The following is a 72,089-nucleotide window of genomic DNA, read 5'->3' as shown; positions in this document are numbered from 1 at the left end:
GTTCTTGAGCCTCCAAGTGGATGAATTAGCTCCCATATCACCTCTTTCCTGCTGTTGGCACAGGGTTAGTCCAAGGTGTCGCAACTGTTTGTTTAGTGTCTGTCTCTCCCATACAAGCTCCTCCAGGGCACAGATCCAGAATTATACACTCCAACATCCCAGTAACTCCCACAGTGTCTGGTAGGTAATAGTTTAATAAGTGCTGGTTGAATGAAAGAGCAGGTACATTCTTTGGTGTTCAAAGTTATTAATTCCATTTGTTGTTGGTGTTTTCTTGTGGTAGATTTCGAGCCTTGCTTCTCATCGTTCTCCTTTTTCCTAAGATATATAGTGAAGGCAGACTTCTCACCTTGCAAAAGGTTAGTCCCATTTCTAAAGCCATTTTGTGGGCTCTTTTGAGAGTCTGGAAATGTCTCCTATATCTCTGGGGAGAATCCCAGGTGAGGGCTTGGCAAATGTAGCTGCAAACCAAAAGAGCTTGCCCTTGGAGTTAAGTGGAAAGGGCGTTGTGTCCCTTCTCTTTTAATTTCAGTCCCTGACATTGTCATTTGTCTGGCAGGGAGCTCTGCAGGCTGGGAAAGCCTGATTGTCTCCTCTCCGAGCTCCTTGTAGCTAGATCCAGTTTGCGATTTTCCCTCATTGATTTTTCCTGCTTAAATGTACTTGAAACAACCTTTTTGAATATGGAAAAAGGTTTTAGCGCGGTCCCAACAGCTAGCAGGTGACAGCCGTTATACTGACTTGTGCTGCGCTGATTTTAGGGAAGTTTTTTTTTTTTTTTTAAGAGCCCTGACAAGAAGTGGCTGCTTTCTCAGGTGGTGCTATTGCAGAAATGTTACAAACAATGGCTACTTGTGCAGCCTAACATCACTTCTTTGGCTCACATTTCTACAGAAATTGCTCACAGGCCTGTAGCCTGGTTGACGCTCTTCCTTGTTTCAATTCATCTGATTATTCTAATGTACATCAGACCTACGGTCCCCTGTCTGATGAAGCCCCAACCGTTAAGGGGAAGTATTTGTCATCTCAGCACCTGGTTTCAGGAACAAAGTACTCACCTCCTGGCCGCGTAAGCTGTTTCAAAATAACCTTTGTTCAGGGATCCCAGAGGGCTCAGTGCAGTCCTGACTGTCCTGCAAGCTGGCTGAGCGGCGGGGGTAGGGAATTCAGGTGATCAGGACTTCCATAGTTGCCATGGAGAACATCAATCATTTGAGGAAGCCTGCTGGGAGGGAGTAGGGTGAGAAACCATGAGAAAAAATCATCCACCTTTTAACGATTTGTTAGCACCTAATGCAGCCATCAGGCTTGCACTTTTGGAAGTGGTTATTTGGAGCACTTGATTCTGGAAATAGAAGGAAAGCTAAACATTGTAACTTCCTTTGGCAAATACATCTAATTTGTGCATCAGAGATCTCTCACAATTCTTTAAAGGCCCTCAGAGCCTGAGGCTAATTAGGGCAAGGGGTGGTGCTCTTTTCCATGGTGGGCCCATTGGGCCATATACACACCTTGCAGGCTGTAGGGATTCCTGGCTGTCATGGGGAATCCCATTCTTGGGGTTTCTGTTTACAAGCCTAGCTATAGGCTGCTAACCTTTCAGGCTCTCACCAAAGTGTGCTCCCTTCTGTTGAAGACCTACTATGGGTCAACGGTTTTTCCCACATCCTCTTCTTTGATTCTTTTTTTTTGTGACAGAGTCTTGCTCTGTCACCCAGGCTGGAGTGCAGTGGCACAATCTTGGCTCACTGCAACCTCTGCCTCCCAGGTTCAAGCGATTCTCTTACCTCAGGCTCCCGAGTAGCTGGGATTACAGGCATGCACCACCACGACCAGCTATTTTCTATATGTTCAGTAAAGACTGAGTTTTGCCATGTTGGCCAGGCTGGTCTAGAACTCCTCACCTCAAGTAATCTGCCCTCCTTGGTCTCCTAAAGTGCTGGGATTACGGGTATGAGCCACTGTGCCCAGCCCTCTCCTTTAATTCTTATGAAACCTTCATAAGGTGGATGTTGTCAACCCTATTTTACGGATGAGGAAACAAAGGGCCAAGAATTGAAATGACCTCTTCAAGATCACAGAGCTAATAACTGTACAGCAGGGTATCCACCCCAGCTGAGGGTGAAAATTACGTCAGTTCCATCATGGCACCCTCTCGAAGGAGCTGATGCAGGAACCCGTTCTGTGCTATTCCTAATAGCAGTCACTCAGGGCATTGCCTCATCAGCACCTCCTATGGCCATCTTGGGTGTCCGTGTCCACTCCGTGTCTCAGCACTCTGTAGCTGTCATCAGTTTGATGCATCTCCCCTTCCCTAGGAGAACCGACCCGGGCTGTCTCACCTGTAACACAGGTGAGGGGTTAGGGAGGAGGTGAGGAGTTAGGGAGCTTGCCTGTTGGCCACCGGAGGCACTGCCAAGAGCCAGATCCATTCCTTTAATCCATTGACCCTGGAGTTTGGGAAGAGCTTCCAATCTGAAGCATAGGACTCTGAAATAAAAATAATTGCACTTTGGTTGCTTTTCTGGATAATCTACAGATTTGTAAGCCTAGAAAATGAGACACTGCCATTGAACTAAATTTGAGAATTCTGTAAGGCCCTGGGGTAAGTCCAGATGCCCCGAGGAAGTGACCAAGGCCATCATGGTGCTGTTGCTGACTTAAGCTTGAGTTTCTTGACATGGGTATCTTTTTCCTGTGGGGAGGACTCCATAGCCAGGCTGGTGCCAGCCAGGACTTGGGTGCCCTTTTCCCTGGCTGCTTGTCTGCTTAGGCTCTTTCCAAGGCTTTAGTTCTGCCCGTGTCCCTAAAGAAGGACCATCTTATGAGAGAGAGAGGGAATGCCAGAGCCTCCTGGTTCAACATCTCATTACAATACCTGTAACACCTTTGACCTTAGAGGCCCTCTCTTCTTCTAGAGCTACAAAGAACACCAGAAAGGGGTGTGGCAGTGGTAGGGACTCCAGACAGACTTGGTTCCACCAGGCTTTGGAGGGAAGTCATGTACCTCTCAGCCTCATACTCCACATCTGCAAAATGGGAATAGGAAGGTCCATGTTGCCAGGGTAAGGAACGAGGCATGTTTAGTACTTGTCTACAAGTAGGTATTCCATAAGTGGTTACTATTATGCTTGTATAATAATAAACTTATTACATAAATCTAACTTTATAGAGCTTCTGGGAATTGGAAGGGCTTAGCTCTGATGTTCCCTTCCTCCTTACCTCAGCCAGGAAGAATCCGCCTTTTCCTCCCTCCTGCAGGTCTTGTCTTGCCTGACCATAGAATCTAATACCAACCTTGTGATTGTCATCTGAATATAGACTGCATCTTATCTGCTTAATAGATTGAGGCTCATAGAGGTTAAGGGCTCAAGATCGCAAGCTGGTTAGTGGGGAAGCTGGAGTTCAAACACTGACCCATATTCCTTATCTCAGCACAATGGGAACAATAGCATTAAGTGCCAAGTTTCAGAAACTCACATGAAGACTCTTCTTTTGCTTTCGCTTAGAGGTGGGAATGAGAGGGTCTGAGCTGTCCCATGTTGGGCATAGGGAACTGGACAGGCCTGCTGGTCTCTAGCACACAGCATATTTTACAGAGAACTTACCAACTTTCCACTTTCCCAACCGGAGAAGGGTTTAGAAACAGCCCCTAGTGATATGGGTGTAGAAACTCCTGATAAAGTATAGCCATGGAGAGGAAGTGCTCAGAGGTGCTGGGCCAGCAGGAAGTGGGAGCTGTTTCTAGCACAGAGGATGTGGCTCAAGACAAGGTATAAGAAATGAAAGTCAAGAAAGAAGTAGAAGTGGAATATTGAGGTGCCTCGAGCACAAGGAAGTGGCTTTATTGGCCAAGGTGGAAGGACAAAACAGCATTGCAGCAAAGATTTTGGGTGGGTGTGGAAGCCATTTTTCCTCTTGTAGCGGCTGCATGAGGGAGGTGTTGGAACCTGGAGATTAGACATCTGGTGTATGGAGATTCTCAGTGAACTCTCATGGAGACTACGTACAAACCACCTTGAGGAAAAATTGAACCTGTGAAGGCAAAGAAACATTGATTTCAGTGAGGTTTAGTTGACTGACTTGCTTGCATTTTAGTCTTACAGCTCTGCAGGATGTGCTGGTGAGCCGGGAGCTACTCTGGGGAGGCAGCTCTGGTTTTCCTTAGTGTTGAGGGGTCTACCAGCCGTTGAGCACAAATGCTATACTGGGGTTTACAGAGAGCAAATAATTTCATCCTCACAGTAACTCGTAAACTAGGCAAATGCTATCACCCACATTTTATGGAAAGGAGGCAGCTCAGAATCACAGTATTTAATTAACTTGTCCAAAAGTAGAGTTCAGCTGGCAAATTGATGTGAACCCAGGTCTCTCTGATCCAGAATTGAGATTCTTTCTGCTAGGTGGCTTGTCCATATACAGGTCTTGCTGGGAAATTTTTCTCCCCTACCTATGAATGAGAAGCATAATCAGTGGCCACTTTGTGGGTCAAGGGTCCCTCTGAAAATCAGATGAAAGCCACTACGGAAGAGTGCATATGCCCCACAACTTTAGGGAACTGAGGGCTCTCTGAGGTGCATCTAGAAGTCTCTTAATGTCTGTGGAGCCCAGCTCAGGAACCCTTGTGATAAGGGAAAAGGGAACCAGAAGATGTCAGAAAAGAAAGAATTTTTAATGGAAACAGATTTAAAAACTGCATTGTCAGTACAGCCTACACACTCTGAATTTGTTGCCTTGAACATAACAAGCTTACATAAACAGGCTTCCATTACCTTATATGATAAATGTTCTTGTTTGTAATGTGCACGTGAAAATGGACAACTCATTTGAACATTCTACAGGTAGATGTTGTTTTCCTACCATAAAAGCCAAAACATCAAATAGCTTAAAACAATATACTGGGAAGTTGACATGATAAAATAGCATCACTTCCTTTTCCTTTACTACTTAGGTATTTTTCCCTTTGCAGGTGGTGTAGGGATGACTTCCATGCTATCACCCAGACTCACTTTACACTATGGCTATAGTCATCTTAAAGAAATTTGCATCTCATTGGAATATAGTCCTTTGTATGTGTTTTCACTAAATTGATTATTTATTTTATACTCCCTTCCAATGATCCTTAAAAATGCTCATGCACTGAGAATCACCAATGAACAGAGATCATCCAACCTGACCTCCTTTACTTTACAGATGGAGAAACTGAGGAGCTGAGAGTTTAAACCCCAGGCACTCGAGAAGTACCTATGAAATGTGAGGCCAGATGGAGTTTTCATTCTGTTCCAAAGTCCTGGCAGGGTGGGTATCTTCAGTGGGCCAGGGAGCCACACAGGCTTTGCTAGCAGTGAGGGGATGGTCACCGCGAAGGAAGGGTGCTCTGGTCCAAGATGGAGGTAGGACCCACCTGTGCCTCTCAGGATAAGCGTCACCAACCCAAACCCAATGGGGAGCATCTCTAAGATGAAGTGAAGTCTGAGTGGGGAGGGCAGGGGGACAGAAAGGTCCAGAGACTCAGAGACTTGGGGGACAGGGAGAGGATGGTGCAGACCCTCCAGGAAGAGACTTAGGGACCCCCAGCTGTTCCCTGAAGGAGTACTGGTGTGGGTTGAAATGTGACTTGATGGGAAAAGGGGAAAAAAAATGTAGTTTAGCCTTAGGCCTCTATGGATGTTTGGGACCATCTGGGGAAGGGGGGAACTTAGCTGTCAATATGTGTGAAAAGCCTGCCTGAGCACATTTTGGACCAGGTACTGTGGGAAGTTATAAAGGAGTAGAAGTCAGGGTCTCCACTTTCCAGCTTCTTAGCCACAGAGGTTGATGTGGTTAGGTGTCAAATTTAGCCACTTAACCTTTCGTACTGTGATTGGCATTTTCAGGCATTTCCTCCTTTTTAGTTGGATGAAAACCTGGGTTGTAATCCAGTTTGGCAACCATCATCTAGGTAGCTTGGGATAACTGAGTCCTGTGACCTCTTGAGCCTCAGTTCCCTTGCCGGCCAAATGCACCTCCTTCCTGTCCCCAAGAAATTAGAAGTGACTTGTTTAAAGAGTTAAATGATAAGTCGTATCAGAGGCACAAAAGACCCTGGCTGTCTTCTGAACATGCTTTGACTACAGCCACGTTCAGAGCATGATCACGTGCAAAGACAGGGTTTGTGTTTCTGGAGAATGGACTGAACGTTTCGGAAGAAGCAGGGAGGGAGACACAGACACAGTGTCCTCCCGGTGCGGGGAGGGCTCCCAACCTAGAGGCAGGTCTACTGTAGCTGCCAGCAATGCTTTTCCGTAGAAATGAGTTCACCTGATGTCAGGATGCCTTCAAATGGGAAACGATTCTCACTCTTTTACCTCCAAGGTTGTCGAACAGACTTCTGATTATCAGTTGGCTTCCCAGTGTAATTTGCCTACACGGAGCAAATGTTTGGTCACAGGAAGTAAGTGCTGGTCAACTTGGTGGTCATCTTTTGTTTCAGTTAAAAATTATACATTGGCATTCTGGTTTCTCTGCTTGGTTTCCTGTGAGTTGCTTGGTGTGAGGCACGCACAGCCGCTGACCCCCAATGCCCCTTCCACACCCTGCACCACTGTCTCTTTCTTCCCAGCCGCTGTGTCTCCCATCTTCACTGACCATACACAGGGGCTCAGAGCCAGTTTTAACTCTCAGGAGATGACTGTGGGGCTCAGCTGAGTCCTCAGAGCTGTATCCTATTGCAGGTTCCTGAAAGTAGGAAGTGTGACCACAACCATAGCCCAAAGGCCTGTTGACACTCAACAATGCTAACTGAATGAATGAATGACTTAATGCCTGGGCACAGGTGGAAAGAGAATAGAGGGTAAAGCTCTGGCATTAGGGTGGGGAAGTTCCTATTTGAAGTTGGTGGAAGGAGTAATATGCCAAGGTCGCTGCCTGGTCTCTTTCACTGTCCCTGCATGGTTGTAGGAATGCCAACATGTCCTTGTTTACACAATGAAGCAGGTGGAGTTGGGATCTTGGAATCATGGAAGGGAAGGTACAATATCATGAAGATTTCCGTGCACACTTTAACATTCAACTCTAAAGTCAATACAGTTCACGGAGTTTGCATAGATAATCCTAAAACTTATATGCAAGAGTAAAGGACCAAATGGAGAAAATTTTAATGGAAAAAATATGCTGTGGGATTTGCTCTCCAAGCACTGACTTATTAAAAAGCCATTGTCATGAAGACAGTGCAGCATCGAGGCAGGAACAGAAAGCAGATCAATTGGACAGACGGGCCGAAAGGTCTGCTGGTCTAGGACAGAGGCAGGGTTACACGTCAGTGGGAAACATTTGCTGTTTGGGACATTTGGTTATCCAAATGGGAAAAAAAGTTAAATTAGCTCCTTACCTCACAACAAATAAATATGTCAATTCAGACAGATTAAAGATTTATTCACAAAAGTGGAAAGATAGAATACCTTCCAACGCTGGGTAGAAAAGCATCTTAAACAAAACACAACAAGCAAAGGCCGTAAAGGCAACATTCATACATTTGATATGAAAACTACAATTCCTATGTCAAGAAAGATAAAGATGACCATATATTGGGGGAAAGTATTTACAACGGATATAACCAATAAAAACAAGTGCTAAGAATATGCATGTAGGAAAACAGTATAGCAGCTCCTCAAAAAGTTAAATATAGAGTTACCATATGAACCAGCAACTCTGTTTCTGTGTATATACCCCACAGCATTGAAGGGAGGGACTCAAATCAATATGTGCCCACCAGTGCTCGCAGCAGCTCTATTCCTAAGAGCCAAAAGGTGGAAACAGCCCTAGCGTGCACCAATGGATGAACAGGCAAAGCAAATGCACAGTATCCAGACAACGGAATACTCTCCAGCCTTAAGAAGACAGCACATTCTGGCCGGGCGCTGTGGCTCACACCTGTAATCCCAGCACTTTGGGAGGCCGAGATGGGTGGATCATGAGGTCAGGAGATTGAGACCATCCTGGCTAACATGGTGAAACCTTGTCTCTACTAAAAATACAAAAAAAAAAAAAAAAAAGAAAAAGAAAAAGAAAATGAACCAGGCATGGTGGTGGGCACCTACAGTCCCAGCTACTTGGGAAGCTGAGGCAGGAGAATGGCATGAACCCAGGAGACAGAGGTTGCAGTGAGCTGAGATCATACCACTGCACTCCAGCCTGGGTGACAGTGCAAGACTCTGTCTCTAAATAAATAAATAAATAAATAAATAAATAAATAAATAAGTGACAGCACATTCCTACACATGCTACAGCACAGATGGACCCTGAAGACATCATGCTAAAGTACAATTATGCACAATTACGCTAAGACAGTGTACATGAAGGAAATGTTGTATGATTTCACTTATATGAGATACTTAGAGTAGTCCAATTCATAGACACGGAAAGTAGAATGGTGGGTTCCAGGGGATGAGGGAGAGAGAAACGGCGAGTGAGTGTTGAATGGGGGCAGAGTTTCAGTTTGAGAAGATGAAAGAGTTCTGGAGGTGGAGAGTGGGGGTGGTTGGTCAACCACACCAGTGTACTTAATGCCACTGAGTTGTATCCTTAAAAATGGTTGAAATGATACATTTTATATTATGTATATTTTACCACAATGAAAAAATAAATGAAGTACTGACGCATGCTACACCATGGACGAACCTCGAAAACATGCATGCTAGGTGAAAGAAACCAGACACAGGAGATCATACATCGTATGACTCCATTTCTATGCAACGTCCAGAACAGGCAAATTTAGAGGGACAGAAAACAGATGCATGGTGGCCAGGGTCATGGAGGAGCGAGGGGCCCTGGGGCTGCGGGCTAAAGTGTTTCTTTTTGGGCTAATGAAAAAATCCTAAAATTGGTTGTGGTGATGGACACACAGCTCTGTGAATATTGTCAAAGTTACTGGAATGTACACTTTAAGTGGGTGAGTTGTATGGCACGTGAATTATATCTCAATAAAGCTGTTACAAAAAAAGTTAAAAAAAGAATATATAAATAACCCTTTCAAAATTAGGAAAGGCACACAACAAAGAGAAAACCGGGCAAAGAATAGAGGGGGAAACTTGATAGGCCAGTAAATATATGAGAACAAGTTCAGCCCAGGGAAATGCAAATCAGAGCAACAGTGAGATTCCGTCTCACCCATCAGGCTGGCAGGAATTCAAATCCTTTCATCCCCAGTAACAGGGAAGACGTGAAGCAACACAAACCATCGCGAGTCGCTGTGTGGAAACGTAAATTGGTACAGACTCTTTGGAGAGCAATTTGGCAATATTTGGCAAATGGGGAGAACCGCACACTTTCCACTCAGCAATTGTACTTCTAGGGATGCACCCCAGAGAATTTCTCATGCGTGTGTAGAAGTTCTGTGTAAAAAGATCGATGTGGCACTGTAATATCAAAAACATTGGAAACATCCTAAATATCCACCTCAGGACATGGATAAATGAATTGTTTATGAAGCAGTAGAATACTATACAGCAGTTAAAATGGACTGCCTGTGTACTATATTCATATGGATGGATCTTTCAAACAAAACATTGAAAGGCAAGTAGAACACCCCACTTATACAATGTTTATAAAACAGGCAAAACCACATTTACATAATTTATAAACAGGACTTCCTCAGCTCTACCTGTATTCTTCTGTAGATCTTTTTCTTCTAAAATGAAAGGTCTGAAGCAAGTGTGTCAAAAGGTTAAGAATGATTAAATCTCATAGATGTTGATATGGTGTTTGTTATATCATTTTATACTTTTCTATATGCTTGAAACAATTCATAATTCAAAGAACATTTTAAAGACCTACATGAGGGGAAGAGCACACAGTGGGACCTGTCAGGGGAGTGAGGCGAGGCAGAGCATTAGGATAAGTAGCTAATGCATGTGGGGCTTAATACCTAGGTGATGGGTTGATAGGTGCAGCAAACCACCATGGCACGCGTTTACCTATGTAACAAACCTGCACGTTCTACACATGTATCCTGGAACTTAACATTTAAAAAAAAAACAACAAAAAACCTATACAGTGCTGTGTATTTGAGGTCACGTGCATGATTTTGGAAAGCTTATATGCTTCCCCACACCTCATTAATGGTGACCCAATTGGGAAGTCTGCCCAGGTCAGATGGGTCACTGCCTCTGGGGGTCTGGAATTAGCCTCTGCAGTTGGTCAGCCAGCAAAGCCTTTCCAAGCGTTCCTGGTGCGAGCCACTTGGGGGCACATCCTGGGTCCTGCCCAGCTTTGTGCTTTTGGTCCTAGCATGGCATGTGGCGTAAATGCTTAGGTGGGTGAACCCTCCCCCTAAAAAAACACACAGACAGGAAATGTAGACCTCAACCTGAGGACCTGTATGAAGCTTAGAGGGAGGAGGGTGTCTTAAAACCTTCATGGGCTCTGCCTGGTAGATCCCAAAGTTATCCTTATAAGATGTTTGGCTTCGGCCCACTGTTTCAGACTGAAGTGTAAACATGTGTTACAGGACTCACCTTGATAGGGCCACTCACTCTTTCTTGGAAGATACTTCTTAACTGTGTGTGAGGTGATAACCAATCTGAAGGGTGACCATCGGGAATTACAAGGAAGCAGCACTCATCAAAACAGCAATGTGAAACTCCTCTGCACCCCTTTCTTACAAATGGCAATAACTGTGTTGAAGGAGGCCATGTGTTTCCCTGCTAGGGTGGGATGAGATGCTGGGCTTTAGGTGGCAGTGGCAGAAAGAAAGAATACTTCTATTTTGCTGAAGTGGTTCTTTTCTTGGAGTGAGTAAGGGGTAGTTGCTAGTTAACAGAAACAAAGGACGACATAGTAGTACAGAGAGAGCACCTGGGTGTGTGTGCCGTGTGCATATGTGAAGAGAGGCTGTTTCCCTCTTCATACAGAATTATTTGATTTTGCCCACATGTATATAGGGACATGCTTAATGCACTGTCAGTGAACCCGTGACTGTGTCATTTCTGGTCCACCAGAATATATCAGGCATGTTCTCAACCGAGCGCCAAGTACCATGGAAAGCCTGCAGTCAAAATCTTTGCTATCTGTTACTCTGGTGAGGAAAGTCAGTAACGATCATAACCTTAGCTGAGATCCAGACAGAAGATGACCAGTGCTGACGGCTCCTCCCATGGGTTCGCTTAGGCTTTGAGGGATGTCTTCAATTTTTTTTTTGAGACAGTCTTGCTCCTATCACCTACACTGGAGTGCAATAGCGTCATCTCGGCTCACTGCAACCTCCGCCCCTACAGGTTCAAGCGATTCTCCTGCCTCAGCCTCCCAAGTAGCTAGGACTACAGGCACGTGCCACCACGCCCACCTAATTTTTTTGTTTGTAGTAGAGACGGGGTTTCACCATGTTGATCAGGCTGGTCTTGAACTCCTGACCTGAGGTGATCCATCTGCCTCGGCCTCCCAAAGTGCTGGGATTACTGGTGTGAGCCACTGGCTGAGAATGTCTTCAATGTAATGGAGAAAATCTGAAAACAGTGCCCAATGATAGTGTGGAAGGATGTGATAATATTTTAATATGGACTTTATGCACATATTTGCTTTTATCTGAGTAATTAGGGCTAGCGAAAGGTTTCATGAGTATTGAGCACGTAGTAACAGTGCATGAGCTGAATAGTCAGGCAGCTGGCCTGGATGCACTGGGGCTTTTTCTTTTCAGTTCACTGGAAGTCGAGTCTTCTTTCCATAAGGTCTATGGTGCTGAACAATAAGATTGGTTCTAAACAAATTAGAATGTCTAAGTGTTCAGCCCAAGTGTACTAGAAAAATTACTTTGGTAGAACACTTACTTTCTCCTGAAATGCTGTTGGGAAAATAGTTGCTTTCAACTGGCCTTGCAGAGTCTTTGAAAACATCCTCAGTGCTGCCAAAGCTTTATTTAAGAATGCCACAAATTTTCTCCCACCCTCCATTCTTACCAGTGGCGACAGTGAGATATTACAAAATGGAAAGTATCATTTATTTTTAATTGTAAAATACTTTGAGTGTAATATTTCTTTTGTGATATTAGATTAGTCACTTGCCACTATTTTCTATGGCAAAAATGACAATCACTTTTGCACCACCCTAATAATTGACCTCCCCTTTAAAAAACAACCCATCCCCAGGAGAGGTGGTTTAGTAGGATTCTTCTTCTTCTTTTTTTTTTTTTCACATAGAGACAGGGGTCTCCCTATGTTGCCCATGTTGATCTCAAACTCCTGAGCTTAGGTAATCCTCCTGCCTTGGCCTCCCAAAGTGTTGGGATTAAAGGCTTGAGCCACGGCACTAGGCCTGTTTAGTAAGATTCTGGCCCTCGATGATCCCGTGGGGAATTTTTCTCTTCAAGTGTCACATGTCAGATACCTGTTAAATGGTAAGTGGGGGCTGCGGGGCTAAGGGAGGGTGCCTGGCCTGTGTCTGAGTAGGAGGGTCCATTTATACCAGGCCGGGTGCAGCCACGCTGAGGCGGGCAGGTGGTGGAACCCCCTGCAGACCGCAGGGTCCGGGCACTGGTCCTCGCTGCTTCCAGGGGTGGAGTCAATGTCGGAAGTCCACAGAGAAGTCATAACGTGTGACTGGAATGAAAAATTGGGATTAAAAATGCAGAGCCGTGTCTTTAGTTCATTCTTTGATCCCAGCAGTTAACATTAATTTCTCTTCTAAGTAGGTGATTTGAATGCAGCTTATCAGATTTTTTTTTGGAGTCTCTGTGGTTCTTTTTGTGCAGCTTTCTTTCTTTTTCTTTTCTTTTTTTTTTTTTTTTTTTTTAACTTTTTTCCCCACTTAGTGCTTAAAAAAGGCACGACTTTGAGAAAATAGTCATCTTTCTGGGATTCATCTCTGCTGAAGTCATCAGAAGCTGCACCCACAATGGAGCAGGAATTGGGGAGCGGGCGGTGGAGGGGGGCTCTGCTTGCCTCAGAGACAGAGTTCCTGCTCCTGGTCCCACAGGGTGGCTGTAATATGACTTGGCCTGCATGCCCTTGGCTGTCTTTGCTTGGCATCCAAACTGGCAGTGTGGCTGCCTGTGTGGGTTTCTCCCTGGCCCCTGGCACAGGCTCTCTCTCTCCTTGTCTGCTGGGACAGGGGCTTCCTAAGAGATGTCTGGTCCTTCGGGTCTGGGACCTGATTGCCCTCGGAGCTCACCTGGGTCTTCTCTCTGGCCTCCTGGATTCTCCAGTTTGCTTATGAGTGTGTGAGGTTTCCGGGCTCCTTTCCTGCAGCCGGCCTTGCCTCCCTGTGGTTTCCTGCCTCTCCTCGCTCCCTGATCTCTCTCCCGGGGAACTCGCTCTTCTGGGCGCTGTCCTCCTCCTCCTCCAGCCTCCCAAGTGTGGAGGTCCTGTGGCTCCGTCCTCAGCTGACTCCTTTGCATGCTCTGCATTTCTCCCCTGGATCCCATCCACACTATGTGTCAGTTTTATTTCTATGCAATACTCTTCTCCCTCCTTCCTGACTGGCAGCCCACAATTCTGTTTCCCACTGAAGTTTTCCATCGAGATGCCCTCTCAGCCCCAGAGCCCCTCACCCCTTGCCACTGTCACACCCCCCATCCCGCGAGGCCCCATGAGGCTTTCCTTTCTCCTTCTCTGACGTCTGCCCCATTCTATCCTTCCCTCTACCTGCTGTCTCACCAGCATAGCCTTCACGCTTCGCAGGGGCTTCAAAGCTGCTCCCCGATTTCCATCTCCACTCCCTCCAATTTATCCTGACTGTAGCAGCTTTCATAGTGTCTCCCAAAGAACCCCCCACCTCCCTGCATGGCTTTTGAGTAGGTTAAGAGATGAAACATTGAGTAAAGATGGCGGTGTCTTTATTCCTGACAGACATCACATTGGCAGATATGACTTTGCATGCAGTGGCTAAGTGCTTGGCTGTGCTGACCTCAGTTTAAGTGACTTAGCCATCCAGTCTTTGCAGCAGTAACCCAGAGCAGGTGTCCGCCACTGGAGGGCTGGCCCAAGGATGACTTCCTGGAGCAGGGTGATAACAGGCCAGAGCAGCAGCAGAGAACTCCTATTTTTCACCAACAGGCTCACTCCAGAGAGGAAAAAGAAGACCAGAGCTGAACCAAGCTTGCCCAGTCATGCATTCTGAAATACCAACTGGACGGGCACTCTCTGTTCCTAGGTGGGTGGTAGGAAAGGCTACTGAAAGGAAGCATCCAGAGAGGGAAGAAGCATTTCTCCTCCTAGGAGAACCAACCAACCTTGTAAAGTCTGCCTGCTGACCCTGATCTCCTGCTCAGATACATTCAAGCCCTCCATTTTTGTGCCCCCAGTTTTATTCTCCCAAAGAGAATAGTCTCCCAAGCTCCGTTTTTGTCTAGATTAGCCAAAGGTCAATACCATTTGTCTTGTGCTTTTCCTCCTTTGTCTATATTTAAATTAGAGTCATTGAAAGTTTACAGAGACTTCAAGTTCAAGTTCAACCACCATATCAATCACTGCAGTAGCAATTCTCAATCCCAAGCTCCCAAGCTCCCACTGTGGGCCGAAGCAGGGCACTAGATGCTTTAGAAGTGCACTTTTGTTTAATTCTCAAGTATAGAAAACCCAGCCTGCCTGACTTCAGCAGTAGAGAATTTATTGGGTCATGTAATTAAACAGTTTTTTAGACCCAGCTCCCTCTATCCAGGCTCAAAGAAGGTTACCATAAGTGGTATCTATCTCTCCACTGCTCTCCATACTTGGTCCATGGACCCATTTTCGGGTCCCATGTAGTTCTAGTATTGCACACAACAGTGACAAGCCCCTCATCCTCTGTAAACCATACACAGTGGTGACAAGCCCAGCGTGCTGTCTAGAAGGGCACACAGCAGTGATGGCCCCAATGTCCTCTGTGGGGGTGACACACAGTACTGGTGACTCCCACATCCTCTAACGGAGGATGCACCGTGGTGAGAACACCTTGTTCTCTCATTCTTATCCTCAGAGAAAGAGCAGGTGATCTTTCCTCGCCATCAAACAGGACTGACTTTGTCTAATTGACCCTGGTGAGCCTGGCCTGGGCCCTCTGCGCATCCACAGACCCACTGCTGTCACTGGGAGGTTCAATGTACCAGTTAGTTTAGCTCCAACCCCAGGTTACTTGGTGAGTAATTCACAAGGGAAGGGCCATTTCTTCAGAGGCAACTGGAGGCCCTGTTTGCTGTAAGAAGAAGTGGTGCCAGGTGGGGGGCGGGGTGGGGGGTGTATGGAGGAGTGGTATAAGCACCAATCACTGCAGCACCTCTAATGTGCCCTTGCACTTCCTCGGGGGAGCTTGCTTCAGTACAGGGTCTCACCCAGCAGGCCTGGAGTAGGGCCTCCCACCCACTGGAGATCCAGGTTTGTCACAAGCTCCCAGGTGATGCCCGTGACCCAGACCACACTTCCAGGAGCAAAGCACTCCAGTGCCCAAGGCCATACAATTAGCAGACGACAGAGCTGGGACTTGAACCCAGTCTGATTGATTCTACAGTCTGGGTGCCTCCTACCACTGCCTGCATCTCTGTGAACACTGCCCAGGTCCCCCTGAGGGAAGTGCTCCTTTTCCTCAGAGCCCCATTGGCGTCCCGTATGTCTTTTACAGTGCCAGTGTTCCATGTCTCAGTGTAGTTATTTGGGTAGGCCGTACAATGCACTGCAAGTATTACTGTTGCTCACTTTTTTCCCCTTGAACTTCTCAACTAGAATCCTATGAGAAGGTGGGACTGTTTTCCAGAATGTTGCTTTAATGAGGTCAGGGTCAAATCCCTTCCCCTGCTTCTGGTAACCGTCTTGCCAGCCAACTATTCTGCAGATTCCTCTCTCTGGTCACAAAGGAACTGTCTTAGGGGCCAACCATGGATGGAGAGATCTAATCACGCACTGGTAAGGACATTTGGTCTCCTCCTAGTGCTCAGCCCTATGCCTGGTACTCTTGAGCAGGACCCAGACAAGGAAAAAGGCATGAAGAGATTGGCCCTGCCCACAACAATCCACTTAGGGAGAGCAGAATAACCCACATGAAACCGTGGTGAACAAGATGAGACAGCCTGATAATTAAATGCTAATTTGAAGGACTAGAAGTGATGTTGGATTCAGAGGCAGAAGAGATTCAAGAGAGCTGGAATAGGCGAGAAAGATTCCACAGAGGAGAGACCTGAATTGAGTTTTGAGAGGGGGACAGGATTTGGAGGGGGCAGAGGTCATTTTAGGCCAAGGAAACCACTCAGACACTGCCTTCTTCGTGTCTAAAAGACAGAACCCCTCTGTGGCACTGTTTGTGTTGGGCACACTGACGACATGACAGGTAACCTCCAAAGCTGCCAAAATGACTTGATATTTATTCAGACTCTAAAGTAAATTGGCCTATTAAATCAGTTGTAAGGAATCGTATTTGGACAGTGACTAGATTTGAAGGATCTAGTTATTTTGCAGTTAAAGAAATCTCGGCATTCATTTCCTCTACCTTTAGGGGAGGAGGATCCGTCCATCGATAATATGCACAGGCCTTGGCTGGATGCTGGGGAACATGGGGCAGCCGGGGTGGAAGGAACTAAAAGGGAGTGTTAAGATACAGAGATGCATGGATTTGGGGAACCTGTCAACAGCAGGGAGAGATATCCTCCATTCCCCAAATGTTGGCATGTGAGGAAGGTCTAGGCTATTTCACAGTAACTGGGAACTTTTGCGGGGTTTAAAGGAAGAAAGGTGGAAACTTTGAGAGAAAGAAGGAGGTCATTGCTGACACCAAAGTTGGGATACACGGAATGGTGTTGGGGAACGGCACAGGATTGAGATGTGAGGCCATCAGCAGAGGGCATGACCTAGAGGGAGGTTTCCCTGCTGGCACTGACTGGGTCAACTTCTCCATAGAGTTCTCAATGGTCTGGGTGAAATAAGGAAGAGTATGGTATGGTTTCTTCCTAAATGCAGTCAGCTTACAGCCTTTTATTTTTGAAAATTGCTGTTTCTTTTATGAAATGATGGGGATAGTGGTCCCTCAAAAATAGCCTTCCTTGACAAAATTAAAAGTTAGAAACTCCATGTAGCTGTCAGATTAAAATAAACAAACAAATAAATAAATAAATAAATAAATAAGTAAATAAGTGATCTATACAATCTAAAAGCCAGGGAACCAACTGATGGCCCAAGAACACAGAGAGAAAAGGACAGACAGGAAGGGGCCAGTTGGTGGTAACCTTGTTTATTATTTATTTATGTATTCACTCATTCATTCATTCACTCAGCAAACACCCACTGGCCTGGAAGTCTTGTTTAATTTGAGCTACTGCAGACTTCTGTGGAGACTGGGGCAAGCAGTGCTGGTCCTTGAGAAGGTGAATCTTAGGCTGTATTTGTGCTGGTCTTAGAGGAGAAGGCAGAGTCAACGCCCCGTGAGGCCCTCCTGGAGCCTGGTTTGTGTTGATCAGAGGGGGCTGCCTTCACGGGTCGTGGCCCCCAGGATAAGCAGCGGGAAGAGGGAGGAGGAGAACCAGGAACCAGAACAAACCTTTTAGCCCCTAGGGAACGTCCAGATTGAAGAGGTGTAAGGGAGAATCACACCAGAGGCTCTTTGAGTGAATTTGGGTCCAACAGTGAATATTTACTGAACACTTAGCCTGATCAGGACGCAGCACTGGATACAGCCTAGGTTACTGAATAACCACACTTATTTCATCACAACAAGTAGTGTTTAAAGGGCCAAATGAAATCAAGAAGTGGTCCAAAGTCACTACTTTCTATTTTCAATTGCTTTGGGGCATCAGTTATTGAGAAGGATGCCTGGGTGAATTTGGAGTGTCAGATACACTTGTGTGCATGTATGCAGAGTAGTGGCGGGAAACCTGTATGACCAGCCTGGGAAGGATGTGGTGTTCCTAACGTGGAAGGGGCCACTAGGATTATGAGAGCCAAGTTGAAGTCTGGGGACCCATTCTGGCTTTTGAAAATTCCACTTGCATGACTGATGTGGTTTATGCCAGGGATGCCAATTATTGTGCAACTCATTGCAAAATTCTGCCTGGTCAAGTCAGTGCAGCTCAGGTGGTGAGGGGCATGGGATTTAATGCCCAAATGTTTAAGATCCAGGGGCCTGAGTTTGAGTCCTGACACCATTTCAGAGCTGGGACTCCGTTACGACAGCTTACAGAAGCAGGTCTGGTCACAGACTGGCTCCGGCCCAAGTGGGGGGCGGGGTCTGGGCTGGTGTCCTGCTTGTTTCTGGCTGGCAGTTGTGAGAACGTGAGCATCAGACATTCACACTCCCCGTCTTCTGTGCATGTGAGTGGCAGTGTGAGGAAGGTGGTTATTCTCATTTCAGTAGGAAATATGCTCTAAACACAAAAACAATCTACAAAACAAGAGGTGTGGGTGGGCCAAATGCACGTTAGTCTCAAACATGACCCCGTTAGAACAGCCACCCGACTCCCACCTGCAGTAGGAAGCCTGGAGAAAGGAAAAAAAAAGGACTTAAATCTTCTCTCCAGCCCTTCAACTTGCTGGCACATCGCATTTAAAATGCGTTCCTTCTCTCAGCTGGAAATTAGGATTTTCAGGTAACACATGAAAAATCAGTAAGAAAATAAATACTGCAATAGTGGGGCTAGGATCCCTGGCTGTTCACAGAAATGTTATAGAAACTAGGCAGAAAATGAGGTATTTTCCTGTGTTGTAATGCAGCACTTAATTTTTATGCTGATTATATATTTATTATTCAATGTTATTTAACACCTGTGAAATTGACTTGGTAAGACCGCAGACTGTGGGATCGGGGTGGGGGTGAGAATCCTTCACAAGTCTTAAATGGAATTAAACCCGCGTGCTTATATTAACAAGGTAACAAGAAAAAAACCGGTCTAAACAGAAAACGGCCGGAAACCCAATGAGGTCCTAAATATAGTAAGTAGGCAATAAAGGATAAATGTTTCTAGCAAGTAAAAGCCAAGAAGTAAATACCAGGTAGGCTGCACCTGCCTTCCTTATCTAACCTTTTAAGAATGCTATCGCTGGTTCCTGTTTGTCCGCACCTCCAGCTGAGGGGGGAGGTGTTCCTGGGGGCAGATTGTGTTTGCAGTCGCATCTCTCCACGTCGCCTGCCTTCGCTGGCTCCGGCCTGGGCCTGGATGTCTTATCTTACTTTATGGGTTCACCCACTGTGGGGAGGAAGGCTAGCAAACGCGGGCTCAGGATGCGCCCTGGCGCTTCTTTATTTATTTAATCAATTTCAGCACGTAAAGGAGAACTTACTTATTTCTCAACACTTCTTTCTGTTTCCTGAAAGGCTGAAAAAGGTATGTATGTATGTATGTTCCTAAATACGTATTCAGTAAAACCGGTAGGAAACAAAGACTGGGTCGCCTGGGGGCTGTGCAGACCTACACAGTGGGCTCAGCCCTCCCTGCCCCCCGCCCCGCCCCGCCCCCGCGCCGACCTCCTCGGCACCCTCCGTTACTCCCGCACCCACGCCTCGTCCCCCGCATCGGGCCCAGGGCGCGTAGAAGCCGGCGGCGCGGCGGTGTTTCGGGTGGTGGTGGGGTGGGTAGTAGAGAGAGGGGAAGGCATTCAGCGGCCCGGCAGGTGCTGCCTTCATCCGAGGCAGGCGCGGGCGGGAGACAGCCTCCGCCCCACCCCGCTCCTTAACCCTGAGCCCCAACCCGTTTACCCCGCCCGGGAGCGGCCTCCAAGCCCGCCGGGCGCGTCCCGGCTGCGCCCTGACAGAAGCCGGGTGCAGCCACCTCCAACCCCCTAGGCGGCCGGGCAGGTGCAGGTGCGGGGCTGCGCTCCACCCAGCCCAGGGCTGTTGACGCAGGTGACCCGGCTCTAAGGATCCCATCGGTCCAGACCCAGCATTCTAGGGCCCTGGGGACTGGAGTTCTTGGAAACCTCGTCAGCTGAGAGAACTCAGTTTCCCCTCTGGAGAGGTTTCAGACAGCGCGGCCCCAGACCAGGGAAGCCACAGACTAGGCGTCCCTCCAACCCCTCGCAGTGGATGAGGCTGCAGTCGGGGCCCGACCAGCCCTGACGCCTTCCCTTCCAGGTGCTCTCGGCGGGCACCACCGCCTGCGGTCTGCGTGATTCTTGTCCAGGTCTGTGGAGGGTCACAAAGCACCTCTTGTCATACAATTTTTTAAGCGCCCCTATTCTCCCTTGGCTTAGCAGGCAACTTGCCCATTGCCCATCTCCAAATTAGGTCGCCAAAATGCGCCGTGAAATAGCGGATGATGGAGGTTGCAGCCTTGGGTAAGAGCGCTCAGCTGGGTTTGTGAACAACGTGGTTGAGGCTTCTGCAGAGGGGCCTTAAGCTCTGGCCAGAGTCAGCGCTTTGAAGAACCCACAGGGAATCTCAGGGATCTGCTACCTTACAAAGAAAACCGGCCTCCTCTGCAGCGCCCCCAGCCCCTCTCCCGCTTGGTGTGGCTGCAGGCCTGGGTGGGGTGGGGTGGGGTGGCGGTGGGAGCATTGCTGATGCTGTCTGTGCGGGCAGGGAGAAGCCTGGCTTTGGGTTAATGCTGCAGACAGGCCTGCGTGCGGGAGCCTTTGAAGGGCTTGCTGAGTTGGAAGCGGGAGGGTGGTTTAGTTTCGGAGAGCAGACTGCTTTCATTTTCTTGGTTGCCTTCTTCATCAAGATACTTCACTCTTTGACGTTTCCTGCCCAGAACCCTTTGAAGAAAGTCCTTTTTTGCTGAGTGTGCACTGTGCTCTAGTAAGGCCCGTTGTGCGAATCCCTTCTGTTGCCTGGCCCTGTGCTAAACGGTGAATAGGTGAGGCTGGGGTGCCTCCCTGCCTGCTGTCCCCTACCAGCGAGATCCGGAGAACCAGGGGAACCGGTGCTAGGGGCAGGACAGTGTCAGTGTCAAATGGCCTCTGAGATGGCAGTGTCTCCTCCGTGTGCCATCGCACTGTCGGAAAGAGCCTGTCCTAGTTTCAAAGAACTTGGGAAAAAAAATATTCTAAGCATCCTCAGAAGACAGGTGCTGTTGCCTAAGCACCTCTGTTAGTCAGTTGCCCCTGACTTCTAGATCTGAGCACAACTGAGTGTCTCAGCACTGTGGTCAACATGAAGAGGGCCTTCCAAGAGGGCCATGTCAGTTATGTGGTATTTAGTATCTGGGTCAAGATGAAAAAAAAAAAAATCACCAAAAAAGTTTTTCTGTTAGAAGGTTTCTCACCAGTAATTCTCCAAGACATACTTTCTGGTGTTTAATGAAGATGTTGAACTCTTTGCTGACGATCGACATGGGGACGATTCCCACTGAGCTCATGAAATCTCCTTGTCAGCTGCTTTGGTGGCCATGTCTGCTCTGATCTTGGACAGCATCATTTCTCTTTCTTTGTGTGTTTTCCAAATGGGAGGCGGAGGCAGGCGCAGGGCCATCTCCCTAGCCTGGTGCTTTTCCTGTGTCTGTGTGAGTGAGGTGTCATTGCGGAGAGCCGGCAATATCCCGTCTCCTGTGGTCACAGCTCACAGGCTTTGAGTGTGGTGGAGACTAGGCAAGGCAGTCGGCAGCCAGGCCAGGACCCAGCCAGGGCCTCCTTAGGTTACACTTTGCAGGGAATGTCCAGGGGAACTCCTTTAAGGAGTGCTGGGCTACTGCGGGCCTTCCCTGGGGAATGGCCCTAAGCGAGCCACTAGAGCCGCTGACTTTCCTGGTCTCCATAAAGGAGGGGCCCCTCTTCCTGCTGCAGTGGCCCCGCCCACCCAGGTGAGGATGCTCTGTGGTGCCTGGGTGTCTCAAGGCTGGGCAACAGGTGAATGGAGGAAAGAGAAGGGCGAATCTCATGTCCACTGGGTGTGCGGTGGTGAGATGCTGCTGTTTTGGAAAGGGTTGTGGCTTTGGGCAGATTTTTATAGCATTTATATAACAGCTGTTATGCTTCTGCAAATCCTCTCCTTTCACTTTGGAACTCTGTCATCCTTGGCCTGCCACCCAGGGCTGTCTTGCTGCGCCTCCTGAATATTTGTGTTCAAAAATGTGGACTCGGGAGCTGGACTGTCGAGGCTGGAACCAGGCTTTGCCAATCGTTAGTTGTAGGACTTCAGTCTCTTTGTACCTTGGTTTCCTCTTTTGCCAATTGAGGATAATAACAGTTTCAACTTCACAGGGTGGGTGTGAGGGTTGAATGAGTGAATGTAAGTGAAGCACTTAGGATGGGGCCTGCTAGGCACAGCCCACGTGGTGAGGGCCTGCGGCAGTCGTTTCACTGCTGTGTTGATTAGGCTGAGCCATGGATCTTAATCCAGCTAATGGTATGTGACTTGGAACTTACTTATTTTTTAAAAAAGAGACAGTGAGGGAGAAAATATAATTGACCTGTTTCACTACGAGACTGACTGGACACCCTTTGCTAAGGGATGCTCTGGGGTTCCCATTTCTTAGTGGATTCACATTGGGATAACTGATTAACTTCATGGGAGCTTCCAGGTCTTTCGACAGCTTGGGATGGTGAAATTTTGGTTGTGTTTTAGAAGAAACTGGATCTGAACGTCGGTATCATAAACTGTTTACCCTGGCAAGGATGGCACTGAGGAGCAACCTATTCCTGAAGGTGTTGGTCTGGGTCTAGTCAGTGCTAGCTCCAAGTTCATATAAAATGCAGCTTTAGGAGATTAGCAGTCAACACACCTCCAGCTCTTTGAACATAAAACAAGAGAAAGTATGGCGGTTGTATCAGTTTCCATGTGTATCTGAGTGTAGCATGACCCGTCAAAGGAAAATCTCTGGAATACGCAAAGGAAGCCAAGGACTGGGTGGAGGCATGCTGTGTGCTTCTGACGAGTCAGTGCCGGGCAGCGGGGCAGGCTGGGATGTCTCCAGCAGGAAGCGCGTATGCGGCCCGCCAGGCTGCACCTGTTCTCACTTGGAATGCCCTTGCATTCTCAGGTGCAAGTCCTGGAGATGTTTCTGAAATTCTTTCTCCTCCACGAATCCCTTTATGGCAATAATTCTGAACTGAGAGCTCTGGGGGATGGGCGTGGGAACCTGTGAGTCACTGGAGCATGTGCTGACTCAGTGTGGCCATAGGGAAGGGCGATGGGCGATGGAGACCCCTGGTCTGCACAGCGTGTATCATGGGCTGCAGCTCACAGCAACTGCCGCATTCATAGTCTTGGGGAGACAAAGTGGTCGGAGTTGTTTTTCTAGAAACGGGAACAGGCCTGAGTCATTTATGCCTTTGCCAAATCGCTTTCGTTAGCAATTGTTCACATTTTCCAGATAATCTTATAAATATAGGCTTCTCTCAAACACATCTTTCCCCACATGGCCTGTTTTGTGACCAAAATTATGACCCAGTGTCTCTTCATTAATACCATGCCAGCTGGTAAGCCCAGAAGGACGCCAGATCGAAATTTCACAATTCTTTTAAAGGATGTGAGCAGTGACAGAGGAGAAAGATCTCAACAATGGCTGCTATTTATCCTGCAACAATCACACACATGCACCTTGCTCATGACGTTCCTCCCCTAAATGCAATCTTTATGAGAATACTGAAAAGTAGATTTTGCTTTCTGCCTTGTCCAGATAAGGACGACATGGCTGAGACAGAAGTCAGCTTGTGGTGGACCTCAGGGTAAAGCGCTGCTGCCGTACCATTAGCTGGCTGCATTCTGTCCCTTCTCAGGCAGTGGCCGGTCCTAATTCGCCAGTATCTCTTGCTTGTGGCAATCTCCCCTGTGGGACTGACATTTGGAAACTGACTGGGGATGGGGTTGAAGGTGCGGCCAAGGAACAAGCAATGCCATCCACCCACCAAGGTGCTGCCACTTTGATCTTGGTGAGGTCGAGTCTATTTCAATCATTCCTCATGATCTCTCTCTCCTGGATTCCCTGCTGTCCCACAGCCCTCTCCCCACTTTGGAGAGCGAAGCATTCATTGCCACAGGGAAGACATAAGGAAGCAGCACAGGGAACTCCAACCTGGCCTTTGAATTTCAGAAGAACTTAGGGTATGAGCAATACATTTGGAAGAATGCTAGCACAGAGTCAGTTTTTCTTCCTTGTTGCTCTGAGATTAAATAAAGATTCTAGAGATGGGAGAAGGGGAGAAAAGTTCTGAGAAGGTGTCTAAGGCTCTGTCTTCAGGCACAGACCCCAGCGAGTGCTGAACCCTCTGTTGGAGGGGGTGATGGAGGGTTCCCACTGAAACCCTAGACTTGCTTGAGGATTCCAAGGGGACAGAAACACCGTGTCACTGCTGAAGTTCCCTGGATAGGGCCTGGGAAAGGAGTCTTAATTCAGTCTCCCAGGTGGCAGCAGGTGGAATTGTTTCACTGGCGGTTCAGGTGGACAGGCTTGGAGCAATCCTTCATATCACAGGTTCTTCCTTGTGCCTTCTCTCACCCACCTGCGGACAAGCCACAGGGCAGAGTGGTGACACTTGTCCCCAGGGAGGCCTGGGGGCTGCGACACCTGAAGAGGGGCCATAACGGGGACAGGAGCATGTAGCAGTTAATGGCATGAGCTGGACCCCTGAGACCTGATGGAATGAGAACATTTTTGTGGATACCAAAAATATATCCACTGAGAGATGAGAGTGACCAAGGGCCAGGACCACAGATGTTCCCTCTGTGCCTTCCCACTGCGTCCCCGCCTTGTCTTGGCACCAGGTGCTCTGGGAGCTTCCATGCGGCCCTCTAAAGGACTAAACGAGACTCTGAGATGAAATTGGTCATCGTGAAAATAGATAAACCATTTTTCTCCTACAAATCTGGAGGCCAAGATTTGCAACCGATGTCTGAGTTAACCACCAATGGGTTTGCTGTCATTGTGGCATTGGGAATTAGAGGTCTTGGTCACGGGAGGGATTTTAGGTCAACCTTTTGTGACGATGGTGCAAGGCTGTGGGTTGGCAGTTAAGCACCTGAGGGTTTCAGTTCTGTCTCTGACCTTTGCTCAAAGCACAGCTTCAGCCATGGATCTGCCTCTCTGGGCCTCAGTTTCCCCATTTATAAATTCATATTGGGTCAATTATCTCTAATATCCCTTACAGTTCCAATTTTGTGGGATCGTAAAATTAAAATCAGATCCCAAATTCCTTTGAAATAGAGAAAGGCAAACACACCGTGAGCCCCAGGCCCGTTGTTGATGTGACTGACCCTCCCACGGTTCTTTCATTTAATTTATATCCCATTTTGTGTTGACTTTTTATTCAGTTCCTTCAAGTATGTGGACATGGTGACTTTGTCCCATGCTGTCCCAAGTCTTCCTGGTGGCATTTCTCCTAGGTGACTGTCTAGGAGCTCTTGATATTCATGTTGATCTTCTGTTCTCCAGTGTCCTGCATTTGGTCTTAAAATAGGCACATGCTTTATGATGTGCTGACCTTCTGATGTGAAGAAATCCCCAGTGTCAATGATGTTTAAAAAGGAAGCCCCAGGAAGATCACAGCATTCTTGACCCTGATGACAGCCAGTAAGCACGTGGCCTTCCTGGTGTGGCTATGTGTGGCTGGATATGAGCTTTGTACTTTTAAAAGAACCATGGAACCAGCCAGACCAAAACCAAGAGTCTTTGGTACACATGTCACACCCAAACAAAGAAACATATTTAGATCAGAAGATGCACAAATCCTGATATTCCCTATTTTCACTAATGTCCTAATTTAGGGGTCCCCAACCCCGGGCCAGTGACTGGTATGCGTCCATGGGCTGTTAGGAACCAGGCCATACAGCAGGAGTGAGTGGTGGATGAGCGAACATTCCCTGAGCTCTGCCTCCTCTCACATCAGCATGGCATTAGATTCTCATAGGAGCACAAACCCTATTGTGAACTGCACATGCGAGGGATCTAGGTTGCCTGCTCCTTATGAGAATCTAATGCCTGATGATCTGTCACTGTCTCCCATCACCCCCATATGGGACTGTCTACTTGCAGGAAAACAAGCTCAGGGCTCCCACTGATTCTACATTATGAGTATGTAATAATAGTAGAAATGAAGTGTAAAATAAATGTAATGTGCTTGAATCATCCCAAAACCATCCCCCTCACCTTGGTCTGTGAAATATTGTCTTCCACAAAACTGGTATCTAGTGCCAAAGAGGATGGGGACCATTAACCTAATTGTTGAATATATATATTTATTTAGTTCCAAGGAATGACTGAATAAAGACACAAAGAGAATTAGGTAATATCTACCTATTGTGGGCATCTCTCAATACCTGTGTTATACACTGATAATAAATAAGAGTTCAGTGACACAAAAGGAGACTCTGTGCAAATGGCAGTACTTCTTGTGATGGGGACAGCTGTCTTCCCTGCCCTCTGCAGCATGAGAGGCCCCTCTTGGTACTCCCTGCGACCCTCAGCTCACTTCTTGCATGGCATAGGCATGCTTTCCTACAGATTCTGTTGACTTGTCTGATTTCCACACCAGATTGTGAACTCCTTTGAGGCAGGGACTGTCTTGTTCGTCATTGTAGTACCAGCGCCAAACAAAGGGTGGAGTGGAGGAAGGTTAGGTGGATGGGTGGGTGGGCGATGAGTGAGGAGCAGAGAATATGAGTAGAGGTACGGGCAGAAAAGAGTGACCATTGTTGGGCACAGTGAATTAATATCCAGTAGAAATGCATGAGATTGAAGTGCTGCAAGGAAGTTGTTTGATGGGTGGGAAATAATCCATAGAGCAAAAATACCACTGTTAGCAAGAACTGTTGACTTGCACACAAGCTCAAGGACCGTAAAGACAATTCATTATGGAAACCATACGTTTGTCCATGATGATGTAAGACATGTTTCTCCAGTTACCAACTAGATCAATGAAATAGTGTAGGAAGTCATGCTTGGTTCATTTAAAATAGATGATCACTTGTAGGAAGGATGTCTAATTTGAAACTGTTATGCTTGTTTCAAAAATACCAAACTTATTATCTTATAGCAGTGGTTCTCAAACTTGATTATACATTAGAATCACCTGGGAAGCTTAAACAACTTTCCTGATGCTGAGACTGTACCTAGACATTGTCTTAAACCCTTTTGGGTTGGGACCCAGGCATCAATAGCTTGTCAAGCTCCCCAGGTGATTCCAGTGTGCTCCCTGTGGCATCTTACCTGGGCTATAACACATGTAAGGAAACTGAACACTATAAATTGCAAGAAGGAATTGGTCCCAATAGATCAATAATTTGGCTTGGTGCTTTAAAAATGGATATTTTGAAAAAGTATCTGCAATAAATAATAGTTTAAGAACTCATACACTCTAAAAATAGAGTAAAAATGCTGTGCAAGTCAATTTTATTGTTTTGAATTCATTATTAAGTAAAACCGTTGTTTCATACCCAACTGAATTGAATTTCATGCCCTCATCGAGGTTCCTCCATTAGGAAGGTAAAGGCTTTCATAGCACAGGACAGGGGTGAACGTGCCACTCATATTGGAAGCCAGCTTCTCAGATGCCACAGGTGCAGCAGGCCGAATCTTTTAATACCACTTCCACCCCTGGGAATTAAATTCATTCTCAGTGAAAAAGGATTCATAAATCCTGGCCCTGCCTTCCAAACAGTAGCATGATTTCGCCAGGGTGATAAATTGCTCCTATCAAAGCAGACATTGAGTCTCCCAGGGAAATAACGGGTTCCAACGGAACAAAGTGTAACATCTTAAGCGCTTACGAATGGGGACGAGAGCTGAAAAATCAAGTCTTGGGAAATCAGTGACTGTATTTTTTTTTTTTTTTTAGATCCCTTTCAACCTCTCTTTAATTGTAAGAGGTACATAAGAGCAGATGAAATGGATAATGTGATTAACTTTAAATGAAAAAATCCATCATAAAAATGTCCCCCAGAGCATGTTTGTTGAAGAGGGTGGGACTGGGCTGGGTTGGGTGCTTGCTGGCAGGGTGTATGGGGTTATCTTTTATGGTCTCCCTGGCGAGCTGTGGGCAGGTGGGGAAGTCAGCTGTCAGGGGAGGTGATTTACAGAGGCCTGAGAGGCACTCCCGCCCTGAGATCCCTCCTGCTAACCGCCCTAATTACCTGCAATTCTCTCCTGAGGAGGGATGAAGTCAGAGAGGCCCTGGGGGTGACAATGAAAATGTTACCTGGACAGAAAAAAAAAAAAAAAAAAAAAAAAACCCCAAAAACACCATTAAACCATTTTCAGCTATTAGCAATGAATCTTAAATCATTCTCCCAAATAACCAGCTGGCCTGGAAGTTGGCCTAGTCATAAATGAAAGAATGGAAGTCCATTCTGGCCACTTCTCCTTTCCTGCTTTCTTCGTGTGCACCTTTTCCTGCACAGACCTTAGGTTTTACCAGATAAGGATGGTAGCCTCTTCCCCAGCTCAAAGTGTGTGTTCAGTTCCAAGGCTGTTTGCTTGGTCTGGAACTGTTACTGGAAAGGGGTCCTGATCTAGACCGCAGGAGAGGGTTCTTGGATCCTATGCAAGAAATAATTTGGGGCGAGTCCACAGAGTAAAGTGAAAGCAGTTTATCAGAGAAGCAAAGAAATAAAAGAATGGAGTACCCTAGACAGAGTAGCCCTGAGGGCTGCTGGTTGGCGATTTTAATGGTTATTTCTTGATCATATGGAAAACAATGGATTATCGGTGAGTCTTCCTGGAAAGAGATGGGGATTTCCTGGAACTGAGGGGTTCTCTTCCTTTTGGACCATATAGGGTAACTTCCAGACATTGCCATGGCATTTTTAAATGGTCATGGCAGTGGTGGGAGTGTCTTTTAGCATGTAGAGGTTTATAATAGTGTATAATGAGCATTGAGGATGACTGTCTTGGTTTTAGTGGGTTTCGGCCAGCTTCTTTACTGCATCCTGTTTTATCAGTGGGGTCTTTGTGACTTGTGTCTTGTGCCACCCTTTTGTCTCATCCTGTGACTTAGAATGCCTAACTTCCTGGGAATGCAGCCCAGCAGGTCTCAGCCTCATTTTACCCAGCCTGTATTCAAGATGGAGTCACTCTGGTTCAAACGCTTCTGACGGAACTCACTTGAACTCACCTGCTGGAACCTGATTTTGCTATTTCCTTGCTAGGAAGCTTTCTCAGATATGCCCAGGAGACTAACTGCTGCTTTCAGAGCTGTTCGCTTGTCTTCTAATGCTTATGGGAGCACAGGTGACTCGTATTCATATGTGTACTCATTCAACAAATATTTACTGCCATCCTACCATGTTCCAGGCACTATGCCACATATCTGGGATAAAAGGAGAGAGCCAAGATCTAGTCCTTGGAGATGCCCAGATGACTATGCCTTGAGTCTAATTCCAATTACATTGTGAGGCTGCAGGGACCCCTGGGCTCTGGCTCACTGCAAGCTCTGCCTCCCAGGTTCACACCATTCGCCTGCCTGAGCCTCCCGAGTAGCTGGGACTACAGGCGCCTGCCATCACGCCAGGCTAATTTTTTTGTATTTTTAGTACAGATGGAGTTTCACCGTGTTAGCCAGGATGGTCTCGATCTCCTGACCTTGTGATCCGCCCACCTTGGCCTCCCAAAGTGCTGGGATTACAGGCGTGAGCCACTGAGCCTGGCCAATCCGTTCTTGTTTTCTTTAGATAAATTCTTAGTGGTAGAATCGCAAAGAGAAGGGTTGTGCTAACTTTTGAATATATGCTGCCAAACTGCTCCTTTCCCAACAAGCGGAGATTGTAACAATTTGGTGCCTCCAAACCCAGCCATGAGCAGCCAAGAGGAACTGACGCAATACTGAGGAAGAGGAGAAAAGATCAGATGCAGTGAAAGGAGACAGGGAGGCCGGGTGAGGAGGAGCCATCCCAGCAGCAACCCCCTGGCTGTTGTTCAGCCTGTTGCCTCAGGCTAAAGGGACATTATAGGTCATGGATTTTACCCAGCTATGTCATCTAAAGTTACTGACGTTAAATAAATGCTCACTTTTCGTTTGCTTCAAATTAAAAAAATAATACATGCCTTTATTGTCTTTCTCTGCTAAGCCAAGCCTGAGGCTTGTGCCAGCTCTTTCCATGTAGAAATGTTAGATGAAATTCCAGTGCCATCAAATGAGACCTTTATTCCTCCACCTGCACATTATGACTCTAATAAACACGTTATCAGCTCATGAAAATGATGGCAAACAGGTGACTGAAGGATTTGATAAGTCAGCAGCAAAGATTAACAGTTCTTTTCAGAGAAAGCTGTGAGAGGTTCCCCTATTTAAAACAATTGTGGCATGTGAATTTGCAGCACTTAAATCATTATCGGCAATTAGTCCTTGTCAAAAAGGTTGCAGCTGGCTTCAATTACAGGTAAGAATTTTACAATTTAAACTTAGTAGTATGTCTGATAAGTAGGACTTGGAGGAACACCCTCAGGGAGATTTGCAATTTGAGAAAAACTTAAAGGCATTTCATAATTCAAAAATTCATTATTTTCAGCAATGCTTTGTTATTGACATCTATTATTAGCTTCTAGAAAAAATTTCCATAAACTTCATCCTTCGTCTGTTTTCTTCCCTAACAGAAAAATTACTGATGATTAAAAAATTGCTTTTTAAATTATAAAAACACTACATGCACACTATTAAAAAAAAATCCAAGCAGCACAGAAGGATACAAAATAAAGTAAGTCTCTTTCTAGACATCTCCCTATTCTTGGACACCGATGCCCCAGAGATAAGTACTTTTGCTTTCAATTGTTTTAGGCATTATCATCATAACTTCATCTCAAATTATTTTTACCTTATTCTTGATCAATCAACTTTGGAAAGTGTATATTAACTCCTCACTAGGAAAGATAAACAGTTTAGGGCCCTTCCTAAACGTACTCTATCGTCTCTCTTTCATATGTTGATTCTTGCTGATTACGTTTATTGTAAAATCTATCTGTAAACTTTAAGTAATATGCTTCTCTTTTCTTGACCCTTCAGCTTTAGATCTGTACCATTCTAATAGTGGACATTATTGTTATTACCTATTATGATGGGTATCTCATTGTTTTAATCCGCAATTCCCTAGTGACGCGTGATGTTATATGCTTACTTACCAGCCGCATATCTTATTTGGTGAAGTGTCCACATCTTTTATCTGTTTTTCTATTGCACTGCTTGCTTTCTTGTTGTTGAGTTTTAAGAGTTCTTTGTATATTTTGGATCACAGTCCTTTATCACGCATGTCTTTTGCAGATGCATGTTTTTCCAAGGCTGTGGCTTGTCTTCTCATTGTCTTGACAGTATCTTTTGCAGAACAAGAGTTTTTAAAATTTTAATGAAGTCTAGCTTATTAATTATTTCTTTAATGGATTGTACCTTTGGGGTTGTAGTTCCATTAACTGTAGATGTTATCTGTTGGTGAGAAAATTAGCACCCTTATACATCCTCCCTCTCTTTCCTTTTTGGTTGGCTATGCCGTTATTTTTACATCATTAAGATTTAAAATATGTGTATGTTTTACTGTAACTATAATTAAATTTTCTATGCTTCTAAAATCTAGGATAAAAATAAAGTTAAAATATAGCATTTCTTTTATTATGATTATTTAAAAATGTTCACTGCAAAACAAAGTAGTTTTATGTCACTGAACAGTGCCATTTGAAGGATAATCTTCTGAGGATCAAGATTAAATGTATTTTTACTTTTCTTTTCTTTTTTTTTTTTTTTGGAGACGGAGTCTCGCTCTGTCGCCCAGGCTGGAGTGCAGTGATGCGATCTCAGCTCACTGCAAGCTCCACCTCCCGGGTTCACGGCATTCTCCTGCCTCAGCCTTCGGAGTAGCTGGGACTATAGGCGCCTGCCACCACGCCTGGCTGATTTTTTTGTATTTTTAGTAGAGAATGGGCTTCACTATGTTAGCCAGGATGGTCTGGATCTCCTGACCTTGTGATCCGCCCGCCTTGGCCCCCCAAAGTGCTGGGATTACAGGCGTGACCCACTGCACCCAGCCATATTTTTACTTTTCTTAAAATTACAACCATTGCTCAAAATTAGGCCACCTTTAAATCTGCTTCATATTTGGTCCATGCATGTTTTATGGAGCTATCTCCCCCAACCCCTGCCTTGGTATTTCTTGTTTCCCTTTTTGTTTGTTTGTTTTTTCTAACCACTGAGGGAAGAGACATATGCATCTTTCAGACTTTTGAGATTCTTAATCAAATAATATATGTAATTAACTTTGCTTCTGTCTTGAAGGCCCTTTTCTCCAAGCCCTCCTACTTTCTCTTCTAGTTGGTCACTTGCTTTCTAGGCACAGGGGACGGCTGTCAATCTCAAATTTCTTTTCACTGATCTCCTCCGTGGTTCACCGTGAGTTCAATTGCACGGCATCGTTTTCCTTGAGTTTCTTCTTCATTTTGCCAGAGTGTAACCCTCTCTGTGCCACAATTTTCTCATCTGTAAAATTAGGATATTAATAATGCCATAGTGTTGATGTGAAGATTCAAGGAGTTTTAACACATGAAAAGTGCTAAGAAAAGTACCCGGTGAGTATTTACTGCTCTGTGATTTTTTTTTTTTTTTTCTCAGAAAGGGAAGTAAAACTTTGAGTCTTACAACTCTTAAAATATCTTTATTTTCCACTGCCCCACTTGATTGATAGTTTGGAATGTAATTTTAGTTTCAAAATAATTTTCCCTTAAAATTTTTGAATGCTTTATTCCTTTGTCTTCTAATGTTACATTCTACTGATAAACCTGAGGTCAAGTTACTTCTTATTCTTTATAGGTTTTTTTTTCCTTCTAGAAATATTTACAGTTGTTATTTGAGCCTTGGGGTTCTGAAGTACTAACAGGACACGTCTAGGTCTTTTTAAAATGCTCTTAAACTCATCTTTCCTGGTACTTTGTTATCTGCTTCTGGAGATAGATTAGGTGATATTGAACCTTCTGGGTTTAGCTTCTTTACATTTTCATTTTCCTTTCATATTTTCTCTCTCTGTGTCTTTTGTAGCTTGTGCTATTGGTCTTTAGTAACTTGGTCTTAAGCTGTGTTCAAATTTTAATTAACCTGTATACTGAATGTTTAATATTCACAAATAGATTCTAAATTGCCAAGATACTTTCTGGTTCTCTGCTTCCTCCCTTCCTCGAGCAGTGAGTTCTTTGGGGATGGCTATAATAGCATAGCCAATGTCTCTGACCATGCCCGTTCCATCTTTTTAAAGTTCTTTTCTGTCCAATAATTATTCCTCTTTTCACCAGGGTCGGTTGTCCTGTTTCTTTATCTAGACTTCTAACAATTTATTTACTTATTTTCTTCAAATGCCTGATGCTTTTGGGTTGAATCTGTGAATGAAGAACTATGTTGGTGAGCAAAGGGAGTTGATGTGGTTTCCTTTGCAAATGTGTGGGTCTGTAAAGCAGAACCATCTTCCGCTGGCTGGAGGGCTGCCTGCAGGCTCCATGCACATGGGCAGTTCTTGGGGACAGATGTGCTTCCCCAAAGGTGCTAGAGCAGAGAGCAGGCAGGTGTGGGACCTCCCACAATTGCCACCTTCCCCAAACTATCCCAATTCCTCAGAGTGTAAAAACATATCAAGTAAAATAAGGGTAATTTCTTTAGTTGTCTCGTAATGAAAATGCACGTATTAACTGAATTTTATCCTCTTTTGTCATTGAGGGGAGAAGACAGCAAAGCACAATACGAAGAGATGAATGATAATCAAGGAATGAGCGAATTTGTCCAGTCGCGTAAGCGTTGACAGAGACAAAGTAGCGTCGCACTTCTTCATTCATGACTGCAAGTCCTGTGGGTCGTTAATGTTTTTGTTGTTATTGATGTTGACGGTGGGTTGGGCTGGGCCATTCCCACAACAGCATTACTTGTTTCAGAGTCTATTAGCTTGATCAATGCGATCGCCTCTTCCTACCTGATCTTCCACGCCGGCGTCTCCTCACAGTGTTCTGAGGCTCCTATAATCTCTCCCTATGTCAACCAGTGCCTCTGTGCTGGCAATTCTCCATCTCTAACCTCGATTTCTAGGTGGCTTACCTGGAGGGGTGGTCCAGACCTCCACACCTGAGAGCCTGTGCCCTTGGTCATCATGTCCTCCTTTGGCCGTGGCTGCTGCTCTTGTCCATTCACCATCACGTATGGATGAAAGAGTCCAAGGCGACACCTCGATGGATCTCCAGAGTGCCGAATGGAGTCTTCTCCGCTCCCATTGTGCAGCAGCTTCATCCTCCTGAGAATCCCCCTGCGATTCCCCAGGTTGGCAGTTCTTTTCCTTGCCTACTGGACGCTTGCTGCAAGGGGCCCAGAGTGCAGACACGGGCCCGTTTTGGGAGCCTGATGTCTGGGTTAGTGTGTCCAGAGTGGTAGGGCACGATGAAGCACAGATTCCTGGAGTGGGAGTAATGGTGTGGTCATGCCTGCATCCAGCCCGTTGTTTTGGAATCCATGTGTTCTACCTGCTGGGGACACAGTACTGTTTGATGATCATTGATTTTGCTGTGTGCCATCCTTGCAGTGGATTAGCTCCAAGCTGGTGTTTCAGCTACATTTTTTTTTTTTTTTAGATGGAGTCTCACTCTGTCACCCAGGCTAGAGTGCAGTGACACAATCTCAGCTCACTGCAACCTCTGCCTCCTGTGTTGAAGCAATTCTCTTGCTTCAGCCTCCCGAGCAGCTGGGATTACAGGTATGTACCGCCATGCCTGGCTAGTTTTTGTATTTCTTAGTAGAGATGGAGTTTCACCATGTTGGCCAGGCTGGTCCTGAACTCCTGACCACAAGTGATCTGCCCATCTCAGCCTCCCAAAGTACTGGGATTACAGGTGTGAACCACTGTGCCCAGCCTCAGCTACATCTTTCAAAGACAGTTCCATGGTTTTATCAGGCCAGCAGCTTTCTGGATGGTGGGAGGACCCAAAACGATGGCCACGGATCTCATGATCCCATGCTGTGCCACCTTTGTTGCAAGGTCAGACACTTCGTCTTATGTAGTGTGCTGGCAAATCAAACATGCCATGGGCCCTTGGACATGGAGCTGGCTGAAGCCCTTGGGCAGGAAAGGTCAGGCTGTAAGTGGATGATGCTTTGATTCTAGTCAACAAATTGCCTGTTGTGTCAGCACCATGGTGGCAGTGACAGGGGCTGGCAGCACCTGGCCAGTTGCACACTTGGGTGCTTAGTTCTTCCCAGTGGTGCTCGCGCTCCCGGGGGTGTGAACACGCTCTGCACCCATGCCCAGTACCCATCATGTGCTGGTCCCATGAGCTTACCTCAATCTTCTGATCTTGCTTTCTTCTCCAAAGCAGCCTGCCAGGTGTCCCACATGAATGCAGCCTGTTCTGGTTCTCCTTCCTGATAAGGGTGGAAAAGAATGTATTCACCGGGTACAGGCTGCATTCCTGGGCCACAGGCCACCGAGCTCACCTGCACCAGGAAAGCTGCTCCCTGCCAGTTACAAACAGCAACTGCCCAGCTGAATTGCAGATGTCCATTGTCATCCTCTAGAGTCTGTCGGGATTTTCTAGGGCCAGACGTGAATTAAATAGGGGTGTGCTGGGTGTAGCCCCCACATCCTCTAGGTGTTTCGTCTCTGGCATTTCCTCTGGGATGTGATATTATTTTTGATTTCCTGCATTGGTGTGTGTCTCTGGGAGTGGGGGCCTCTACTTGAACTTCTCCATGGGGAGTTCCTACCACCGACTTCTAGAAACTGATGTGGCAGTTTTACCAGTTTCAAAAGTCAGTTTGAATTCTACATTTGGAGGCTGGGGAAAGGGCTCCTGGTTGGGTTTATGGACCCAGGGGAGTCACTGTGAGCTGGATTTGGTTACCTCTTCCTTTAAAACTGGCCCCTGCAGACCTCCACTCTAACAGAGGGTTCAGGACCAGGCCTAGGTCCCTAGGTACCAATGTCACCTCAGATCCTGTGCCCAGTGGTCCTCAAATGGCATGCGTCTCTTTGTGGGTGGTCTGGGAGAGAATGTTTGTATAGACACTGCTGTGATGTTGGAAGGTCCTTCCTCCCAGGGCCCACCCTCTCCCTCAGTCAGTGGGTTCCAGGTCTGAAAATGAGCTCACTCCAGGGCTGAAATATGGCTTTCTATTGGTCAGTTTCCTGCAGTCTCTTGACCAGTTTTCCTTGAGAAAAGCTTTTGTTAAGGGTGTGTGGATTGAGAGGTGTCCTTTTCTGCTGCTGTATATCTACCCCTCTGCAGATGTGTTCATTCCTGCCACCGGGTCAGGTGCTCCAGGTGCCACTCCAGGCTTGATGCCCTGTGTCACTGTGCCTACCTTGCTCCCTGCCAAATGACACACTAGCTTCTATTGTGGGATTCCATTGACCTCCTTTGCATTCAGGAGTCCAATTCTGTAGCAACAGCATAGCTGCCCTGCATGGTTCTGCAGGCTCCCTCTCAGCAGTGCGTTCTTTACCTGGTTGGTAACTGGCACGTTCTCTGGTTGAAGAGCGTGGCTGACTTTCCGAGCTGATGTGCTGGACCTGCTCTAGAGGCCACACTCCTCTGAACCTTTCTGTCCCTTCCTTCATGGGCAGGAGGGCAGCCCAGGCATTTCTGCTTAACTTAGTGTAGACTTTGCTTCCTTTAAGCTCCTAGGAGCCCTCCTAGAACGCGTTAGCACTACTTAGGGGCCTTGCCAGAGTTTACAACGATGGATCATGGAAGCACAGGCCCACAGTGATAAACTCTCCCTATTCCAAGCTTAGGTTCTGCACGTCTTAGTCGTGTACCCTCAGAACCCAGCCCCACACATTCTCCTGGTTCCTGCCCATGCCTCTCGGTGAGGCCTCGCATCTTCTCTGGGGGCCTTTCTTCCTGTAGCAGGCACTTCCTGCACTTCTCCATCTATGTACTGCTGTGACCTGAACCTCATGATCAGCCCGGCTAGCGGGAGGGGAAGTGGGGGCAGAGGCCCAGGGGTGCATGCCTCAGGGAGATGCCCACATTGTCTTGTGGGGCAGAGCTTCTGCAGCAGGGGTCCCCAGTCTTTCTGGCACCAGAGACTGGTTTCATGGAAGACAATTTTTCCATAGACTGGGGGTGGGGGGTGGTTTCAGGATGATTCAAGCATATTACATTGATTGTATACTCTATTTCTATTATCATTACATTGTAATATGTAATGAAATAATTATGCAACTCACCATCATGTGGAATCAGCGGGAGCCTGAGCTTGTTTTCCGCAACTAGGTGGTCCCATCTGGGGGTGATGGGAGACAGGGACAGATCATCAGGCATTAGATTCTCATAAGGAGCATGCAACCTAGATCCTTCGCCTGTGCAGCTCACGACAGGGATTGCACTCCTATGAGAAGCTAATGCTGCCGCTGATCTGGCAGGAGGCGAAGCTCAGGTGGTGATGCTCACTTGCCCGCTGCTCACCTCCTGCTGTGTGGCCTGGTTCCTAACAGGCCATGGATGGATACTGGTTCATGGCCTAGGGGTTGGGGACCCCTGCCCTGCCACATTTTCAAGCAGGGGCAGAGCACTAGCCTTTAACAAGGAGGAGAGAGACCCTTCTGCAAGGCCAGAGTGTTCTCACATTTGTTGGGGGGATGTTGATCTGGATGTCCCCATCCCAAATATTAGAGTCCCACTCCTTTACAACAAGGTCCTCTGCTGGCATGGCAGACTTGTCAGGGCTGAAAGTTCAGCCATCTCTGGAGCTCTTTTGCCCTTGTAATTCAAGCCTAAGGCAGCTCTTCAGCTTTTCCTGCCATCTGACTGAAGGAGATGTGAGCCTACCTACTTATATGCTGCCAGGAAGGTTCTCTGACTTGCATGCTTCACCTTAAGTTGGTGATTAATAACTCTTGGGCTTTCATTGTCTTTCTCCAATGATGCCACTGAGCGACAGACATTCAATTCCATTATCCTTGTGATGACTGCTTCCCCAGAACCTCTCCAGGGTCTCAGACATTATACTTGTGGCATCTGTCCAGTTTCCCACTGGTGGAAGCTCTCACAGTTGCATACCACAGCCTGATGGGAGCCTCCGGTATTCTGCCTGCCATGGTGTCAGGCCTCATTGCCAGCTGTGCATGTTTAGGGAGTGAATGCTGTGCTCTCCAATGCCAAATTCTCTCTCGATGGCTTTTTATAGATGTTCTGTAATGGATCGGGCACTCTGGGAATGTGATGGGGGTGCCATCCTTCAGCTCTTTCTTGAATGAACAGTACATGATGCACGTGTGTTCTCTCTGCATTGATATTAATCCATGTCTGTCTGTGTATATGGAGGACAGGGCAGACACCTGCCAGTGCTGAGGTGGTAATTCCACTGGGAGTGACTAGGTCTCTGGAGAAGACCTAGGAGCCTTCAGAGTCCAGAAGAGAGGAGAAGCTTAGGCAAAGAATGGAGTCATAAGGACTTACTTCAGTGAAGATAGAGAAAGACAAGATTTGAAGATCTGGTGAATCAATAGCTTTTATGCTGCATAGAAATTTATATTTTTTCAAGATTTCTAAAAAACATACAATAAATCCTTTAATACTCACCATCAAACTAATAAAGCTACACTATTCGGTATCACTTTGCCCTGGAAAAGACCTTGGAATAACTTCTTGAGATGTTTACCATGACACCCCCCAACCTCTCTGTTCTACCATCCCATTCCACTTCATTCCTTCCTGCCTCCTTCCTTCCCTCCTTCCCTTATTTACCTCTTGCCTCCCACCCTCCCTTCCTTATACATTCATTGAGTGCCTACCTCAGGTAATGCGTACTCCAGGTCAGGTACGGCCTGGTTTCGGGATCACAAAACTACAATGGTCTGTTTGGTCCTTTCCCAGTTACCTCGTCAGTGAGAGGATGGCTTCTGAGAACTTGAGATTTCCAGGCCCCATTCTGCCACGTTCCTTCTCTGATGCATTTGGGGCTCTTTAGATGAGTTTCTCTGCTTCTATAATGGATGAAATAATACATTACATCAATTTCAGGAGCATTGGTTAGTATTTATAAAGAGTGTTGAACAAGCAAAGTATTCACCAAATGTGAATTTAGATTCGAACACGTTTTCTTGAGTTTCAGTGATTTCTAGCATGTTGCCTGGCAAGGCAACTTAGTTATAAAATGTTACCACCTGCATATATTTTGCATACATTTCCTCATATTAAAAAATCTCATTATGGAAAACTCATAGAGTTATCCTTTACACAGGAAATCACAGAGAAACATGCAGGCCTGGCGGCTGTTTTTTTATGCAAAAGTCGATGCATATAGTAATTAATCTTTTGTTTACTTGAAACTTTCACATTCAAAATGTTTAATTTTCACATCCAAACTCCCTGCTCTTTTGTGCATTGAATGGTGGTGCTGTATTTCTAATTACTCAGCTTAAATGCGACTTCTGAATACTACTTTTCTCTTCCCTTCCTCTTCTAACAAAGTGCTCATGAAAGGACGAATTTTTATTTCCACTGGTTTTGACTTCACCATTATGTGGGGTGGTCTCTGTCTGGTTTCTTGCTCTCTTTTCAACCTCATCTCTGTGTTTGGACAGCTATGGTGTGGATACAGTCCACTCAAGATTTCTACTGGCAAGGATTCGCCTTTATAACCAATCCTTTCATGCCAGATTTCTAAAAAAATAATAATAAAAATAATTTACAAACAGCCTCTCTTGGGAGCAGCTGTCAGGCCACACAGCTTGTAATTACAGGGGAAATACCTGAAGCTTTCACTGCACTTCCACGTGTTTCCTGCAGATTTCTTCTTGGTCATGTTGCTTTAATTAAGTGTGGTCATTCTGGCAATCTTGCATTAACATTCTTGAGAAAGTAATGAAATAAACCAGGTATGGGGTTGCCTGCCTCAAGTGTTTGGCCCACTGAAGGAAGAGATGATAGTTTCTGCATCTTTAAATTGCTGGGGTTTGGCATATGTGTGGGGCTGTGCTGTGAACTGGAGAAACAAAAGAATGAGCGGTAGAGGTGTCTAGTAGACATTGTTTGCATTAACTGTGTCGTAGCTGTACAGATGCAGGTGTGCGTGTTTCTTGACCCCTGCCCAGCACTTCTTTCATTAGGTTAGAATTCTATTAAAATCTAGACCTTCCTTCCTCCCTTCCCTTCTTCCTTTCTTTTTTCTATCTCTTTTTCTTCTTCCTCTTCTCCTTCTCCCTGTTCTACCTTGGATCAGGTTTTCTGTGAGCCATCAGCTTTACAGCTCCATGAAGAACTCTCTTCTCTCTTTAACTATGTTTGCCACCCTTACCTTTATATAATACCCCAAAGCATGGCCAGTGTATCCAGGGGCTCAGTGCCTTAGGCCTGCACACTTTCAGGGACCTATGAAATGTGTTAATGCTTGTGTTTTGAATCAGAAGATTAAGTACAGGAAACAACAGATGTTGGAGATGACATGGAGAAATAGGAATGCTTTTACACTGTTGGTGGGAGTGTAAATTAGTTCAACCATTGTGGAAGACAGTGTGGTGATTCCTCAAGGATCTAGAACCAGAAATGCCGTTTGACTTAGCTATCCCATTACTGGGTATATACCCAAAGCATTATAAATCATTCTATTATAAAGACACATGCACACGTATGTTTATTGCGGCACTGTTCACAATAGCAAAGACTTGGAATCAGCCCAAATGCCCATCAGTCATAGACTGGAGAAAGAAATTGTGGCACACATACCATGGAATACTATGCAGCCATAAAAAATGATAAGTTCATATCCTTGGCAGGGACATGGATGAAGCTGGAAACCATCATTCTTAGCAAACTAACCCCAAGAACACAAAAGCAAACATCACATATTCTCACTCCTAAGTGGGAGTTGAACAACGAGAACACATGGACACAGAGAGGGGAACATCACACACCGGGGCCTGTTGGTGGGAGATAGCATTAGGAGAAATACCTAATGTAGATGACGGGTTGATGGGTGCAGCAAACCACCATGGCACATGTATACCTATGTAACAAACCTGCACGTTCTGCACATGTGCCCCAGAACTTAAAGTATAATAAATTTTTTTTTTAAAAAGGGAGCTTTAAAGAAAGTATCTTACTATATAGTATTAACATATTTCTCTTTACACCAAGACATAGTAAACTAATTTTTAATATTATTTTATAGAAGAAGGGACTCCTGGAGGCAAAGGTGCCTAGAGTCCATCAAAGCCATAATGAGACCGTGTCCTAAGCCTTCATGTGTTTTGATACAGCCAGTGGGGCTCGATCGTGGCTGGACAGTAAAGTCACCTGGGCAATTTTTGAATAAAGCCCAGGCTCACACCATTCTTTGGGATTCTGAATTAATATGTCTGGGGTGGGGCTGGGGCACTGGTTATTAAAAGCTCCTTAGGTTACTTGAATGTGTGGTCAGGACTGGAAACTACTGGTCTAGATGCTTCTCCGAATTCGTCTTGTGCACCAGTCACTTGGGAGCTTGTGGAAATGCAGACCCTGATTCGTTGGCCTGGGGGAAAGGGCCAAGACCCTGCGTTTCTGACAAGCTTCCTGCTATGGTTAAGGCAAAGCTGCTGATTCCTGGCCCACCCTTCTGCAGCAGGCGTCTGGAGTCTGGGATCTGCACACAACGTGCATGCCATTCATTGCCTGCAGGCTCTGGAGCCTGAAGGAGCGGAGCAGCTGCTATTTATTGACTGCCCACTATTTGCTCTAAGTATGCTTTGCACACCATTTTTCATGTCACAACCATCTCGTGAGGGAGGTAGCGTTGTCTCTATTTTACAGGTGATATAATTGAGGTCCAGAGAAGTTAAGGTGGGAGCCTAAGAATCCCCGGAGATGAAGTGGTGGTGCTGGGACTCAAATGAGGCCTGAGAAATTCCAAGTCCGTGATCTTCCCCAGCACCAAGCCATCCCCAACAGCTGGTGTAGTCTTCCTTACAGAGGGCAGGACTTACAGAGGCCTTCCTTACAGAGGGCAGTACTGCACACCTGCACCCAAGAGATCAGGGCATTCCTGCCCGTGGCTCAAAAGAAAAGAACCACAGCTTAAAAAGAGTGAAAACAGGCCAGGCACGGTGGCTCACGCCTGTAACCCCTGCCATTTGGGAGGCCTAGGTGGGAGGATCACTTGAGCTCAGGAGTTTGAGACCAGCCTGGCCAACATGATGAAACCCCATCTCTACTAAAAATACAAAAAATTTTAGCTTGGTGTGGTGGTGCATGCCTGTGATCTCAGCTACTTTGGAAGCTGAGGCAGGAGAATCGCTTGAACCTGGGAGGTGGAGGCTGCAGTGAGCCCGTATCCCACCACTGTACTCTAGCCTGGGCGACAGAGCGACTGTCAAAAAAAAAAAAAAAAAAAAAAATGGAAGAAAGAAAAAAGTGAAAACATAAAAGTTAAAAGTGAAAGCGAAAGTGCATAGTTATATTACTTTGGTGTCTCCTAATTCCAGCCTCTCTCACATCTGAATGTTCGATTAATCTCCCTAACATTGCTCTAATAGCATCTCTGCCCTGCACAAGAGGAGTCTCTATGCTGATCACATCCTGGCTAAAGTCTGACCGGTGATCAAGGACCTGCGCTATCTGGCTTTACCGCCGTGTAAACTCACCCACATTCACTCACTCATTCAGTGAACATTTGTTGCGTGTCTACCCTGGTAGAGGCCTCCTCCATGCTGGAACTCTTGTGTTGTTGAAGGAGCCAGTGATGTTTGGATGAGCAATAAAGGCGCATAACTTATGTATTATCATTCCACATGAAACTTAATTTTCTTGTCATCATTTTAGCAACATAACAAATTATATTGTTATACTTAAGATTTCCACAGAATTTGGGTTCTAGTAACAGTAAAGATCCAAAGGATTAAAATATAAAATACAACTGTATTCAAGATATACAAAATTTGAGTATGTTTTCACTAAAACATAAATTTAAAAATATTTTAATTCAAGATATTAAAGGTATTTCTTTTCCATGTATGTTTTCAAAAAGTTATTTTTCTTTCAAATTATTTAACATAATATGCTCAAAAGTATACATTATAATTAATACATTTCAACAATTAACATCAAATTATAATACAGGTGAAGTTTTTAGTTACTTTTGAAAAATAAATACCTTAATACAGTTTTAATAGAAACTCCTTGCATTTCTAGTGTTCAATATTCCTTTGGTTGCCCATGTAAAAGATTAGTGTCATGTTATATGCATATGATGTCTATATCCACATATCTACGAATGTGACAGCAGTATGAATCACTTAATGTTGCAGAATGTTCCTCAGTCACCATCTGCTGCAGACACCACACTGATCTGTGTGTATCTCTGGAACCATGAACTGGAACATGAGTAGAAGCAAGGACAGGACAATCAGGTCCTCTAGGGATCTGCGGTAGACCTGCCCACCGAGAGGGAGGATTGGAGAGGGGCGCCCCTCTGTCTTTCCTCCCATCTAATTGTTTCCACTGTTCATCCTTCGCAGTGCTCCTAAGTGGCATCTGTATCCAGCCTTCAGACTTTCATGGCCTTTGGGTACAGTCATCTTTTGTTTCAAGGATACAAGGCTAAATGTGTGGAGAAGCCTCCCCTGGGTCTGAATGGTGTTAGTCATGAGAGCAGAGGATCGAGGATGACGTATTAAATTTCCTTTAAAAAATTACTCTTAAATTACCCAAATTGGGTGGCTTAAAGCAACAGGTATTTCTTCACTCTCGGTTCTGGAAGGCCGCAGTCTGAAATCACTTTCCCTGGGCTGAAGTCAAGGTGTTGGCAGGGCCACACTCTCTCAGGATGCTCCAGGGGAACGCTGTTCCTTGACTCTTGCAGCTTCCGAAGGCTGCATTCCTTGGCTCCTAGCCATGCCACTCCAATCTTTCCCCCACGGTTGCATTGCTTCCTCCCCTCCCCCATGTGTCAAATCTTGCTCTGCCTCTCTCTCATAAGGATACTTGTGATGATGGCATTTCGGGCCCACCCTGATAATCTAGGATAATGACCCCATCTCAAAATCCTTACCTTAACTGCATTTGCAAAGTCCCATCTAAGGTAACATTTACAGGTTCTGGGAATTAGGATGTGCATATTTTTTAGGGGGGCCATTATTCAGCCAACCACAGATGAACCACACTGTGTCCGTGTTGAGTGCCAATCATGAATGACAAGGCACTTACATGTATGTTCTTTATATGTAATTCTGTTTGCACTTGTGACATGTTGTTCCCTAATGCATGGGGCCTAGGCAGGGGCTCCTCTTCTTCTCTTGCCTGTCTTGTGGGCAGTACTGGCTAAATGGGTCACTTTATGCTCAGTGCTTAAAACAGTGGCACACGGTAGGAGCTGAATGAGTGCTGGCTCTGACAGCTGTGACTATGTAATGTGGTCTGGTCCCAGCTGTTGATGGATGGTCTCAGGCAGAGGGTCTTGCCTGGTATCTCTCCTTTAGCCACTTTCAGCCCTGTGTTGGGACCACAGGTTATGTGGCTCTGCTTTCTTAAATACCTCTGGGTCTTTGGGAACTTGGAAACGACCAAAGCTCCTCCACTTCTTATGGGAGACTCCTAGGCCCATGAATGTCTTCTTTTGAGAAGTGTCTCATGCCAAGGAGCCCCAGAAGGCTGTCCTGAGCCCACCTGCCTGGACATACACCTCCCCTAGGGCTCTGGGCTCCTACTGCTCACTGGGACCCCCTGGAGCTACACCCGGGCCCTCCTGATGCTCAGATCTTCTGGAAACACCTCCACTGTCTGCTTCCAGCTGTCTGGACTCTCTGGCTTCCCCTCTGGTTCTCTTCTTTCTTGTCCTGTCTGAGAATCTTTGTCTAGTCCCAAGTTATTTTTGTTTTGTTTTGTTTTATTTTGTTGAGACAGAGTCTCGCTTTGTCGCCCAGACTGGAGTGCAGTGGCCAGATCTCAGCTCACTGCAAGCTCCGCCTCCCGGGTTCACGCCATTCTCCTGCCTCAGCCTCCTGAGTAGCTGGGACTACAGGCGCCCGCCACCTCGCCCAGCTAGCTTTTTGTATTTTTTAGTAGAGACGGGGTTTCACCGTGTTCGCCAGGATGGTCTCGATCTCCTGACCTCGTGATCTGCCCGTCTCGGCCTCCCAAAGTGCTGGGATTACAGGCTTGAGCCACCGCGCCCGGCCTCCCGTTATTTTTATGTCTACTGTCTGAAACTATTATGTCTTCTATAAAGTCCAGAAGTGTATTTTCATTTTAAAAGTCCAATAATTAGCTCTTTTCTTTCCTTTTGCATTACTACGGCAGTGCTCCCTCTAAGGCCAAGGCTGTCTCCATGTCTGGCTGCTCAAAAGGAGTCAGGGCCATGAGAAATTTGGAGAAAGCCCCTTTGGTCAAACCGGGGGATTGATGGAGAGAAACTGTGCCCTCCCGTCATCACAGTCATGGGCTTGTGTGTTCCACTGCGGCCTGGCCTCTTCCCACATATTGGATCTCACCTTCTCCCACCAAGCTTCCATGCCACTCCACTCAGCCCAGCCAAGCTGCTTATAGTAGCTTGAGTGGGATCTTCTGTTACCTCTACCCGGAAGGCCCATCTTCCAACCGCTTGCTGTCTACCCCCAAAGAACTAGCAAGTTTTACAGAACTTGCTTCTGTAAAATAATTGATCTTACTTTCCTTTGAACCACCCCTGTATATGTCAGAGCCAAGCAGAAAATGTAAGAAAAAAAATCTCTTTACAAAAGAAACAAAAGTATAACAAATTTGGAGCAACTGTAACAAAATGGTATAATATCTTCATGGGGAAAATGATAAAAACCCACCTGGAAGGACAAGAATGGAGACCTATGGCGTTGGTGGATTGAAAGACTTATTTTCGTAAAGCTGTTGGTCTTTCCAAATAACCTGTAATTCAAATGCAATTTAAATCCAAGTCATTGTAATACCTTTATTCATAGGTCCAAATAAAATTATAAAAAATGTATATAGTAGAATAAAGGCAAGAATAGCCAAGATGATTACAAAGGAAAAGGATAAGAGAGATTTTTCTCTATCAGACATCAAGACATGTTATAAAGCAATAGGGACAGAAGCAGGGTGGGCCAGCACAGGGGTGGCCAGGCAGGTGGAGGAAGAGCACACAAGAGCCACATGTGGGAGTCTGTGACGTGAAAGGGAGGCGTGGGAGATGAGCTCGGCGGCTTGGACTATTAATAAATGATATTGCCATCACTGTCTTTGCTTATGGACAACATAGATCGCTATTAACTCAGATCACATACAAAACAGATATCCCAGGAGGACTCAGTGTCTAAATTTGAAAAATAAAAAATGTAAAATTACAGAAGAAGATATGGAGAGAACTTTCTGAAACAAGACGCAATTAGCCAATATCAATATTTAAACTCTCTCCATGATCGACGACTCTATAAAAGTGTTAATTTTTAACCAATATCAAAAGTTTAGGACTTAAATGTAAAGAACTACAAGTGAAAAAGAAAAAAATGCAGTGGAAAATGGGTAAAGGATATGAAGTCATCTCATGGATGAGAAACACACAGTTGCTAGTAAACGTACACATAAGTGTTCACTTTTCCTTGTATATCTAAATTGCATATGAAATCAAGATACCAAAACTTAAAGTCATGAGGGAAGTTGGCAAAAATTTAAAGTATGATTGTATCAAGTTTTTGCACAAATATGGGCATTACACATTGTTGGAGGAGGTTTAAATTTGCAGAGCTACTTGGGAGAGCAATTTGACAATATCCAGTAAAATTAAAAACATGCAGGCCCAGCTACTCTGCAATATCATTTCTAGGCGTACAGTTTAGAATAACATTCCAACAAATGCATACAAACTCATGGACAAAGATGTTAATTGTAGCATTGTTTCTAATAGCAAACTATTTGAAATAGCCTACATGTCCTTTAATAGAGAAATGGACAAATGAAATGTGGTATTTTCACAAGATGGAATACTGCACAGTTATTAAAAGGACGGAAATAGATCTGTGTATGTCAATATGAACAGATACTCAGAACTACAGTGATAAGTGAAAAAACAAGTTGAATAGAACTTTGAGTGTGATATTCATGCAAATTAAGCACACACAAAACGATGCATACATATATGGATACATATATATGCATGTGAACATAAAAAGATTAGGAGGGAGGTTGTTTCAGAAAAGAAAGTGAGGCAGACAAGCTCAATAGTCCTGGAACTGGTTGAAAAGTCACTTCTGCCTTTTTTTTTTTTTTTTGAGGTGGAGTCTTGCTGTGTTGCCCAGGCTGGAGTGCAGTGGCACAATCTCGGCTCATTGCAAGTTCCGCCTCCCAGGTTCACACTATTCTCCTGCCTCAGCCTCCCAAGTAGCTGGGACTACAGGCGCCTGCCACCACGCCCGGCTAGTTTTTTGTATTTTTAGCCGAGATGGGGTTTCACTGTGTTAGCCAAGATGTTCTCGATCTCCTGACCTCGTGATCCGCCCACCTCGGCCTCCCAAAGTGCTGGGATTCCAGGCGTGAGCCACCGCGCCCGGCCGGCTTCTGCTTTATGTGTGATTAGTTCTCTACCCTCATCTCTTTTTCTCCCTCTTTCCTTCTTACTTCCTCTCTCTCTCTTTTTCTTCTTCTTCCTCCTCTTTTAATAGATACTATATCCATATTACTTCTGTAATTCAAAATGTGTTTACATAAAAATATTTCATGCAAATTAGAGAAAATGTAAATAAGGTCATCCCTTGGTATCCATGGAGGATTAGTTCCAGGATCCCCCAACATACCAAAATCCTCAGATGCTCCAGTCCCCGATATAAAACTCGGCAGTATTTGCATATAACCTACACATGTCCTCCCCTCTACTTTAAATAATCTCTAGATTACTTATAATACCAACCTAAATGCTGTGTAACTAGTTCTTAAACTGTATTGTTTAGGGAATAATGACAGGGAAAAAAGTGTACGTATTTAGTGCAGATGCAACCATCGTAGTTCTAACTACATTTTTGATCCTGGGTTAATTAAATCTGTAAAGATTTGGGAACCCGTGGATAGGGATGGCCCATTGTAATTGTTAATTCTGGATGTTGAGAATATGGGTATTTGTTATATTAGTCTTTGTACTTTTTAGTATTTTAAACTTTCCTAAAAATAAGTAATATACACTCGTAAACATTCAGAAAGTTAAAAATATACATAAAGAATCCTTTGAGAAAATGAGACGGTATCTTGGAATTTCATTGACCTGCAGTCCCCATTCCTGAATTTCCATTCTGCTCACTGCCATCCTCTAAATTAGCATGGACAGCTGTCCTGAGGTGAGTGCGATTGTTCCTCTGGGTGACTGTGTGTCATCCAAAGTGCATGGCTCACTATCATCTGCCATAACCTGCTCTGCCCAAGGGCGACCACAGCACCTGGAGGATTAATCCACGGTGCCTCCAACAGATGTCACACACCCAGATGTCCATGTGATTCGGCTGGTTTCTGTCAAATCCCTACCACATGCCGGGCCCCAGCTGGAAACAGCAGTCCAAAGATAAGTGAGACTTGGTCCCTGCCCTCAATAAGCTCACTGTCTGGGACAGCGTTTCTTGGACTGGAGTAATGAAGCAACTCCTTTGAAAAGGGGAAAAAAACTTCAGTCCCCTGGTGTTGTTTTAAAAATGTTCTATTTATGCAAAAACACAACTAGGAGTCAACCTTTTTCGGTGTGTAGTTCTACATGTTTACAAAACTAGAGAGTTTTTCTAATGAAGTATGCACCAAACCCAAACCCACTGCCGTTGGAGTTTACGATGATGCTTTGTTGACCCGGCTGTGTCCCGGTGCTGGTGGCCAGGCCAGGCCTGGTGGAGCCAGCCTCGTACACTGCCCTGTCTCTGGAGACTCACTTCTCCCACCGGAGTCCTCCACGTGAACTTCTGTGAAGCTTTCATTCACGCTGTGCTTTGTGGGGCCATCTGACCTTTTGCTTGGCTCAACTTCACTCTTCGTGTATCAAGTCGCCTCTATTCTTTTCTCCTAGGCTTCACCCATTAAAGCAGAGTTCTGCGGCACCAACACCCCCATAAGCACAGAAGCAAACACAGGCACTAAGACGGAGGCTTGTTAGGAGGTGAACTAGGTGGTGCAAAATAGGCATAGAGCGGCGTTTCCTCTAAGACGATTATCACGAGGAAAACAGTCAACTTTTAACTTTCCAAGGAAGAGCTGCAGATTTGACAATACATCCTGGGATCTGAGTTTGAGAAACACCAATCTAGTGACTCTGTCTCACATTCTCTGAGTCGATTCCCATTTCCAACACTCTGCTTCCTTGTCCGTTTGCTTGCTATGTGACACGTCTCAAGGGTTTCGAGAACTGTGGTCCATACCTGGGTTCTGAGCACCCATCTCGAGTCACCTGTGCGGTCCCTTGGCCTGTGTTCTTCCCTTCATGTGAGTGCTTCTATCCACGTGGGGCTACTGAAATTCCCTCCTTCTTCAGGAGGACCATTTCGGATTTGACTTCTTTCATGAAGTCCTCTTAACCGTCCTTGTTCTTCTCTATCCTGGTAATGGCCTTGAATGGCTTCTTGGGGTCCATCCATCTTAGTCGCTGTGTTAACCTCCCCCCCAGGGACTTGCTTGGAATCCCCTGCACGCCACTGTGCCTGGCAGAGTGTTCTGAACTCACCGGTTGCTCTGCACATCTTTGGAGTTAAGTTGGATTTGGGAGACTGTCCTGTGTCATGGATCCACCATGGAGCTGGTGAATGCTGTTGTGGGACAGGTGTTGGGGTGCTGCCATCATGTCCCTAGGTGGAGCTGCAGAAGGCTTTGCAAGACTGATGTGGTGATGAACACCCAGGACAATTCTTGAATGGAGGTAGATTCTGGCACAAGCTGTGTGCGTGCATGTGTGTGTGTGTGTGTGCATGTGTGTGAGAATATGTGGGAGTGTTTGTGACTGTGTGTGTGTTTAACCACATCCTGGAGGTCAGTGTCCCTGTAAGGCAAAGTGAGAATAACAGTGAGGTTTCTTTCCCACAGGGAGGTGCCCACACCCAGTTACCCTCAGACTCCTTTTCTATCCTGTCTCCTTCTTCCTAAGGGTCAGCGGAGAATAAAAGGGGTGGTAGAAGCTCCCCAGAATCTCCTCTTCCTGGCAGCGTCATTTACAATGAATTGTGTGAAATGATTTACTTGGTGAACTATTTTAGGACAGCGTCCTTTGATGTAGGATGCCCTAATCTCACCCTCAGGGCGTTAAGTGCCTCTCACTCTCAATTGGTGCGATTATATCTCATGCCATTCACTATCCTCCAGGGTTTTATTTTATTTTATTTTTGTACTGGTATAAAGAAATCAATGATTCAAGGCAATTGCTTTGATCCTAACGAGCTGCAGGTTTGTGGTGGAAAACCTTAGCTGTGCAGTTCTCTGCGGGCTCCGGCCCTCCCAGCGTGGATGCAGCCCTTCCTGGGCCACCATGGCCACTGCGCTGTTGTGTGCAGCAGTGTTGCGGCTCCCCTGTGAACACAGAGCCTTCTGCGGGCTGCGGTGGAATTCCCACAGGCGACCCCTTTGTGTGAGAAGGTTGCTGTGGCCTCAGCTAAGTGGACAGCTAAGTGGACACTCGAGCTCATCTGCACCTCCTTGAAAGGGCTGGGCAGATGGATTTGCTCCAAGCCTTTGAGAGCCATCCCCACGGAGGGCTTCCTACAACACCACTCACACCGGTGGGGAGGAAGGAAGTGGAGGGTCACTTGGGATCTGTATAAATTAACATTTATGTCATATTAATGAGGTGCTAATTGCTCTTGCAATCTTTTTAATGATTAATCCAGTCCTGTTTGCATTGTCTTGTTCCCAGCCTAATACCTTCTAGCTTCTCTATTGTTGTCAAAGTAATTATCATTGCTTCCGTGAACAAGGATCATGTTTTGCATCTGCTCCTATGACACACTGGTGTCTTTCAGAGTGGCAAGATTGTGTCAAGATTGTTAGGGTCATTTAAAAAATTACAGTCTCTCCCAAAGATAGGGATGTTTGCAAGGGACTCGGCAGTTCACATCATGTGGAGTGTGCGTGGTGCTGTTAGCCCGCGGGAAGCTGTGAACGCACTAATTCCACCATAGATTCTCTTCCTCGTTCAGTTTCCTGTCACCTCTCTGTGCTGACTAAATGATGAGCCGTGCCCATGCCACATGGGGCCAAACTGGAGCCTGAGGCAAGAGGAAGCACATGCACCCCCATGAGTACTTGCCAGAATGTCCTCTGTATTCTGAACAAAGCAGAAAACGTGAACAGAACCTCTGGAATCAAAACCCATGACTAGATATGAAGCCCAGTGTTGTTCTATCCGCACATGATATGGTTTGGATGGTTGTCCCTGCTCAAATCTCACGTTGAAAGGTAATCTCCAGTGTTGGAGGTGGGTCTGGTGGGAGGTGCTTGGGTCATGGGGGAGGATCCCTCAGGGCTTGGGGCTGTCTTCCTGATAGTGAGTGAGTTCTCATGAGATCTGGTTGTTTATGTATGTGGCACTTCCACCCTAGCCCTTGCTCCTGCTTTTCCCATGTAAGGGGCCTGCTCCCCCTTCTTCTTCTGCCACAAGTCAACGCTCCCTGAGGCCTCCCTGCAGCTGAGCAGAGGCCAGCACCATGCTTGTACAGCCTGCAGAACCAGGAGCCAATCAAACCTCTTTTCTTTATAAATTAACCAGTTCTGGGTATTTCATTACAGTGATGCAAAAACAGCCTAACACAGCATGCCACTGTGAACCCTCATGGAGTAGTCCCATGGGGACAGGGAGGCCATGGCGCCCAGGAACCACAGCTGATTGGAAACAGACAAGCAAACAAACACCTTGGCTTTATTTAAAATGTTGATACTTTGTTCATCATGAATTTTTTGCTTTAATTTTTATTTTTAAAAATATTGCGTTAACCATCCCCTCTTTTGGTTCCCCCTCCCCACTATGAGTTCAAAAATACTACTGGATAGAAAGAGTAAGATTTGGTGTTCAGTAGCACAATGGGAAGAATATAGTAACCAATAATTTATGGTATATTTCAAAAACTCAAAAATAACTCAGATATTGTATATTTCAAAAATATATTTCAATAAAAACTAGAAAGAAACTAAAATTCCAATTTCAAAAATTGGAACGTTCCTAACACAAAGAAATAAGTGCTTGAGGGATGGATACCACAATTGCCCTGATTAGATCATCGCACATAGTATGCTTCTATTAATAGTAAAATACCACACATTCCATAAATATGTACAACTATTATGTATCCATAATAGTTAAGAAAACAAATGTTGCATGAAAATATTATTTATCTTGATGATGGAGATTTTTGGCTCTCCTTAAATTGTGTCTCGGTTGGTTTACCCTCATCCTGGGTATCCCTGAGCCATTTAATGGGTGACTGTGGATTTCACAGCCAGGACGCTAGCCTTGCTGTAGACAGTACTGTTAAAGGAGCTTGGGAGTCTGGGTCTGACCTGGATTTCCCACCTTCCTATGCATTTGAGAAAAGTTCTAGCATTTTCATTATCTTCAACATTAAGGGACATTACTAGTTAGCTGGTGGTAAGGTGTTTATAGGAGTATATCTTCTTAGATATAGGTGGGGTATTATATAGAACACAAATAATTCTTCAGATAAAACTTGAGGAATTTGCACCCAAGCACTGTTCAGGATGGATTGTGGACTTTGGATTCAGAAAATCTGTGGAGTTTATGTGGCTCTTCCACGTTTTAGGTGCATGATCTTAGATAAATTTTTCAAAATCTTTGAGTCTCAGTTTTCTTATCAGTAAATGAAAATAATGGCTATTTATAGGGTGGTTATAAGGATTCAATAAAACAATCTGTGTAAAGTATCTGGCATGCATTAGGCCCTCTATAAATGTTTCATATCCCACTTCTTCGGAAAAGAAAACTTTGTTTTTCAGAAATAAATTCTCAAGTTAGTGCCCTAGCCAATGGTCCTTTGGTCTTTTATTTGTTCGGTCACATGATCAGTGGATTCCAGTTGCTGAAGGTCACTGTTTCCCCAAGCTGAGAAGCCAGGGATACCAGCATGGTCTCTTGCTACCGTGGGAACTCAGGCCCAGGAGAAATCTCACTCAGTTATTCCTGGAAGGACCGAGGGGCTCCCATATGGATGCGTGGCAGTTCCTCCTCTCTTCCTATGTGGCATCCTCTTTGCCCCCTGCTTTCTTAGTCAAGCTCCTTCGGGAGACCCATGACGTGGCACCCATGAAGGCACCATGAGGGCGGCACCTATGTGCCATGACGTGGCAGTCCCAGAGGCACCATGAGGTGGCACCTCCCACTGTTGCACATGGACGTGGCACCCAGAGGCACCATGAGGCGGCACCATGTGCCATGACGTGGCACCCAGAGGCACCATGAGGCGGCACCGTGAGGCACCATGCTGCACAGGGAGAGCCCCAGCCATGAGGTGGCACCGATGTGAAGCCGTCCACCGTGTGTCCAAGCCACCCCGTGCTCTTTGCAGATGGCGGGCGCTGCTTTCTCAGTTTGGGACTGGGCATGAAAGCGATGTTGCTGACTCCAAGCTCATCCCTTCTTGCCGTGTTCCCCTTGGGGCAGGCTGACTGTTCCAACCTCCATTTCCAACCCCCTTTGCCTTGGCTGCCTCCCAGCTGGGGGTGGCCCTGTGCATACAGCTGGTCAAAGAGACGTAAGAAAGCACAGTTTGCTTAGAGTTCCTGAAAACTTCTACTACAGGGTTTGTTTCCTCTCTTCTGATGAAAGAGAGGCAGATGTGATAGGTGGAGCAGTTCCTACTACTGGAGACCTTGAGGGAGAGGCCAAGATGGTCTCAGAGACCTCAGCATTGGGCCACTAAACCGAAAAATAAGTCCCTTATTTGTTTAAGCCACTGTGGTTAGGTTTTTCTGTCACTTTCAGCCCCAAGCCTTACTCGCGGGTCCGCCACCCCCTCCTGTGGTCCCGGGGACCCTCAGGAACTGCGGAGGGTGAAGATGTGCCAAGGCCACTCTGTACTGGGGTTGCCCATTCCCCTGTGAACTCACTGCACTGTGACTTGAAGAATCTTGTGTTCCTGGCCTTCCATAACCTTAGGAGGAGTCTCCCAGGAGGCTTTCTGTTTCTGGTGCAGATGGAGTTCCAGAGAGTCCCTCCACGGTTCAGCCAGACCTGCCCAGACACCTCAATCAGGATTGCAAGTTTTGCCTGGGCTCCCATGGGGCCTCCTGCTTCTGGAAATGCATCATGAAGCTCTTGACTGAGAAAGGGGATGGTTTTTGCAGAGTAAATACCTGAAAAGGAAAGCAAGGTGGGCTTCTCCGACGCCATCAGTAAGATGCTAAACTATGGCCATTTTTCTAAGAATTTAAAAAAAATTTACCCCATCCCTTTAAGGTATATGATGGAATGACATAATGACGTGTGATAATTTGTGTAAAATTGAGGGAAAGGGCATTGCAGAGATGACAGAAGTACATGAGCTGTGATTTTCAAGGGAGGTACCTTCCAAATGAATTAGGCACAGTGGAGAATGTTCACGTCTTCTCTGCTTTCCCACGAGGCCAAGGTGCTGCTATGCAGGTGTGAGTCCAGGTCCTAAGACTGCTCTTTCTGTAATCCCCCCTTCTTTGGCTCCCTGGCACTGCCTGGTCCTGGGGTCCCTCTGGACCCTCTGTTCCTCCTTCTAGCAGGGTCCTGCTCATCAACAGTCATGGACAACTGACCTGATCACTAAAACCCACAACAGCAGGAATTATAGCTGGTATATATTCAGCTTCCCAAAGATCCTGTAAGTTTTAACTCCAAGGAGTGAATAGAATTTCAGGGCCCAGAATAGACTTGGTTTGGGATGGGGAGGCTGACGGGCACTGGTGATTGGTGGAAGAATGACATTTTTCATCAGAAGGTAAAATGCATAACCCTCTTCCAAAATCCTGGTTATATATAAGGGTGGCATATGTTTATCTAGAATAGCTTCTGAAGAATCTGCTTTTTAAAAAGCTTCAGACAAAAACAGTCATCTGTAGGTTGTGGCAACTGTGGGTATGCTAATTTTATAATGAGCCAGAAATTGATTGATGGGAGGCCAAACAATGATGGGGTAGAAAGAAGACATTTGGCTCCGAGACAGGAGCTGGCCACCCTCCTGTGAGTGACCTGGATGGCTAAGGGTATGGGAAGCAGGCAGCACAAACACAGTTGTCAGGGGGTGCTCCAGCCATCAAGGGCTGGAGTGAGGCTCAGCAGGGCAGGAGGTTGCACTCTGGCTGCACCTTCTAGGGTCAGACTTGACGGAGGGATTCTTGGATTAGGTGATGGAGAAATAGGAGCCTCCTGAGTGGAGGCAGCAGCCCCAATAATTCTGGCACAAGAGGCGCCCTGCTTTGCCCTCCAGAGAGCTCCAAGGGGAACACTCACTGATCTGGGAGAAGAGACCAAACAAGAAGAAGAATCCCATGCTTGGATTTCCCAGTTTCATTTGTATCCCTGTAGTTTGCCTACTGTGAGTCATGTGTTACTGAAATGCTACAGGAAGGATCAGTGCTGGCATCCTGGGCAGTGGGGTCTTTTCACTTTGGTGTTTCCAGGGGAAGCCTGGGTGCCTATGATGGCCACTCAGTAGTGTTTGCTGATTGACTGGAAAAACACCTTGGTGAGCCGAAGTGAGACAGAGTGCTGGAGTCTAAGAGAGGAGGAGCTGTTGTTCCTCCACGGTGGTGCTGAAGGGACTGGCCTCTGGTTTGGGTACTATCCTGCTGCAGGAGTCTCTTCTGTCCCAGGGTATATTCAATCCTCCTGTAACAAACTGGTGAGAGACACACATTTCACTTTCCGAGCTGGGCTTTTGCCTCTGTGGCTCCACGCCAACAGACAATTACAGCAGTGCAAGAGGGATGATTTGGGAACACTTTTCTCAGGGTTTGTTATGAGTTGGTCTTAGATGGGAACGTTTGGGCACCATGCCAAGTGTGGTTTGTTTGTTTGTTTTTTGAGACAGAGTCTCACTCTGTTGCCCAGGCTGGAGGGCAGTAGTGCCATCTCCACTCACTGGAACCTCGGCCTCCTGGGTTCAAGTGATTCTCCTGCCTCAGCCTCCTGAGTAGCTGGGATTACAGGTGCCCACCACCATGCCTGGCTAATTTTTGTGTTTTTAGTAGAGACGGGGTTTCCTCATGTTGGTCAGGCTGGTCTGGAACGCCTGACCTCAGATGATTTGCCCACCTCAGCCTCCCAAAGTGCTGAGATTACAGGTGTGAGCCACCACGCCTGGCCTAAGTATGGTTTTGAATACACTTGAATTTTTACTTTAATCTACTTTTTAAAATGGACCCCACTTGGCCGGGCGTGGTAGCTCACGCCTGTAATCCCAGCACTTTGAGAGGCCTAGGCAGGCGAATCACAAGGTCAGAAGTTCGAGACCAGCCTGGCCAACATAATGAAACCCTGTCTCTACTAAAAATACAAAAATTAGCTGGGTGTGGTGGTGCACACCTGTAGTCCCAGCTACTTGGGAGGCTGAGGCAGAAGAATCTCTTGAATGCGGCAGGTGGAGGTTGCAGTGAGCTGAGATCACGTCACTGCACTCCAGCCTGGGCAATAGAGTGAAACTCCATCTCAAAATATATATATCAAAAAGGATCCCACTTGTAGAGCTCATTTGCAAGCTTAAATTATCCCCCTCCCCTAACACACACACTGTCCAGCGTCTATCACAGCACTGACGGCCTTTGCTTACTTCAATGCCCTTGTTTCACTGCTGCCTCCCCTCTGCTAAGGCAAGAACATCTTTTTGCCACCTGGCACATAGTCAACACTCATAAGCATTTTGCTGAAAATGCCTTTAATGCTCAAGATGCCTTTAGAGTATATCTTTCACATATGGTATGAAGTAGATGTTTGAAACATTACCCAGTTATTTCAAACCAAAAAATTCAACTTGACTTTAACAGCCTCTGTATGTTAGGGAAAATTTTATTTTTTACCTGATGCATATAGATAACCACCCTCTGCCTCCATTTTGCCCAAATAAGCAACTTATTGGTCTTGCCAGATACCGTGTAGTCTGTAGTGAAGGGCTGTGTGAAGTACTCCCAAAATAAGATGCACATCTGTTTATAATTCAATAGTTCACTTTGGTTGATCTCTCTGTCTGCCTCTTTCTTCTCTCTCCGTCTCTCTCCTTCCCTCCCTCTGTGTCTTGGCCTCCCTCTGTCTCTCTCCATGTCTGAATCTGGCTCTGTCTTCCTATTTCTCTTTCTTTCTCTGTCTCTGTCTGCCTTTTTCTCTCTCCCCCGACTCTCTCTTTCTCTCTGTCTCTGTCTCTCTCTGTTGACAGCTTCCATGCATGTGACATTACCTATGTGAGGTGGCAACTGTCTGCTGGACTATTTCCCAAGCTTCTGGCTGCTTTGGGTTGCAGATGTTCTCATAAGAAGCAAGATGTATAGAGGTTTAAAAATTATCCCAGGAAGCCTGGTATGGAAAGGAAAAAGAGAAGTCCATATGTTTGTTTACAATATCTTATAATAATTAAAATATTTTGAAAGTGACAGCAGGTTGGGTTAGTGTGAGAATTTAACAACATTAAATCAATTAGCACTTTGTGACTACCTTCTCTGATCGTGAAAAGATAAATCAGAATGGTATCTGTTCCCAAGAAGTGGGAAATTGATTAGAGGAGTAAGACATATTTAGATATAGATACATAGAGATGATAGACAGATAGATGACAGTCTATAAAAGTCTACATTTATTGAGTGTTTATAGTGTGCCAGGCTCTGGTGCCTTAATTATATCATCTCAATTAATCTTTGCAACCACCGCGTGGGGTTGACATTATTATTATTGTCCCTTTACATCTGAGTAACTGAGGCCCAGAAGGGTGACCCACCTGTCAAAGCTTATGTGACTACTAAGCAGGAAGGCAGAATTCAGAGCTGGCTTTGATGATGTGAAGACAGTGGCTTTTCCCATGTGCCACTTTAGCACCTTGTCTTCCCTGCTTCCCTGCTTGTAGCAGGCCCAGCTCCCTGGTTAGTCTAGGATGTGGTTGACAATGGACTGAGAAAGATGCTGTGGAGAGGCAGTGAGCATCGTGGAGATCTGGGTGCCACTGGAGCCTGTGTCTTCCTAGGCTGACTTTCTGGTCTCTTGCCTGCACAGGACTCAGGGGAAGTGTAGGGTAGGGGTAGAAACGTGCAGATAGGACACCTCTCCCTGGTCGTGGCAACAGCAGAAGGTCCTGGCACTTCAGAGGCAGAGACCAGTACAGTCTCCTGCCTCATGAATCCAGTGATTAAAGCTGACTATATGTTGGCAGGGTGAGGGGTTCTAGAGGGCATTTTTTAAAAAACTGAAGCTTAGGTTGGAATCAAGTTTAATTAGAACACTGAAAGTTTGAATTCAGGTGAAAGAGCAATTCAAACCTCAGGAACAAAACGGGTCACCCACATGAAGTTAGGAAAGGTCAAAGACTGATTAACTTTCTGTGAAATAAGATTTTGGCATCAGAGTACAGGTTCTTTGGCAACAGATGTATTAGGGAGGGTAACAATAGAAAAGTTGAAGTAAAAAAGAAATGAAGTCCAGCAGACTATGTAGATCCAGTAAGTGAAAACACTGAAATATACATGAAAAGAAGGCAGCAAAATATCTGTTCCTTAGGCATTCATGCATTATTTGCATTCATGGGCTGAATCATAGTCCACACTGTTATTTTAGAGGCTCTTGAAGTAAGCCTACCTCAAGAACAGCAGTACTTTGTTCACCTGCTCAGGATATTTATGAGACTGGTTTTTCTCTTTCCAGAAGAGGAGCTTATTGTTATGAACAGGTACTATCATGTAAGCAATGTGGTTGCCATGGAGATGATTACAGGCGGATGCTTGAAGATGGGCTAGCAGTTCAAAGGGACCACCTGAAGGTGGCTGAGGGCTGGTAGGTGTGGGTCATGGAGACAGAGAGCTCACTGTCTACTCTGCTGAGGGACTTTTCCCTGTGGAAGAATGGTAGCACCTCTGTAACTCTCTGGCAATGGTGATGTTTAAAAATGATGACCACACTCAGCAGGGCTGCACAACGTCTGATGCAGGAGGGCTACTGGGCAACCATGTCATAGCCCTGACTTACTTCTTAATGTCTAAAGCCAGGACATTTCCCCAGAGATGTAGAACACAGGAATAAGTTCGTCCATTCACTCATTTGACAAAGTTCTATCGAGAGCTCAATGAGTTCCTGGTTCCTTGGAAGATGGTGGTCACTCCCAGAGGCACTGGCGTGGTCTCTGCCCTCAAGGAGTGCACAGTCCAGTTGTGGAGAAACTAGAGATGCACAGGGGAATGTGAAATGTAATGTGCGATGGCAGAGGCATGCACAGTGTGAGGCAAATGGCAGGCGTGTTGATGCTGTTATTAGATCAAGAGTACCAGGGCCCAAAGGCATCTCAGGAGGCATTGTTGAGCTGACTTACGCAGACAGCCCAGGAGGTGGTGGTGAGAAAGTGCTCTCTTAACCCAAGGAAATGCAGCCTGTGCCAAGTTCCAGAGGACTGAAACAGTCTTCTGGGCTCAGGTGTGAATTCTGCTCAGTCTCTTGCCTTTAGAGATTTTCTATGTTGCTTGGATTTAATACTCTAGACTTTAGGATCAGATTATTCTCTTAAGGGCTAGACTTGCCTGCCTAGCTGGATTCATATCTCCTGTAGGACACAGAGCATGGTATGGGGCACAAAGAAAGTGTTTAGTAGCAGAGCAACTGGAAACTTTTGGATCTTCGCTTTCAAATATAAAAATCAGCACAGTCAATAGCACCTTCTGATTGGGTACTAAATGAAGCACCGTAAAATTAATGTTTATTAGACATAGGACCTTTTTCATTTCAAATGGAATAAGATGATACTCATTTGAGAGAATTTAGGGAAACACCAGTCTGAATAGCAGAGGAACTGAATGAGCTACAATAACAAAACTAAAATAGAAATGTTGCCTATTAGGAGTCTTTAGGGAGCTACAATTACTGAATATTTAACGATGACTTATTTCCTGTAACAATTCTTTGTGAGTGCGTGCTTTGGATGTGTTGAAACAATGTATTCTGTGATGCATTTTGACACTTCCCCCTCCACATACTGTTTATACATTTAAATTGCTGTGTAAAGAAGAAAAGGATTGCTGGGTGTGAAGTTCAACTTCAGCCTAGTGTGAATGATTCGAAATCAGCCGATTCCAAGTTAATGAAGTTTTACCTTCGTTCCCACGAACAGGTTTACTTTGCCAAAATGTGAACTTAGCTTGGGGAAAGGCAAGTGGTGTAGGCAATGTTTCGGGGTGAATAGACCTCGTGAGGACAGTCAACAGAAAGCAGAATTCCAGGAGCTTCCATTTTCTTTGCGGTTCACACCCCCAGAACACACAGAACACACAATTTTTAACACGATGTTAAAAACTGGTGGGCTTGTCTGGCACTGTGTGCTCAGCAACCTGCTCTTTGCACAGCGTCTCCATCTGAGATGAGCCGAGTCCCAGCTTGTCTCCAGAGAATGAAGGACTTGCTCGAGACCAGTAGATGTGCTGAGCCCGGAAGGACTTGTTCCCACCCAGTGCCGCGTGCCTGTTCGGCTGCCTCGCAGCTAGGCTGTGTCAACTTGCAACTTGGCCTCTGTGCCAGGGAGCAGCCTCTCCTTCTCTCCTCTCTGAGGATTTTAACAATGTCTTCCTCATGACCCCTCATTATGTTCCAGCACCAGGAGCATCACTGCAAGGTGGCTGCACACAAGTGGAGATCTGAGATGGGTGGGAAGCCCATTTTCTCCTTCAGGTTTGCATTTGAGGATGAATCAAGAGGACTTCGATCTATTTTTATTTTTTTGAGGCAGGGTCTCCCTGTGTCACCCAGGCTAGAGTGCAGTTATGTGACCATGGCTTAATGTAGCCTGGACCTCCTGGGCTCAATTGATCCTCCCACCTCAGCCTCCTGAGTAGCTGGGTAGCCAGGCAGGTGCACACCACCATGCCTGGCTACTTTTGAAGTTTTTGTAGAGATGGGCTTTCACATGTCACCCAGGCTGTTCTTGAACTCCTGAGCTCAAGAGATCCACACGCTCAGCTTCCCAAAGTGTTGAGATTACAGACGTGAGCCATCGTGCCTGGCCTTATTTATTTATTTTTAAAATGAAGGATCTCGGAGTAAAATTTCGGCCACTGAACAGAAGAACCTGCTGCAAGGAAACGCTCTTGATTTTCGTTGTTTGTCTGTTTGTTCCCACTATCTGCTGGGCTTTTGTTTGATTTTTAACTATAGTTATCGTGACTTCAGATTTTTCCAGGTGATTTTATTGGGGTGGGGACTTGAAGAAGGCTTGTCTCAAATCACCTGTCCTTGAAGTAGTCAGTAAGGTCAGTGCTGTGGGCTCAGCCAGTTCTGAAGTTGGAGGAACCTGGGCGTTTCCACTGCCCAGGTAATATATCTGTTTCTCACTTTTTCAAAATCACCTGCACTTAGACACGTGAAGCAAAGCTTCGCTTTTATGGGCTTATTTTTAAAGGGGACGTGCTGTTGTGTGCCAGATCATAGCCACCTTTGAATCTTTGGGTTGTATCTACAAGTAGCTTGCACACCTCTTGCTAAATGTTTTCCTGTTGGCAGAAGCCTTTCAGTGTGTTGAAAGACTTTCACAAGAGCTCTGGCCCATCTCTCTCACGCTCCTTCTGTATTTTATTGGCTGCTTTTGCTGATAAGAAATGCCTATGTGATTTGGATTGAAGCTGCATCAGGGAAAAGTCAAAGTACTAAGTCCAGAGAGAGCCTCTTTATTTATTTTTTTAAAAAGTATGTGTTGGCCTCTACAACCCAGATATTCTTTCTCCTCCTCACCTCAGCAATTTGTTCACGGAGTACATTACTCAGAGTGAGGTGGCCAAACTCACTCATTTGCCTGGGTAGTGCTGGTTTACAATGAGTTGTCCAGGTCCTGTAAGGAGTAACTTCTCCTTTTGCTCTCAGAAATGACCTCGTGTGGACAATACACGATATGGCCATCATACTTAAAGTCCCTCCCCCACCCCTCACAGTCTCTGCACATTGCATTGACACCACATTTTTTGAAAATGCACCTTTACCTCTGGCTGGTCCTGTGTGTGAAAACAATTCTGTTCATTTCGAAGCTGTCCATGGTATAGTGGCCATGGTTTTAACCCTTGGCTTCTTTAGAAAAAACCCAAATGTACCTGGTTCCTCTTGACCAGTTTTCAACTGCAAACTGAGAGGAGGGAGGCATGCTTTCCTGAATTCTCATACCCTTCAGTGCTGAGGCAAGGGGAGTACAAATGGTCTTTAAAGAAACAGTTTAGGCTGGACGCGGGGGCTCATGCCTATAATTCCAGCATTTTGGGAGGCCGAGGCAGGTGGATCGCTTGAGGTCAGAAGTTTGAGACCAGCCTGGGCAACCTGGTGAAACTCTGTCTCTACTAATAATACAAAAATTAGCTGAGCGTGGTGGTGTGCCTGTAGTCCCAGCTACTTGGGAGGCTGAGGCATGAGAATTGCTTGAACCAGGGAGGCAGATGGCAGTGAGCTGAGATGGCACCACTGCACTCCAGCCTGGGCAGCAGAGAGAGACTGTGTCTCCAAAACAAAACAAAAAGAAAGAAAGAAAGAAAGAAAAAGAAAGAAAGAAAAGAAAGGAAAAGAAACAATTGAGAAGTTTGAAACCACCTTGGCGTTCGGGTGTGCTGGGGCAGCCCTCTCCAGCCTGCCTCCCAAGGGGCTCTGTGGTGTGCTCTCCCTCCGCAAGGAGCATCGGTGTGGCGCCATGCAGTTATTTGGGAGCCTGTTGTCTTATCCTGCCATCTGTTGCAGTTTTATAATGCCATTTCCCCAGATTCCTTCAGGAATGTTTCCTCACAAAGGCCTGCTTTTGCAATGCCCGAGGGAGCGGTTCTGTCTCATTTTCCTGCCCTTTTTCTTGCTCAGCGCTTAATGAACTTTTCTTGGCTGTTTCAACGGCAAGGGTTTAAAGTCTGCTGGTGACTGTTGGTTGGCTTTCTCTGTGCTAAACTGGACCATTCAGTGGCAATTATAGTTCTTCATCATCATGAGAAATTTGAGGGAAAGGCGAACCTTCCAAAAGTCTCTCAATGCAGCAGGAAGTGAGTCTGGCAGAAAAAGGAAGGGAAAAAAAGCCCCCAAGGTCCATTCTCTTCTCCTAAGACAGATTGGGGCATATATACTGGAAAGCCCTATGGAAATAAAGCCAAAAGGAAAAAGAGATGCCACACTGATGTCTCCCTTCGCTTGTGTTGTTTGTATGACACAATCGGCACGTGGCCCATTCCTTCGCAGGTTAATAAATCATTAACAGAATGCGGCGTTAGACCAGGCAGTGCCCAGAGACTCCTAGGCAAATATGACATCATTCCTAACTTTAGGAAACTCTGAGATTAGTGGGAAGCCCAGCAATAAGCTGATGCCTAGGGAATAACGTCCCAAGTGGGGAGACAGACGTGAAGTGCCGGGAAGGCACCGAGGCCACCGTCTCCACCTGGGAAGGGCCCGGAAGCAGACAATCCAGCAGGGAGCAAGCTAGCTGGGTACACGGCAAGCACAGCCTGTCTTCAAGGGTGCCATGTCAAGGGAATGAGAAATATTAATAGTTCAGAATGGCCAGAGGAACGGTTCTTTCAGGACCCCAAGTGGCAGGTTCATTCATTCATCCATTCTAGTTATTCGTGGAGAACCCATGCTTTACTAAACGTGAGGCCAACATTTATGGAGGCCTGGCTAGAAAAGCAGGAGAGACCGGGAGGGCCTCGGGTGCCGACCGCAGCACAGGCCTTATCCGGAAAGCCATGGAGAGCCAGGGAGGCTCCAACCAGGACTTGGACATGATCAGACGTGTGTGTTGGCCATCGTGTGCAAGACATGCTGGGGACCCCAGCCTGGGGGCACCAGGGCTGGGCAGGTGAGAAAGAGTCCCCAGATGGGAAGGGGAAGGAGATTTTCCGGCCAAGGGGTTCTAGTAAATCAGATCTATTTGTTGGATGAAACGAGAGGGCGAGTCAGTGCTGGCGTCTGACTTCTCTTTTGTGAAAGAACTGGGTGCTGACGTCATCCCCGAGATCAAGGAAGAAGGAGGCACGGTTGAGGAAAGACAATTAATTTGAGGAGTCTGAAGAGTCAGAGGTGTTTGTTGTAATTTTGGGGTGGTGCCCATAAGGCTGTCAGACTTCTAGGGCAGGCCATGGGGAAAGAGAAGAGAGCTGCAGACGCGGATGTGGGGGTATGGCGAAGTCGTGGGTGTGGTGGAGATCATGTAGTTACAAAATGATCATTAACTATAACAAAAGTTCCTGAGAGCTGGCTCTGGGCTAAATCCTGTATGAAGCGCTACTCCATGGACTCTTCAGTGGGACCCTATGAGATTCTGGTTTTAATGGTCTCCATTTTACAGAGGATGAATTTGAGATATAGCAGTTCAAGCAGTTGCCCGAGGTTGCACAGCCTGTTAAGGAGAGCAGTGGGTGGGACACAGTGTGGGTCATTTATAGGAGGACCGAGGGAGGGAGGTTGAGAAGCCTGTAACTGAACTGAAAGTCACGGGGGAGGGGGGGTTGTGGTACAGGAGCCACTGGGCTGGGTCAGCCTCTGTTTTGCCCAGTGCTCTCCCAGAATTCCGGGTCTCACTGCTGCCCCAGTTAACGGCTGCACTTCTCTGCAGGGCAAGGAGCTGTATCTTAAAGAGATGCGTCTCGTAAGAGAGTGCAGGCCATGCTGCCTGCAGGCTGTGAGCCTCCCCCTTCAAACCTCCAGGAAAGGGAAGAAAGCTCTACACCTGGCATTGTTACCTTTTCAGACTCCCAAGAGTTGAGCCAAAGCTAACCTCCCATCTTGGCAAGTTGATGCCCTACTCACCTTGGAAGGCTCACTGTGAATGGCAACTTCTCCTGGAAGCCCTCCAGATCCTCCTCCGGACGGGGTCTCTCACTCACGGTGCTTTGCACAGGCAAATATCTTATTACCATGCAATCTTTTCCACAGTTGTTTGTGTTTGTGTCTTGAAGTCCTGGAGGGCTGGAACTCCATCTATTAATATTTGTGTGCCTTGCATGTAGAAGGTGCTTCATAAATGGTTGCATTAGTAGGTGCTTAATAAGTGGATTTGAATGAAGGGGGAAGGTCCTGGAACCTTTTTTCTCCTCTAATTTTCTCTGTTTTGGGGTGAATTTGCAGCTAAGCTATCCTTGTAGTCTGTCCTGATATTTCTTTGTTTCTCTGTAGTCCCATGGTTGATTATTTCTTCCCCATACATGCTTTTATAGGTCTGACCTATATTAGAATTAGCAGTCTCTGGTCTCTGAGTCCTTGAGGGCTGGGTTTCTAACCATCTGTAAGTGCCAAGGCCAGTGCCAGGTCTTTAGTCAAGGTTAATAGATGGCAGCCGGTGAGATGGAATTCCAGCCTCCTGGGAGCCCCTCTCTAACCATCCTCTGTTCCATCCCCAGCCCACACCCCCTTCTCCCTGGGCCAATCAGCTACACTATGTCATCCCATCCTAATGAGGGGAGCAGGTGGCCCAGCCATACTCCGGGTCCCTTCTGTGCTTCTCCTTGGTCTTCCCAGCCACTGCTGATCCAGACCCAGGCTCACACATGATGTTACGATGATATGGGCTTCAGCTTTGATCAAAGCTGAAAACTGCAGCTGAGACCTAGGCTGGCTGATAAATTAGCAAAGACTGATTTCAGCCAGTTGGGCCAGAGTCTGCAAATAAGTGGTGCCAAGAGCTATTGGCATAGTTCTAAGTCAGGCCCTTCTAAACTATTCCTTAAAGAACGCCACATCACGGAGGAGGAAACTGGTGGTGTATTGCAGATGCAGGATGGTATCGAAAGGGCCCCCTATAACCAAGAGGCCAGCAGTTCCCTTTGTCCCTGTTGATTTTTTGCCAGCTCACTCATACTTTCTCAGCAAAGTGGAGGAGAATGTCATAGAAGAGAAAAAGACAGAGAGGGCCTGCATGTTTCTGTTATTTCCAGTGTAAACATTACAAGCAAGCTCATTAGGGTAATATTTTCAGTGTAAAGATATATCTCTACTGGACACAATGTAAGAATATTTTGCTCATGGAATTTTCACTTAACAATAGGGAAAAAATTTGTTTTCACCCAGGCAGCTTTGGCTCCAAGTATGGATTTGATAAGTATTTCCCCAAATGCCACCAGGTCTGAAGTACGCAGCTGCTATGGAAATTTCAGAACTCTCAAAAGAGCCCCAAACGTATTTTAAAAAACCACCCAATCACATATTTAAATTGCGCTTTCTATTGTTGCTAACAACATTTGGGTATTAGAGCGACCTCAGAGATCTTGTCTGAGAAATCTTACACATTCATTTAGCTGTTGGACTTTCTGTGCTTTCATTTAGCGTCATGGCGAAAGGCAAGGAGTCGGTCTGGCGACTTTCACATCCTATTCATTAGAAGTTTTACTTTCTGGCCCTAAGACGTTGATGTTTAGGTTTTCAGAAGAGTAAGATCATCTTCAATATGAAACTCTCTTATCTTTGTGTCATTTTTCTTGAAGTCTCACCCACCTGTCTCTCAATCTGATGTCAAAAGTCATCCCATGTCTCTTCCCTGTTGTCTGATGTGATTTCTGGTTCAGTTTAATGAAGTTGCAAGAAAGCACATCATCGAGATGAAAGGAGGCTGTGTTTTCTACTGTGTGACAGTGTCATCGACTCATCCTAGCGATGCCACTCGCCGCAGGGCTGGAGAGCAGTTGATTGGCTCGAAGAAGAGGGCACATGGATTTATGTAAACCACTTGTGACCATGTTCGGGACTTTTGCAGGGCCTTAAAATTCTCTCACAAATGACTCAGCTCTCTTCACAGCTGTATTTTTTAAAGCATTTTTTCCCCATTCAGGTTGGATAATTTTCTCTCTCAGTTCCTTCTGGTTAATCTATTATCTTCAAAATGTAAAACTACCATGCCCATTTTAAAATTAATTTACATGCTGAAGTGTGTGTGTTTTCTTTTTTTTTCCAGACAACTTTCTCCTACCCTTTTTAAAGATGATATCTAGCAGGGAAAAATCATGCTGACTCCTTAAAGTCTATTCTGGGATTTATTGACAATTTGTTCACATACACTAAAGGTTATATTAGAAACTTCCCAAGTACTCACATTAACCAATGAATATAGCATATTGAAGATAACTTGGACATCACTGTGGGATATAAACAAGGGGTCTCATTGCTTTATAGTCTATGTATGTATACCCATTACAGCTTGGTATAGAGTAGGATTGAAAAACAGAGTAAGAATAACTTTTTGCTAGTCGGGTGCAGTGGCTCACACCTGTAATCCTAGCACTTTGATAGGCTGAGGCGGGCGGATCACCTGAGGTCAGGAGTTTGAGACCAGCCTGGTCAATATGGCGAAACCCCGTCTCTACTAAACATACAAAAACATTGGCCGGGCGTGGTGGCACATGCCTGTAATCCCAGCTATTTGGGAGGCTGAGGAAAGAGAATCGCTTGAACCCAGGAGGTGGAGGTTGCAGTGAGCCGAGATTGTGTCACTGCACCCTAGCCTGCGCAATGGGAGCAATACTCCAACTAAAAAATAAAATAAATTAAAATAAATATAAATAATAAAAAATAACTTTTTGCTATAAATCTTTCTGTCACACAGCATTTTGGCTCAGTTTTACCTGTTCCAATCACTTGAATTGACATTGTCATTGAGATCTTTATTTAATAAAACCGTACAAATCAGATTCAGCTTTCTTTTGAGAATTGAAGCAGGCATTGGGAAGTATACAGTATTAGTCAGGGTTCTCTAAGAGAAACGTAACCTATAGGACATATAGAGATAGACACTTGGGGAGGTTCACAATGTTAATGGCTCCCAGGGTTGTGGAGGTCCAGACGTTCCACGATCTGCCATTTACAAGCTGGAGAGCCATGAAAGCTGGTGGGGAATTTAGTGCAAGTCTGAAGGCCAGAGAACAAGAAGTGCCGGTGTCAGGGGGTGAGAGAAGAAGGATGTTCCAGCTCAAGCAGAGGGAGTGAACTCACCCTTCCTTCACCTTTTGCTCTATTCATTGGACAGATGATGACACTCACATTGATGAGGGTTGGTGTTCCTTACTCAGTACACTGATTCAAATGCTAATCTGTTCTGGAAACGCTGTCCCAGGCACCCCAGAAATAGTTTTACCAACTATCTGGGCATCTCGTAGTCCAGTCAAGTTGAGACATGAAACTAATGATCATGTGTAACTTTGGTTAGACTGGGAGGCTGCAGAATCTGAAGCTCATAAAGTTCCTACCTTGAGGCCCAGGAAGTACTTTTAGTAAATTGCTGGTTACAGAGAAACCTGGAGGTAGAGTGATGATTTTGGACACAACTTTGTATGCTCTGGGTCTGCCTGAGAACTGAAATACTTTAAGAAAGATCAGGAAGTAATTTAGTTGCTCTGTGGATGACTTTGTCCAGTATATTGAATAGGAATGAAAACCTCTGGTGAATGGAAAGGCTGGCTTGGTTTTCGTGCTGTTTCCATGCTGCTCTGCTTCCTGAGGGGCAGTTTAGAAGTCCAAGAGGGCTGTGTCCTCACATGGCCGGGGAGGCAGAGCACCAAGCTGAGGCTCTGTGTGGTTCGGATCTGCTACCAATTGCGTGTCATTTTAAATCGGTTCTTTTGTGTAAGGATTTAGAAATGAGCTTTATTTTTAAAATTAATTCATGTGTGTGTTGAGGGTGGACAGTGGTAATGGCATCCTTTTAACTGGGATTTTTTAAAGCATAATTTTTAAATAAAATATTTTCTAATTTGGAGCAAGGATTCCTTTACTGGGGATTTTAGCTGTGTCTTTTTTTTTCCCCCGAGATGGAGTCTTGCTGTGTCACCCAGGCTGGAGTGCAATGGTGCAATCTCGGCTTACTGCAACAAGTACCTCCCAGGTTCAAGTTATTCTCCTGCCTCAGCCTCCCAAGTAGCTGTGATTACAGGCGGATGCCACCACTCCTGGCTAATTTTTTTTGTATTTTAGTAGAAATGGGGTTTCACCGTGTTCCCTGAGGCTGGTTTTGAACTCCTGAGCTCAGACAATCCTCCTGCTTTGGCCTCCCAGAGTGCTAGGATTACAGGCAGGAGCCACCATGCATGGCCCGAGGATTTTAGCTTCTTACATAAACCAATAACTATGTTATCTTACTAATAGGCCATCTTCTCATTAAAAATGAGAAGTATGTGAGTTCTTACCACAAAAATGAGAAGGATTGCATATGTTAACTAGCTCAACTTAGCCATTTTACAATATATACATATGATGTTGTGAAAAATATAAATAAAACATAAATATAAGGCATAGACAATTTTGATTTGTCAGTTAAAAAAACAGACCCTAAAGTGTATTTCTTAGGTCAATTCTCTAATAAAATCTAGGTGGGACCAAATTTAGCAAGACCATAGGATGCCTGGATGCCAGCTTGTCTCAGATGTGTGAGAGAAGCCTGCCTGCTTCTAAAAAGAAACTTTCAGGAAATGGACTCCTGTTCCTGCTTCCTTATGTGGCGAATTCTCCCATATGCCTCACTTAATGAAACCAAATCAATTTATCTTCTTCCTTTAGTGAAGAAGCAATAAGCCTTATGAAATATATATACGTATATATTTCTTTTGTTTGTTTTTTGAGACACAGCCTCACTCCGTCACCCAGGCTGGAGTGCAGTGGTGTGATCTTGGCTCACTGCAACCTCCTCCTCCCGGGTTCAAATGATTTTTGTGCCTCAGCTTCCCTAGTAGCTGGGATTACAGGCATGTACCACCATGCCCAGCTAAATTTTCTTGGCATTTTTAGTAGAGAGGGGGTTTCACCTTGTTGCCCAGGCCAGACTTGAACTCCTGGCCTCAAGTGATCCTCGTGCCTTGGTCTCCCAAAGTGCTGGCATTACAGACATGAGCCACTGCACTCAGACCATTCTTTCTTAATCCTAAACTCCCAGCACAGATTTAGCACATTGTCGAGGCTCACTGAATACTTGTTGAGTGAATGAAGGAAAGAGTTGAGTGAAACAGAAAGCGACATTGTTAGTTGGTTGATGTTTATTTATTTTGCCTCTTTCCACAAAGGCTTTGAGGTGAACTTCAACAAAGGATATAGAGACAATAAGATTTATAAACATACAAGGCACTGGAAATAAAGGAGAAAGGAGGCAAAGCAAATATGACAACCAGGGGGGTTAATTTATTTTTGCGGCTGAGTCAAAATGTATCTCTGAGCTTCCTACCAGCAAGGGCGAAAAGGAAAAGAGGATAGTTATGTAGTTTTTGTCAGCAGAAAAGAGAAAGTACATCTCTTTTTAGGGAAGATTATTCTCAGGCCTGAAGCTCTTAGTTTGACTATAAGCTAATACAAGAAGATGGGAATTAGTTTCTTTACATTGATGGTAAATACATGTGAATAAATTCATTAAGGTTTCTAAAATTGTGGAGGTTCACTCATGTTAGAAACAAGAGAAAACAGGCAACAAAATAAAAATAGGGGAGGAAAATATTTAAAAATTCAATGTGAGTAGCATTTGTAAAACAGAACAACTGCGTACGTCATTCCTACCAAGGAGACAGAACGAGATGGGAAGGCCGGGACAGATCCTTAGTCTGCCATTCAGTGCCTATGTCCCAGCCAGCCCAGCAAACCTGGTTACTGCTGCTCATGGATGGGGCTCTCTCCTTCACACAGCCTGGTTTCTCCCTGTTGTCTGATTAAACTCTACCTACTCTTGTCTTCCTGCCTTTCCCCAGACAGTGCTACCTGCCAATTCACTCCTGTCATTCTTCTCAGCAATTTGGTTACTGCTGCCCTTCAAGGCTAAGGCTCAGGTCCCATCTTACTTTTGTCATGTTTGCATCTCTGACCCCTTCTATTCCCAACCATCTTGTCATTTCCATGCTCTGTGGTGGGCACCACTCCTTGGACACCTGATCGTTGTCTGTTCTCTGTTGCTGCTTGCAAATTTTACCTTCACCTATCTATTGTTCAGCCCATTATAAGCTTAAGTTCCTCAAGGGTTAAGGCCTTACTTTACTTCATATGTTCACTTGCCAGCAACTGAGGGGCATGATGACATTGATAGATTAGAGGAATTGGAAGCTGACACCTGAGTGACCAGTTATTGGCTGTGTAGCCCTGCTCGAGTCAGAACCATAGTCAAGTGGCTATGGTCCCCACTTTATAAATGAAAAAATGACTTCAGTGCCCTTGAGAAGTAATTTCCTTATTTGTAAAGTGGGGACCATAGCCAACTCCTTGCCATTTACCTCCCTGTGACCCAGGGAGACAAGGAGGGCAGACCTCTGGAATTTCTCCAAATTGCACATGCACCAGAAATTTATCCAGCATGCCGGCCGTAGGTGATATACAAAGAGGGAGGGAGTGGATGAGTGACGGTCAGCATATCTTTTCTATCTTGTCTGCTTTGACTTCTAATTGCCATGGAAAAGATAGTGGAGGTCAGAGGAGGAGAGATGAGTGTGTGAGGACAGGTGGAGAGAACAGGCAGAGAGGAAGGACTATCAGGTTGTCTTGGAATGTGGCCAGACAGGCATCCCAGAGCCTGGCTGGGTGGTGCTGGGGATGGGGAGAGCAGAGCTGGCTGGCATGTCAGGGCCAGCAGGGAGGGACAGGCCTTGGGGCAGGGCCTGGGAAGGCTTTGGGACTTCCCAAAGCCCCTCTTGAGACAGTGAGCTATGTGGCTCATGAGGCTGGAAGGACGGTAGACAGCTGAGCCTCACAGGACAATTTCAGAAACTGGGCAAGCACAGTGGCTCAAACACAAGTTAAAAAGAAAAAAAAAAAAACAGTCCCTAATCAAAGACAATATTTTTAGGAGCCCCAGGGGGAACAGGCACATACTGACCTTCACTGCTGCACCTGCTTACACTGTTCCTCAGAGGGAGGAGGGTTAGGATTGAAAATAATGATGGAAATCCTTAAGAAAGAAAAGGAAAGGGGAAAGTAAGAGGAATTGATAAAACCAGCAAAATCAGATCGGAAGAATAGATGCAGTTTTAGAACAATGGACAATGAGTGGTATGAATGCAGTGAATTTCTAGTGTGGAAATTAACTACAGGAGAGAGTTGATCTCCTTTTCTTCTTGTGGGCTAGCTTTCAGACATGATTGACCAAACTATGCAAAGCAGTCCTCAACAGACTGCCATTTCTCTTTCACACCGTGATTTTAATCGAAGGATGTACTCGTCCATTCTTGTCCTGCTCTAAAAAAGTACCTGAGACTTATAAAGAAGAGGATTAACTGGCTCACGGTTCTGCAGGTTGTGCAGGATGCGTAG

At 45.8% G+C, this 72,089-nt stretch overlaps 1 long non-coding RNA gene across 3 annotated transcripts; it reads left to right on the top strand.

Moving 5' to 3' along the window:
• Positions 1-15,159: 15,159 nt before the first annotated feature.
• On the top strand, positions 15,160-52,692 carry LOC110741012. 3 transcript variants are annotated; one of them, XR_002516500.2, is made up of 4 exons: positions 15,160-18,917; positions 33,474-34,064; positions 50,857-51,115; positions 51,446-52,692. It is a non-coding gene; the product is annotated as an uncharacterized LOC110741012 (long non-coding RNA). The 3 variants fall into 3 exon arrangements; XR_002516499.2 differs by lacking the exon at positions 15,160-18,917 and adding an exon at positions 31,730-32,338; XR_002516498.2 differs by lacking the exon at positions 15,160-18,917 and having other exon boundaries at positions 32,369-34,064.
• The last annotated feature ends 19,397 nt before the right edge of the window (positions 52,693-72,089 follow it).

Source organism: Papio anubis, chromosome 14, assembly GCF_008728515.1.
Source record: "Papio anubis isolate 15944 chromosome 14, Panubis1.0, whole genome shotgun sequence".
NCBI lineage: Eukaryota > Metazoa > Chordata > Mammalia > Primates > Cercopithecidae > Papio > Papio anubis.
This window is presented reverse-complemented; position numbering and strand designations above follow the sequence as displayed.